Genomic DNA, 60948 nt, shown 5'->3' with positions numbered 1-60948 from the left:
GACATGGACTGGAGCGAAAGAAGTGGCCAGAAAAACCGTCGGGGGCGGTGAAAGTAATGCTGTTGTCAAGATGGGGCGCGACCCCGGTGATGGACAATGAATGGAACGAATGGGGTGGCGAGGGGAGGGTGCCGACGCGGGCAATGCTGCGACTGCCAATAGAGGGAGAGGGGAGGGGAGGGTTCCTTTGATGGACGTGAATTGGAACGAATGAGGTGACGAAAGACGCCGGAGCCATCCCCGAACAGAGGGCAGGAGACTTGAGACTTGAACCATGCGTATCGCCCGGTTTTTTTTTCACTTCTGATCCGGTTGCGATGGCGAAGCAGGGCGAATGCGATTCAGTGGAACTGGTGAAGCAGCAAGAGGAGCTCGTGAGGCGAATGAAAGAGGAGAACAGCCCGGGAGACCAGGTCGGTCATCCGGCAGGGTCAGGGGGGTGGCTGGAAAAGTGCCAGTGCCGTGGGCCTCGAGTACCGGGCAGCTGTCGTCGGCCTGCCGCAGAGATGCATCCCCGGTCGGAACTGGGTGTGTTACAGGGCTGCTGCAGTTGGACCGATCCCGTACCCAAGGCCCGCCTGCAAATGAATGGGGAAGGGAGGGGATTAGTGGTCATAAAATGAAACTAATACAGAAGATTGGCTGACTATCAGGAGGTGAAGAGTGGGAATAACGGGAGCCGTTTCTGTTTGGCTGCCGGTGACTCGTGGTGTTCCACAGGGATCTGTGTTGGGACCAAGAGACTCCTGGATAGGTACATGGAGCTTAGAAAATTAGAGGGCTATGGGTAACCTTAGGTAATTTCTAAAGTAAGTACATATTCGGCACAGCACTGTGGGCTGAAGGGCCTGTATTATGCTGTAGGTTTTTCTATGCTTCTGTGTAAATGATTTGGATGATGGAATTGATGGCTTTGTTGGCCAGGTTTGCGGATGACCCGAAGACAGGTGGAAGGGCGGGCAGCGTTGAAGCAGGGAGTCTGTTGAAGGACTTCGATGGGGAGAATGGGCAAAATAGTGGCAGGTGGAATACAGTGCAGGGGAGTTTATGGTCATGCGCTTTGGTAGAAGTAATGAAGGAGTGGACTTGTGCAGGATTCCCTATAGCTTAACTTGCAGGTTGTTGAGTCGGTGGTGAGGATGGTAGTGCAATATTAGCATTCATTTTGAGAGGACTGGAATGTAAAAGCAAGGAATTAATGTTTATGCTTGGTAGGGAATAGGTGTGACAGCACTTGCAGTATTGTGAGCAGTCTTCGGCCTCTTAAAGGCTGTCCTGTGATTGGAGAGGGTTCAGAGGAGGTTCACGAGAATGATTCCGGGAATGAAAGGCTTATCTGTGAGCAACACACACACACACAATGCTGGTGGAATGCAGCAGGCCAGGCAGAAGTTCCAGGAGAGGGTTGGTCACTAAATGAAACTAACAGGGAAGGGAGAGTGGTCACTAAATAAAACTAACAGGGAAGGGAGAGGGTTTGGTCACTAAATAAAACAGTAACAGGGAAGGGAGAGGGTTTGGTCACTAAATGAAACTAACAGGGAAGGGAGAGGGTTTGGTCACTAAATGAAACTAACAGGGAAGGAAGAGGGTTTGGTCACTAAATGAAACTAACAGGGAAGGGAGAGGGTTGATCACTAAATGAAACTAACAGGGAAGGGAGAGGGGTTGGTCACTAAACTAACAGGGAAGGGAGAGGGTTTGGTTACTAAATGAAACTAACAGGGAAGGGAGAGGGTTTGGTTAGTAAATGAAACTAACGGAAGGGAGAGGGTTTGATTACTAAATGAAACTAACAGGGAAGGGAGAGGGGTTGGTCACTAAACTAACAGGGAAGGGAGAGGGTTTGGTTACTAAATGAAACTAACAGGGAAGGGAGAGGGTTTGGTCACTAAATGAAACTAACAGGGAAGGGAGAGGGGTTGGTCACTAAACTAACAGGGAAGGGAGAGGGTTTGGTTACTAAATGAAACTAACAGGGAAGGGAGAGGGTTTGATCACTAAATGAAACTAACAGGGAAGGGAGAGGGGTTGGTCACTAAACTAACAGGGAAGGGAGAGGGGTTGGTCACTAAACTAACAGGGAAGGGAGAGGGTTTGGTCACTAAATGAAACTAACAGGGAAGGGAGAGGGGTTGGTCACTAAACTAACAGGGAAGGGAGAGGGTTTGGTCACTAAATGAAACTAACAGGGAAGGGAGAGGGTTGATCACTAAATGAAACTAACAGGGAAGGGAGAGGGGTTGGTCACTAAACTAACAGGGAAGGGAGAGGGTTTGGTTACTAAATGAAACTAACAGGGAAGGGAGAGGGTTTGGTTAGTAAATGAAACTAACGGAAGGGAGAGGGTTTGATTACTAAATGAAACTAACAGGGAAGGGAGAGGGGTTGGTCACTAAACTAACAGGGAAGGGAGAGGGTTTGGTTACTAAATGAAACTAACAGGGAAGGGAGAGGGTTTGGTCACTAAATGAAACTAACAGGGAAGGGAGAGGGGTTGGTCACTAAACTAACAGGGAAGGGAGAGGGTTTGGTTACTAAATGAAACTAACAGGGAAGGGAGAGGGTTTGATCACTAAATGAAACTAACAGGGAAGGGAGAGGGGTTGGTCACTAAACTAACAGGGAAGGGAGAGGGTTTGGTCACTAAATGAAACTAACAGGGAAGGGAGAGGGGTTGGTCACTAAACTAACAGGGAAGGGAGAGGGTTTGGTTACTAAATGAAACTAACAGGGAAGGGAGAGGGTTGATCACTAAATGAAACTAACAGGGAAGGGAGAGTGGTCACTAAATAAAACTAACGGAAGGGAGAGGGTTTGGTCACTAAATGAAACTAACAGGGAAGGGAGAGGGTTGATCACTAAATGAAACTAACAGGGAAGGGAGAGGGGTTGGTTACTAAATGAAACTAACAGGGAAGGGAGAGGGGTTGGTTACTAAATGAAACTAACAGGGAAGGGAGAGGGTTTGATCACTAAATGAAACTAACAGGGAAGGGAGAGGGTTTGGTTACTAAATGAAACTAACAGGGAAGGGAGAGGGTTTGGTTACTAAATGAAACTAACAGGGAAGGGAGAGGGTTGATCACTAAATTAAACTAACGGAAGGGAGAGGGTTGATCACTAAATGAAACTAACAGGGAAGGGAGAGGGTTGATCACTAAATGAAACTAACAGGGAAGGGAGAGGGTTGATCACTAAATGAAACTAACGGAAGGGAGAGGGTTGATCACTAAATGAAACTAACAGGGAAGGGAGAGGGTTGATCACTAAATGAAACTAACAGGGAAGGGAGAGGTTTGGTCACTAAATGAAACTAACGGAAGGGAGAGGGTTGATCACTAAATGAAACTAACAGGGAAGGGAGAGGGTTGATCACTAAATTAAACGGTAACGGAAGGGAGATGGTTGATCACTAAATGAAACTAACAGGGAAGGGAGAGGGGTTGGTCACTAAATGAAACTAACAGGGAAGGGAGAGGGTTGATCACTAAATGAAACTAACAGGGAAGGGAGAGGGTTGATCACTAAATGAAACGGTAACGGAAGGGAGAGGGTTGGTCACTAAATGAAACGGTAACGGAAGGGAGAGGGTTGATCACTAAATTAAACGGTAACGGAAGGGAGGGGTTGATCACTAAATTAAACGGTAACGGAAGGGAGAGGGTTGATCACTAAATGAAACGGTAACGGAAGGGAGGGGTTGATCACTAAATGAAACGGTAACGGAAGGGAGAGGGTTGATCACTAAATGAAACGGTAACGGAAGGGAGAGGGTTGATCACTAAATGAAACGGTAACGGAAGGGAGGGGTTGATCACTAAATGAAACGGTAACGGAAGGGAGGGGTTGGTGGTTACTAAATGAAACGGTAACGGAAGGGAGAGGGTTGATCACTAAATGAAACGGTAACGGAAGGGAGAGGGTTGATCACTAAATGAAACGGTAACGGAAGGGAGGGGTTGGTGGTTACTAAATGAAACTGAAACTCGTGCACGTGAACAGAGGCTGTTGCTCCATTCTGGGAAGCGCTGGACCCTGAAACAGAGCAGCTGCTGGATGAACTCAGTGCATGGAACAGCATCTGTGGAGGAAAAGAATTTTTTATATCTAATGTCAATGTTTTTCAGGTTGAGACCTAGCATTAGGACTAAGAGGGGGAGATGGCCGGTATAAAGAGGATCAAGGTAGTGGGGTCTGAAGCAGGACAGTAACGGATGGGTTGGATGATAGGCTGAAGATTCAGGTGGTGGAAGGGGTATGACAGGGAACAGTGGGTGATAGAAGCGGGAAGGGGGAGAAATTGGGAGACATGGAGCAGAGTTGGTAAAGGTATAAATAGTTGGTGGGGTGAAGGGTTATAATTTGGGAGTGCTGGAATATGGTAAGTAAGGAAGCACATGAAAACATTCTTTCCCTCCCCGACCTGTCTGAATACTTTCAGCATTTTCTGTATTTTTTTCCTCTGATTATCTAGCTGTGAGACCTAACCTTTACAACCCAATGTCCAGTAGCTGTAGTATGCACTCTATTTACCCCACTCGCCCTCATCTGATGTCATTTGCCCTCCCCGATCCCATTCCAATGAGCCTTTGTTTTCCATTTCTCCTGCATAGGGGTTGGATTTTCTCTGCACATTCATTCGCAATCAAGTTTGAGGCTTTGGAGAGGGTGCAGAACAGGTTTATCAGGACGCAGGCTGCAGAAACTTGGGTGGGTTTTCTTTTACTCTGGAGCAGCGAGTGCTGAGAGGAGATCTGATAGGGGTTTAAAAGATTATGAGAGGCATAGGTAGAGTAGACAGGGAGTATCTTTTATCCAGGGTAGAGCTGTCTACTACCAGAGAGCATGCATTGAAGGTGAAGGGGGTAGGTTCAAAGGGATGTGAGGGTAAGTTTTCTTTACTCAGAGTGGTGGATACCTGGAATGCATTGCCTGGTATAGTGGCAGAGGCAAACACATTCAAGGCTTTTAAGAGACGTTTAGATAGGCACATGAATATGAGAAAGATAAGGGAAATGGACATTGTGTAGGTAGGAGGGATTAGTTTTTTTTCCCAGGGATTTTTCAATTTGCTTTTTAGCTGTTTCGGCACAACATTGTGGGCCCCAGGGACTGTTCCTGTGGTGTACTGTTCTATGTTCTCAGTTATAATACTTTGATCAATTTGTCCTGTTGAAGGGTCTTGTCCCAAAACATAATGAGTTCATTTCCTTTCTTATATGCTGCCTGACCTGCTGGAGTTCCTCCAGCATTTTGTGTGTGTTGTATGTCCTTTCTACAGATGTTTAGAGATAAGGTACAGTATCTTCATCAATATGCTGATATTGTGTTATCACCTCTTGACAATCCACAACAAGATCAATAGGTCATGGTCAATAGCCTTTGATTGCCTCTGACATGTGAACATCTCCTTTTCATTGAAATCTGTCATTATTGTGCCTGAAGTTGTCTATTCCAGTCAGGCCTTGGTTTCCATGGTGACGGTGCCATGGCAAGTCCATCATCTCCAATTATATTAATAGAACAGAGCAGTACAGTTTGTGAAATGTCATTCAACCATACACATGAATACAGGTAAACGAAACAGTGTTCATCTGGCTCCAAGGTGCAAAGCACACCTTACCAACAGCCACATACAGTGTGTATTGGGCATGTATTTTTACAATAGACAAACATACGAATAAAATAACAATATATCCAAAGTCCCCAAGTGGCATGTCCTGTTGATTGATGGGCGTGAATGTTCTGGAGCCACGTCTCTGAACAGCCCACAACAGTTCCTCACCTCGTGCAGTGCAGCTGCAGTTAAGCACTGGAGGGCATCACTGACCAGAGGGGCCAGTACACAACCCAGCTGCACTCGCCCAGCTCCGGCGTATCCTACCTCAACGGCTGCAACAGGCGACCCCGGGGCATGAATGAGGCCTGGTGTGCGTCACTACTGAGGCCATGCAACCCTCTCACTGTTGGCCTCACCAGTGAATCAGACCCACAGATATTCTAGTCTGTTAAACCTCTGTTAAGGGATAGGTTTCCTATTACTTTCGTACTTTGTACATTTCAGTCAGGTTATATCTCTGACAGAAAATTCCGCAGTCAAATCTGAAGTACTCTAGCCCAGTGGGAATTGTATCTGGCTGATGCAATGTCAAGTGAATTGCCTCACTGAACTGAAGGGAAAATTCCATTTTTTCAGTCATGCTTCTAAAGCTGTTCCACTCGATCCCCAATAGAGTGCCGACCTTTTTGATGTCCCTGGGCCTGTACTCCCTGGAGTTCAGAAGAATGAGGAGGAGCCTTATTGAAACCCATCGAATATTGAAGGGCCTCGATAAAGTGAATGTTGAGAGGATGTTCCCTATAGTGAGGGAGTCTAGAACCAGAGTACACAGCCTCAGAATAGAGGGATGTTCATTGAGAACAGAAATGAGGAGGAATTTCTTTAATCTTAGTAGTGAATCTGTGGAATTCATTGCCGCAGAATGCTGTGGAAGCTAAGTCATATGGTGTATTTAAAGCAGAGGTTGATAGGTCCTTGATTAGTTAGGATGAAGGCCGAAGAATTGGGTTGAGAGGGATAATAAATCAGCCATGATGGAATTGTTAGCAAACTCAATGGGTTGAACAGCCTACTGCTGCTGCTTTGTCTTTTGGTGTTATGGATGGATAATTAAGGTTGGTCCTATTGCTGTGCTTGGAAGGACTTGTTTCTTGCAGAGTTGCCCTATCAGAATGCTATCTTTTTTATTTAGTGATACAGCACAGAACAGACATTTCAGTCCGATGAACCTTTGTGTATGTTTGACCACGTTTGCAAAGTAAACACACACTATTGACTTCCTTGGTGTGACCACAGAAATATTTGTTAAGGGATAAGTTTCCTGTTATTTTCATACTTTGTATATTTCAGTTAGGTTATATCTATGACAGGAAATACCTCAATCAAATCTGAAATGCTCTAGTCCAGGGGGAATTGTATCTGGCTGATGCAATGTCAAGTGAATTGCCTCACTGAACTGAAGTGAAAATTCCATTTTTTCAGTCATGCTTCTAAAGCTGTTCTTTTAATATTTCGAAGGCTTGCATGTGGCCTCATTTTCAGTAATAAGGCCATAATCAAGTCTGCTCCATCATTTGATCATAGCTGATTTATTTTCCTCTCTCAGCCCTACCACCCCTCCCCAGTCTCTGAGCCCGTGTTCATCCTTCCATTCCCCTTCCCACCTGGGACTGGCCTGAGTTAATACTAATCAGAGTAATTTTAGCCCCAGCCTGGGTATTCTTGTGGTTGATTGCATACATTATTTAATTAGCAAAACAACATGGACAGACCCTTTCATCCCAATGAACTGCAACATTCAGCAACCTACCTTTTTAACCCAAGCCTAACCACAGAACAATTTACAATGATCAACTAACCTACTGATCAGTGCGTTTTTGGACTCTGGTAGGAAACCAACGCGCTCATGTGAAGGACATACAAACTTCTTACAGAGGACACTGGAATTGAACTCCAAACTCCCAACAGCCTGAGCTGTAGTAACACTGCACTAACCACTAATGTCCAAACCTGTGCCAAAATTCTGTGCATTCATTCATATTTTAGCAAAGAGTTTCAATGCAATCTCTCAAAAGTTACCTTGCAGAACATTGATTCTCAATCTCCAACACAATATATACCCAAAACTCCAAATTCTTTCTGCTATTGTTTAGAAGTCACGGTGCTTTGGTATGTGGCTGACCCAGTTCTGTTCCCTGAGCGACCCTGAAAGTTGCTGATCTTTAGTTTCCTTGCACTTCTGAAACTCACCTAGTTCTCTTGAGATTGTAATTGTACTACCATGGATCAGAACCACAATCAGGTTTAATGTTACTGGAATATGTCGTTTTGTGGCAGCAGTACAATGCAATACATAATAATACGAAAGAAAACTAAATATTACAAATGTGTATATAAAAAGTTAAATTAATTAGTGCAAAAAGAAAAAAATGGTATACATTATTTGAAATCTGATGGTGAAAAGGAAGAAGCTGTTCTTAAATAACAATTAAAATTGTGTTGAGTTATTAATGAGATATATCCAATAGATACAGTGCTCTGTGAAAGTCTTAGGCACCCTAGATTTTTTGAAATGGTTTCTGATGGTGTGGCCTCCACAGAGCCCTGATCTCAACATCACTGAGGCTATGCGGGATTACCTGGAGAGGCAGAAGCAAGCAAGACGCACAAAATCTGCAGATGAACTGTGGCAGGTTCTTCAAGATGCTTGGAAGAACCTACCGGCCAATTTTCTTACAGAACTGCACAACAGTGTACCTGAGATGTAGTTTTAAAAACCATACCTTTTTTTTTAACTGTTTACTACTCTTTATAGTTTTTTAATATATATTTAGAAATTTTTCAATTCACTATTTTTGAAGGAATCTTCACCTTACTGAATTTTCTTACAAGTGCCTAAGTCTTTTGCTCAGTACTGTATGTCTGTGCAACAGTCTCCTCACATTAAACAAAGTTGCAAGCAGACGTTTTCCTTTAAGGAAATCCACTCTGGCACCCCGGTTATGAGGACCCCAGATCGGCCACCTGAAGGACCCAGCAATAGATAACCCCTTAGGAGAACGTTATACACAACTCAAGTGATTGGACTGCTCACTACTACTATATGCAATAGTGTGGAATTGCAGCAACACCAGGGCCCTGAGGGTGCTGGATTATGGGAGGTTTACTGTACTAATTTCTGTTAATTGGGTTTTATACCTTTATTGTTACAGAATCCCAGTACATTTCAAGTTCATGTTTAATTCTCATTTAACCATGCACATGCGTACAGCCAGACAATGTTCCTCCACGGCCAAAGTGCAAAACACAATACCAACTGTCACATACAGCACATATAATTACAATAGCAGTAAAACATACAGTCACTCAAAAATAATATAGCCCAAGTCCCTGAGTATTATGGCCAGTTTGGAGTTTACTTGAACCTTTAAACTGTTAGTTTCTGAGTAGAAATGTTAAGTTTGCCAATGTAAACATTTACATCCTATGAACTGTAACAGGTGTGTATTTTAGTAATTTAGAAATGATGTTATTAGATTAAAGGCAATTTTAAAATACTGTGGTTGATTTTGACCATGATTAAATTTTTACTTGGAGATTGGTTAGACTGATGGTTATTTTGGGCCTGAAATATGTTTATGGGTATCTTTGGGATTGTGCACATTGTACAATCAGATAAGAAAGGATTATATCCTGTTGCTTGAAGAAAACTGGGCATTTCTGATCGTAAAGTACAGGCTTTGTTCTGCATTTCCTTTTGGAAGTAAACAAAGGATCTGTAGACTGTTCTGGCTTGGAAGAGCTTGCCAAAAATGTGTGTGTTGATGAAACAAAATCTGATAGTCATGTATTAGTGAAGGGGAAGCAGAAAACCCAACCTGTGTGGAGTGCCTAAGATGGCTGTAGAGGCCAAGTAATTGGGTATATAGTGGATTCCAGTTACTTGAAACATATTGGTCCAATTGAGTGGCTGCCCCAATTAGCTGGAGTTTCATAGAAATGGTAAAAAGGTATAAAAAAAATTCATACTGTTGTTTAACTGAGTTAAAAAAAATGTAATTAAATGAAATACTGAACAAATTAGAACATAACACTAATTTTATAGTACTGTAGAGTACCTATAAAACTATATACAGTATTAGTTTCTAATTGTTATTAAAAGGAGGAACTCATCCAGTGTACACTGCTGTGTTCTTTTGACTGTAAATGAACAAAATGAATGCAGACACCTCATGCAGATTGTGGGTTACCTTCATACAATGCATTGGATGATTGCATGCTCCAAACCTTCATTTTCATTGCAACCTTTCATTTTCACTCCCATCCTAGCATTTCAAAGCCTGGATGTTTGAAACCACAGTGAGCGAAGCATTTCTTGCCAATTATCAGTTACAATTTAACTGGTTTTTTTGAAATCAAAACACACGCAACTGTTGCTATTTAAAAGCTGTATGCTCTAAGTACAGTTTAGTGCCTAATAATGGCCACACAAGCGCACATGTTAGAAACTGTTTGGCAACAGTCTCCTGTACCATTTCAGTGATATAGTGTCCCAAATAAATGAACGGAATTCTGGCTATTTTATTGATTAATTCTTGTTCTTTAAGAATTGTCCCAAATAAGTGGATGACTCAGTTAACTGGAATCCACTATATTTAAAGTAGAGGTTGACAGGTTCTTGATTAGTAAGAGTGTCAAAGGTTATGAGGAAAAGGCAGGAGAATGGGGTCGAGAGGGCTAATAAATCAGCCATGATGGAATGGCAGAGCAGACTTGAATCAAATTAGCTAATTCTGCGTTTATGTTTTATAGTCTTGCTAATAATGAATAAGGGCTTTGGGCAAAAAAAATGTCAATCGTTATTTTAAAACCATCATGTAGTTGTAAATGAAAATTGATTGTCCTCTCCTGTCATAATATACTTCCTATTTGAGACGCCATTCAGTATTACCTGGTGTTAAAATTTTGATGCAATATTTTTGTTTTTTAAACTTGTGCTTGATGCAGTAAATTTCATAGGCTGGTAATTGGTTCTTTCAGGAAAATGTGGTTTGAAAGTTATTGTTCGGTTTAGTTAATTGTCGCTGTTACTCCTTTCCACCATGCTTTGCTGCCTCACTATACCACTGGGTTAGTGGTAGTTGCTGACAAGTTTTCTCCTATTCCTCCATGCACAATCCGCTTGGGATTTCATTGTCCTTATGTCATGTCATATTTGGTCCTGGCCTCCTTTGGACATTTGACGGAACTTGCCGGTGTACTTTAAATGGGATTTGAATGTTGACTCTTTGACGGAATTATTGGGATCGAACTGGACACGTGGAGTACCTTTCACACCGATCCACTGAACTTCAAACCAAAATGTACAAATTTGGAACCTTTGCTGTGAAATACTCATCTGGATTCGTCTTCTCCTGGTTTCGATCTGGTAACGCGGCTGCACGCATTATGTGCTCTCTGTCCGATGAACAGGTGTGTAACACTCTTATGTAGTTTTTTTTCACAAATAGAGATATTATTACAGAATAAAATGATTATGACCAAATTTTGTACTCTGACAATGTCTTCATGGCAAGGAGAACTCTTAAAAGGATAAAAAGTAAAGACTGAAAAGTGTGCATTTCAGAACATTTTAAACGTTTCCAAATCTAAACAATCAAGAAAACATCTAGTTCAAGCCAAAAGCGGGATTTCCCAGTGGTCAAACATTTCAGTTCCCATTCCCTTTCCCATTCTGACATGTTGATCTGTGGCTTCCTCTTGTGCCTAGATGAGGCCACCCTCGGGGTGGTGGAGCAGCAACACGTTATACTTTGTCTGAGTAGCATCCAACCTGATGGCATGAATATTGACTTCCCTTTCCAGTGAACAAATTACTCTCCACCCCACCTTCTTGGTTCCCTTTCTTCTTCCTCTTCTCCTTTGGTCCACTGTCCTCTCCTATCAGATTCTTTCTTCTCCAGCCCTTGACCTTTTCACTCACCCGTCTTCACCTTCCAGTGAGCCCGATACCGGCCCACGAAGCATGCCGGGCGGGGTGCAGCGGTAGCCGGATCGCACCCAGCACATCTTTAAGAAAAAAAGCTGAAATAAACAAGCTAATTAATTAGGTACCGTCCGGTATATGCAATAAATATCAGGTTCTCTTGTTTCAAGCAATGTCAGTTTTACTTTGAATATCAGCTGTTAATGATCTATAGTTGAAGTAAGGTGGCATATTAGTTGAAGAAGATTTCACTTTGTGTTTCTCTTCTACATTTATTTAGATTGCAAAGGAAATGGCAAAGTTGATGGAACTGAAAGATCAGCTTAGAACAAGTGATGTGAAACCACAGTTTCTACTCAAAACACCCAAGGTATCTTTTTTTTACACAGTGGAGAGAGCATGCTTTGTCTTTGCCTTCCATTTAGTTCGCATTTGCGATTTACCACTAAGCTCCATGTTCTGAATATTAGTGACTGCTGAAGTTCGTAAATGACTGTATGGGCATGGCATTTATTTTTATTATTTAAAGGTATAGTGCTGAATAAGCCCTTCCAGTCTAATGAGCACACCACCCAGCAACCCTCCAATGTAACCCAGCCTAATCATAGGATAATTTACTATCACCAATTAACCGGCTGACCAGTACTTCTTTGTATGTCCTCCCTGTGAAACAGGTAGGTTTCTTCCCACAGTCCAAACTCCATACAGAGAGCACCAGAATTGAAGTTTGAACTCCGCCCCAAGCTGTAATCGCATTGCACTAACCGCTACACTACTATGGTGCCCAGTTGCACTCCTTTACAATAAATAGTTGTAATTTTGTTTTAATTGCATTGTTTCATTGTATGAGAACACTCCATTTTGATTTCTTAAACGAGCTTTCAACTTTGCAGGGAACAAGAGACTATAATCCAAAACAGATGGCAATCCGTGCGGAAGTGTTCAATATCATCACTGGCTCATTCAAACGCCATGGAGCGGAGACTATTGACACACCTGTGTTTGAACTCAAGGTAAGGTATTCAGCCAAGCTGACTAATTTTCTCTTGATCTGGGCTGTGGTTCACTCATATGGTGCTATAGATGGGTCATAAACCCACAATAATACAAATGCTTCACAAGAATCAGAATTAGGTTTATTATCACTGACATGTTGTGAATTTTTTTGTTTTATGGCAGCAGTACAGTGCAATACATAACTATGCTATAAATTACAGTTAAATATATATATAGACTAAGTAGTTCAAAAAAGTAACAAAAATATTAAGGTATTGTTCATGGACTAGTTTAGAAATCTGATGGCAAAAGGGGAAAAAACTATTCCTAAAAATGTTAAATGTGTGTCTTCAGGCTCCTGTACCACCTTCCTGATGGTAGTAATGAAAAGAGGGCATGTCCTGGGTGGTGAGGATCCTTAATGATATGACACCTTGAGACATCATCTTTTGAAGGTGTCCTTGATGTTGTGCAGGGTTAGTGCCAATGATGGAACTGGTTGAGTCAACAACCCTCTGATCCTGTGCAGTGACTCTTCCATAACAGGCAGTGACGCAACCAGTTACAATGCTTTCCATGGTACATCTGTCGAAAGATGTGCACCTTCAGTGTTTCTGAAGGTTTTCGTGCAATGCTCCATCATATATGGAATTGTGCCAGGGATTGCTGGCAGTCCTTCTGAATCTGTAATCTTCAGTTTTCCTCTGCATCTTAGACCTTCCTTGCTTTCAGCTTGAGTTTTGGAAGCAGATAATCTATTAACATACAAAATAGAACATTACAGCACAGTACAGGCTCTTTGACCCACAATATTATACCAACTTTATACCTTCTCTAAGTTCAGTACAACCCTTCCCTACATTGGCCTCTATTTTTCTGTCAATCATCTGCCTGTTTCTTACATGCTACCCACCAGTCTGTGTTTAAACAAACGTACCTCTGACATCCTCCCCATACTTTCTCCCAGTCACCTTAAAATTATGCTCTCTGGTGCTAGCCATTTCCACTCTGGAGAAGTCTCTGGTCCACTCAATTTATACCTCTTGTACATGTCCATCAAATCACTTTTCACGTGGTTCCCTGTGGAAGAAATTGTCATGTCTTTAACAAGACCAGGCTGTGTCCAGAAGTCTGATCAAAGAGTGGCTGCTTTATCTGACCCCTGGATGAATCCTATTTTCTCCATGCCCGGTCTGAGAACTGCTGTGAGTGTAGCAGTCTCGGGCATGCTGTTCCCATGTAGTGAACCTGGGTGGATCATTCTGGCCTGAACGTTAACATAAGGAATGGGGCTTGATGATCTATTCCTCCTTTAAATCTCTTCAGATATTTATATAGCCAGTCTTCTACCTCAGCACCATTTTCCAGTGTAATCTCCATGAGCCTTAGTACCTTGAAGTGTAAAAATCTGTGTGTTTTTAATGAACACAATAACCGAGTCTCCACAGCCTCTGGGTTGGAGAATTGCAAGGGTTCACCATCCTCTGGGAAAATATCTCCTCATTTCACTCCAAAGTATTTTTTAAAATTTGGAGATACAGCTATTTAGATTTTTGAACAGGCCCTCTGACCCTACGAGCTGTGCAACTCACCAATTTAACCCAAGCCTAATCACAGGACAATTTACGTGACCAGTTAAGCTATGAACGGGTATGTCTTTGTGGGAGGAAATCAGAGCACTTGGAAGAAACCCACACATTCACAGGAAGGACATAAAGCCTCCTTACAAAGGACAGTGGAATGGAACTCTGAACTCTGACCTGAGCTGTAACAGCATTGTGCTAACCCCTGCACTACTGTGGCACCTTTCTCCTCATCTCACTCATAAGTGGCCTGTTCCTTCCTTCTAAATCACCAGTTTGTACTGTTTATTTAATAGTTGCTTCAGTTCCACATCCTTGCTGGACCTTGGATTCTAGACCAGGAGTTCCCCACCTTTTTTTTTGTATGCCATGGACCAATACCATTTAGCAAGGGATTGATGGACCCCAGGTTGGGAACTCCCTGTTCTAGACCCAACTACTTATCATGTTGGGTAAAGACAGATACATTGTTTAATTCCTTTGCCATTTTCTTTCCTATTATAACAACTTCAAGCTCAAGTTTATTGTCATTCAACCATACACATGTATACAGCTTAACGAAACATTGTTCCTCTGGTACTAAGGTGCAAATCACAGCTTATATAGTCACAATCCAGCACATGCAGTCACAAAGTAGTATAGCCTGAGCAGCCTGGCCTGAAGATGGACAGGTTGGCATAAAGTGCATGTTTACAGTATGTAAGATAGTACAATGCTGATGGCAACACACACCCTGACCAAGGGAAGGCTTCAATAAAGAAATTCTAACTCAATATTTTGCATGTGCTTAAATAATTACTCTGCTTATGCCTTTATAGTTCACAAAAATGTATTTTAACATTTTACCAATTTGTTCTTTAGGAAACCCTGATGGGAAAATATGGTGAAGACTCAAAACTTATCTATGATCTGAAGGACCAGGGTGGTGAGCTGTTGTCATTGCGTTATGATCTAACAGTATCCTTGATCCGTGAACTAAATGTAACAGTAGGTCAAGTTGGTCAATACTCACTCAGTAAGAGTGAGGGGTAGACGATAATGCAGGTGACTTGTACCAGGCTTTTTACCATTTGGATTGAGCAGTGTTTGAAGATAGCATAGCTCAATCATGTTCTTAATCAAAGTTCAAAGTTAATTTAATATTGAAGTGCATAAATGTTACCGCATATACTAGTTTGAGATTCATTTTATTGCAGACATGTATAGGAAATAAAATAAGTGCAATAGAATTAGCAAAAACCAATGTGTAAAAGAAGACAAATTCCATTGTATCAATCTGAAGACCTCTGATGGTGCACCCATACACTATTTAAAATTCTGTATTCTACTTGGAGATGTCATGAGAAGGTGAGGATTGAGATCATATCCAGGCAAGGGTAGTTGACAGATAGCATGCTGTCAACCCAGGTAAGAGGTCTTTGAAGAGCTTAGCTTCCCTTTTCACTGCATGGGGCCAGAGGCACTTGACATAACAAGACAAGGTAAGAACAAAGGTTTCTAGTGATACACTTACTTTGATAATTCTGAAGTATTTTTGGCTTTTAATGTGGAAATTGTTTTTGTACTCGCTATTAATAGAAGATGGTAGGAGGGATTAATTTTGGGGGCTTTTATTTTAACTTTAGCTGGTTTGGCTCAACATTGTGGGTTGAAGGGTGTGCTCCTGTTCTGTGTTGAATGTTACGAGTGTACAGGAAATAAGTAGTTGTTACTCCAGATCCAATGCAGCACGAAAAGAAACACAAAAGATAAAGGGCACAATAGTAGTAATTTTAAAAACGCACGATAAAAAATAAATACATAAGAAAGCGAATATACCTAGATTAATTGTATGTGCATAAAGTGTTAAGTTGTACATAAGGTGACTGATGGGGACTATAATAATACAGTACCTATATTACCATAGTGTGATTGATGAGTGATTGCGTAAATAAGGAATTTGAACATCCAGAAGATTATCCACAAGATATCTTTATCCAACTAGTCAATTTCTGTATAGAAATGGCATTTCCCTGTTCAGACTTCAGAACAGTGTGGTGGACGGGGGTCAGCCACACTGTTCCCCTTGTGTGCAGTGTGATTTAGGAACAAGTGTGTGTTTTCAGAGTCCAGTTAATCAGTGACAAATCTATTTGTTACTCGACAGGAAATGGCATAAATTAAAATATAGCAATTTTGTGTCCAAGCGTTGCTGAGAAAGCGGAGGCAGCAGCTGCAATACCACCTTTGTTCATGGGTTGACACTGAAGGGATACTTGCAGGGCATCCAATCCTTATTATTTGTTTAGAAATACAGAATAGTAACAGGACCTTCTGTCCCAATGAGCCTGTGCTGCACAATTACATCCATGTGACCAATTAACCTACTAAAGTGCCTTTGGATTGTAGAAGGAAACTGGAGCACCCAGACTAATTCAGTGTGGTCACGGGGAGAACGTATAAACTCCTTACATACAGCGGCGGAATTGAACTGGGGTTGCTGGCACTGTAATACTGTTATGCTAACCACTATGTTACCATGCTGTCTGAGTGATCTAGTTTTCATTGAAGGGCGGCATGTGCAAGTGAAGAATTGAATTTGTAAAATTTTAGGAGGCGTTTTTTGATTTAAAATATAGAAGTGAATATTTTGAATCGGGACTTTGGAGCTGGTATTGTGGTTGGTATTTGTCCTTAACATTTCTTTCCAGGTTCCTTTCGCCCGTTACTTGGCTATGAATAAAATAACCAATATTAAGAGGTATCATATTGCTAAAGTATACCGAAGAGACAATCCAGCCATGACCAAAGGTCGTTACAGGGAATTCTATCAATGCGTAAGTATTGATTCAAGATTGTTCAATGTCATTTCGGTACTCAAGTGTAAAGAGAATGCAATAATTATTACTCTGGATCCAATGCAGCACAAATAAAAATAGATAAAGAACACAATAATAATTAAAAAACTGCAATAAATATAAATACATAAGATGTGTGCATAAGATTGATTTTATGTCCATAAAATGCTTCTAGGCACAGGAGTATCTGCATATATAGGTGACAGGAAATGATAAAGTAGTGATGGTGTAGGACTATGGAGGGATGGGTTAGTGAGTGGAGGTTTTGATCAGCCTTACTGCTTGGGAAAAGTAACTTTTTGAGCCTGGTCGTCCTGACATTGATGCTACATAGCCTCCTCCCTGATAGGAGTGGGACAAACAGTCTAGGAGCAGAGCTGGTGGGATCCTTCATGATGTTACTGGCCCTTTTCCGGCATATTTCTGTACATGTCCTTGATGGTGGGTAAGCTGATGCCTGTGAAGTGTTTTGCAGTTTTGACTAAACATTGTAGAGCCTTCCTGTCTGCTAGAGTGGAGTTTCCATACCATGCAGTGATGCAGCTTGTTAGGATGTTCTCTACTGCGTGTCTATAGAATGGGGTGAGTATGGATGTAGATAGTTCAGCTCTCTTCAGCCTCCTTAGAATATGGAGGCATTGTTAACTATTATCAACTGAATTAGATTAGGTAATCCAGTCATGCAGCTTTTAATCAAAGCTTGCACTTTATTATCTCTGCACAAACAACAACGTAACTATGTTGACCTCAGGCCAACAACCTAAAACATGAATTCTACTGTTCCCTCTGCACCAATACTCACTCAGACCACTACTCCAATTTCTAACACCAATTTAGGGGATTTCCTGTCGGCCAGACAATCAATCCTTTCTTCTCTGAGCTCTGGCATGGGGGTTCTTCTTTGTGATGAGGTCTCTCCAGAGTTCTCGCCACTTTCTAGTTGAAGCTCCTAACTCTTATAGTGTTCCTCATCAGTTCAAGTGATGGACTTCATTCTTGTTGCTCTACTGACCTATGTCACCTTCTTATTGGCTCTGGTCCAAGCCAGCATCCGTTTATTGTCCTTTTCCACAAGTGACAACTGATAATATATGGCTCTTTGTTCTATATCAGTCACCAAGCCAGTAACCAGCTCCTTCACTCGGGGCAGACATAGACCCCACCATTCACAAACCTACATGTTATATCTTATTAAAGAATACCTCACAAATACTACTTATTTGGAAATTATTTCTAGTCCAGCAAATTACCTGGAGCATCATTGTCTTTACTTTGAAACACTGACTCAGTCGAGCAAAAGCAGTCCTCTGATTGGAGGATACAGAGCAGCTTCACACTATGACAACCTCCATTACCTCAACCTCATGGCAAGAACAAGACAATTGGTTTGTCTACTTCCACTGTCCTTGACCCATTTGAGTTGGATGCTTTCTTCCATAGTTTAATTCCTTCATGACCAACAGTGATGATGAGCTTTCTGGATTCTGTAGAATGTGTTGTGGGACCATGAGAGTTTGTGCAAGATGTGCACTTCCAAGAGTTCGAAACTGCTTGCAGTTCCCACTGCTGTGCAGTCGATGTAAAGAGGGGTGTGAGTGCTGCGAATTCTCCTCAAGTTGCAAATCATCTCCTTTATCTTGTTGATATTGGGAGAAGAGCTTATTGTATAAGCTTATAGGTTGATGTTTCTGCAGGAGGGTTCTACTTGAGTGATATTTAATTGCAACTTTATCTGAATATAAATGATCATAGAAAGTACTTGACAGTTGACCTACAAAATTCCTTTGTTTAGGGTGCATTGTCAAATTTTGTTGTGCTACACAACGTGCTGACTTGTAAAGTGGCGTTGATGCCCAATAGTATTCTAGGTAATCCACAAGGTCAGTCTGGGTATTCATAGAATTCCTTCATGGAGAGAACATACAATAGCCCTCCATACTATCCACAACTCCACTAGTTTTCATGCCATCTGCAGACTTACTAACCCAACCCGTCTAATTCCTCAAAGTCTTTCATAAAATAATAAATAAAGAGGTTACTACCTCTATTGTGCCTGATAATTTGCAACAACATTGAATGAAAAAAAAATTAGAATGCATCTTTTGACTAAAATATAGAAGTGAATATTTTGATAATTAATGAGCAACAACTTTGGGTGATTACTACTTTTGCAATTTAAATTAGGGCAGAGTGCATCACGGGAAAAAGACAAAGCAGTGTTATTTTAGTAATGGTCAAGTGAATGACAAAACAGGCTTTTGTATTTGTCAAATAATTTAGAAGTTAAACTTGCTTCCATCTACAGATTCATTTTCCCTTTATATTAAGTAAATCTCTGCAGCTAATTTGTAAGTTAGACTAAAGTGTATGATTTTCTCATGTTGGATCCAACTATGTAATTCTTAGACTATCGATATTTTCTTTGCAGCAGAACAATTAATTAACTACTTGTATTTTATATAATTACGTACAGTTACAAGAGAAAGTTCGTGAACTCTGCAATTACCTGGTTTTCTGCATTAATTAGTCATAAAATGTGGTCTGATCTTCAACTAAGTCATAATAATGTACAAACACTAGCTGCCAAAATTAATAACACACAAACAATTGTACTTTTCATGTTTTTATTGAACACATTGTTCAGTCATTCACAGTCCAGCTGAAAATATATGGGAACCCTTTAATAACTGGTAGAACCTCCTTGAGCACCAATAACCTCCACCAAATGTTTCCTGTAGCTGCTGATCAGACTTGCATAATGGCGAGGAGAAATTTTAGACCATTCCTCCATACAAAACTGTTTCAATTTATTAATGTTTCTGGGATACCTTGCATGAATGGCCCTCTTCACGTCATGCCACAGCATCTCAATTGGGTTAAGGTCTGGACTCTTGACTTGACCGTTCAAAACATGCTTATTTTACTTTATAAACCATTCTGTTGTTGATTTACTCTTGTGTTTTTGATCATTGTCTTGTTGCATCATCCAACTTTTTTTTAAGCTTCAGGTGATGGACCGCTACCTGAACATTATTCAGTGAAATGTCTTGATACAATTTTGAATTCAATGTTCCCTCAATGATTGCAAGCTGTCCAGGACCGGAGACAGCAAAACAGCCCCAAACCATGATGCTCCTTCCACCATGCTTCACAGTTGGGATGAGGTTTTGGTGTTGGTGTGCATGCCTTTTTACTTTCAGACATAGTAGTGTGCATTTCTGGCAGAAAGTTCAACTTTTGTCTCGCCTGTCAATGGAATATTGTCCCAGAAGCATTGTGGATCATACTGATGGTCTTTTGCAAACTGGAGACGTGCAGCAATGTTCTTTATGGCGAGCAGTGGTTTCCTCCATGGTGTCCTTCCATGAACACCATTCTTGTTCAGTGTTTTTCTTATAGTGGACACATGAACAGAGACCTTAGCAAGTTCTAGAAATTTCTGCAGGTGTTTTGCTCCTCTCCTTGAGTTCTTTCTCACCTCCTTCAGCATTGCACATTGTGCTCTTGGTGTGTCCTTTGCAGTAGCAGCAGTACTGAATTTCCTCCATTTGTAGACAGTTTCTCATACTGTGGACTGATGAACTCTTAAAAGATTTGTAGAGATGCATGAAACTGGAAAAGGCTACAAAAGCATTTCTAAAGATCTGAGGTCCTCTGAGTTTTGATTGAGGAATGGTGCACAAACAGATCTTTCTTAGGAAGAGCAGGCTTTGTCAGTAACCAGACTTTGTGTGTCTTTTTTATAGGGCAGGGCACCTCTACAACCCACACCTCCAATCTCATCTCATTGACTGGAACACCTGACTCCAAATAGGTTTTGTGGAAGGCATTACCCCAGAGGTTCACATCCTGTTTTGAACCTAGACTGTGATTGTTCAAATGGTGTACTCAGTATTGACAAGTAGAAGTTGAATTGTGTTATTAGTTTAAGCAGATTTTATTTGTCTATTATTGTGACTTAGAAGATTAGACCACATTTTATAAGTAAGTAAAGCAGAAAACCAGATAATTACAAAGGGTTCACAAACTTTACCTTGTAACTGTACAAGAACTGCCTACTATGTTTCCTATTGGCTATAATATGTATATGCAAATTTAATGTGCCTCTTGTGGTTACACGAAGTATAATTCTGGAACGCTCTGGGAGCTTCTCTAATCTGTTTGAATAATGGTTTTCTTATTGGCTAACTCAAATTTGAATGGAATTTCCCTTATCTCTGAGTATAAAAAGTAGTTGATCATAAAGGCAGCACCATCTTTAGGCTTTCTCTCTCTCATCAACTGGTAGTGTTCTGTCCCTGTTTCTTTTGCTGTGTCAATGCATAGTAAAACATTTGTGAAGCAACAAGCTTTGTTATAAGATGTAGAAGTTGTGCGGTTACAGTGGAAGTCACAGGGCCAATAAACCTTCTGTTGGTCCAGTTCGGAGGACTGGTGAGCTAATGACAGCGGCCTATGCCCCAGTAGGGGTGATGGGCTTAATTTACCTAAATCCTAAAGCTGAGCTTGGCTGCCTGTTGAATTCTCCCCATTTCACTCTTTGCTGAAGAACAAAGTACGTTTGCATCCAATTTTAATTTTGATTTCTTTCTCAGGATTTTGACGTTGCAGGTCAATATGACGCAATGATTCCGGATGCTGAATGCCTGAAAATAATCCATGAGATCTTGAGTGGCCTGCAGCTGGGAGAGTTTCAAATTAAGGTACAGGGGATAAATACTCTATGGTTGAGTGAAGTGCTTAATCTCGGAACCTTGCGTAGTGCTACGTAATCTTCAACTTTTTCTTAATGAGAACGGTAGGGGAGGATACGATGTCTACTATGCTCAAGTCACTTCATAAAAGCAGATTGGAGTGAGATTGGCCAAATCCTTTCCCTTTTTTAAAAAAAAATGCCAGGAGTAGAATCAGAATCGTGTTTATTGCCACTGACAGAAGTTACAGTCAGTAAATGGATCTGTGCGAGCCACTGGTTGAATCATATTTATTGAGATACAGTGCAGAACAGGCCTTTCCAGTACTTCGAGCCACAGCGCACTGCCCCAGCAATCTCCAATTCAACCCTACCCTAATCACGAGACAAATTACAGTGACCAATTAACTTACCAACTAGTATGTCTTTGGACCATAGGAGGAAACCAGAGCACCTGGAGGAAACCCACACGATTTCCTCCCATTGACCCACACCCAGACCATAGACCTTTATATTCTGCCCATCCATGTACTTATCCAAACTCTTAAATGTTGAACTTGAACTCATATCCACTTGTACTGGCAGCTTGTTGTACACTCTCACCACCCTCTGAGTGAAGAAGTTCACCCTTAGGTTTCTCTTAAATATTTCACCTTTCAACCATAACCTATCAAATGGTAAAGTTCAAAGTAGATTTATTATTAAAGTACATATATGTCACTATATACAGCCCTGAGACTCGTTTTCTTGTAGGCAATCACAGTAAATACAAGAAATACAGCCAACAAGATGGACAAACAGCCAGTGTGCAAAAGACAACCAACTGCAAATACAAGAAGAGAGAAAAAAAATAATAAATAAGCAATAAGTATAGAGAGCATGAAATTATGTCCTTGAAAGTGAGTTCTAGCCTCACACAAGCCCAGTGGAAAAAGCCTGCTTCCATTTACCCTTTTTATAACCTTCATAATTTTGTATACTGCTATCAAATCTCCCCTCAATCACCTATGTTCCAAGGAATAAATTCCTATCCTATTCAGCCTTCCCCTATAACAACCTGGCAACATCCTTGTAATTTTTCTGTGTCTTATTTACTGTGTCTTCCGGGAAAAGTCTGTTGTGCTGCAGAAGGCTTTGTGACAGCTTCTGTTTGTTTGTGTTCAGGTGAATGACAGGCGTATCCTGGATGGAATGTTCGAAGTGTGTGGAGTTCCAGCTGATAAATTTCGGACTATATGTTCCTCTGTGGACAAGATGGACAAGGTAATGAACTCATCAGGTTTAATATTGCTTTTCCTCCACAAACTGTTTCATATGCTTGCCTAAAGTCAGATTTTGTTTTGAAGCTTTTCTGCTAATATCAGCATACTTTCAAAGCAGGCTGAATGGTACCATAGTACTAGTATAACGCTCTTCAGTGCCAGTGATTGTGGTTCAATACCCGCTGCTGTTTGTAAGGAGGTTGTATGTTGTCCGTGTGGGCTTCCACCAGGTGCTCTGGTTTCTTCCCACATTCCGAGGGCGTACAGCTTGGGGTTAGTAAGTTGTGGGCATGCTATGCTGACCTGGAAGCATGGTGACACATATTCAGATTGTATTGGTTGGTGATGCAGAGCAAAACATTGCAATCTGTTCAAGATTGTTTAATGTCATTTCAAAGTACATTTATTATAAAAATATATATACATTATATACAACCTTGAGATTTGTCTCTTTTTGTGCAAGGCTGCTACAAAACAAAGAAACGCAATAACCCTAACTCACATCTCAGTTAGTAGGTCAATCAGTCATTGTAATTCTGGTCAATGATCAGAACAATTTTAAAGGATAAGGTGAGAATAATGGAGCATGTGAAAGGCCCTGTCCCGATGAAAGCTACATTTATTATTAAGCAACACAGTGGTTTAATTATTGAAATATATACGTTTCTTCAGTGTTTTATATGCATAGAAAGGTAAAATATATACTAATACACACACACACATCCCCCCCCCCCCCACCCCATAGACATTCATTTGACTAACTGATGCTAATACCGGATGTACTTGTTCCAACTCACGTACAAATCCGACTTAAAGACTGACTCAGGAACGGAACTCATCCGTAACCCGGGGACTGCCTGTACTCTAAAGATCACATCTGAATGCTTTCCACTCGTCCTTTGCCAGAAAACAGCTCGTCCCAGTCCACACTTTACAGATCCTTTCTGAATACCATCAAAATTGCCTTTCTTGAATTTAGAATGTCAACCTATGGCATATTTACTTGAAACTAATGGGTTTGTTGGTTAGTGCAAATGATGAATTTCAGTTGAGTGTTCAGTTGTCTTCCTGCCGATACTTTTCAGTCTCCAGGATGTGTCTCATATGTGCACCATTGAACCATACCTTGGCAAGAATTTATTGGCTTTAAGATATGAGAGGAAAGATACAGTGCCAGCGAAAAACTTTTAACAGCACTGACTACAACTGCAGTATGACCAAATACAGCATCTACATCACACAAACAAATCTTCCGTCCTTCGACTCACTTTAGTGCTGCCAACAAGGACACGACCCACCCAGCCAACACACTTTTTGTCCCTCTTCCCTCCGGGAGAAGGTTCAGGAGCTTGAAGACTCATACTGCCAGATTTGGGAACAGCTTCTTTCCAACTGTGATAAGACTGCTGAACGGATCCAGACTCGGATCTAGGCTGTACCTTCCAAATATCTGGACCTGTATCTCGGTTTTATTTATGATTTATAATTTAAATTTTTATTCTATTTACTATTGATTTGTACCCCAGGGAGTGCAAAGTGCAGAATCAAATATCACTGTGATGATTGTACGCTCTAGTACCAATTGTTTGGTGACAATAAAGTAGTAGTAATTATTAACCTATTACTTTTAACTGCTATTTGACATTGTGAAGTACTATACTGGAGACCTGTCCTGGAGTTAGACAGCTGTCTGTGTAAGGAGAAAAGGCCTTGCTTTGCTGCTGCTGTTTTGTTGCTCATGTTCTGTGTTGTTCTGGACATGCTATGTTAATGCCTAAATGTGTGGTGACACCTGCAGGTTGCCCCAGTATGTCCTTGGGTTGTGTTGGTTATAAATTCATAAATATGAATCTGAATCCAACATGACAATTTGTAGAATTAGAAAGCAGGCGTTAGACATGCCCTGGGCAAAGAGTGATTGGCTGTAATTTGTTTTGCACGAGTACAGGAATAGGAGACTGAGAAGGCAAACAACCCATCGAATTTATTCAACAGTAAATTTATTATCAAGCTACATACAGTATATGTCACCATATATAAACACTGAGATTCATTTACTTTGAGGCATTCACAGTATGTACAAAGAAACGAAAAAAAAAGAATAAGCAATAAAAATCAAAATAAAGAATCCTGGAAAGTGAGTCCATAGGTTGTTGGAACAGGGCAGTGTTTGGGGTGAGTGAAGGTATCCCATTTGGTTCAGGAGCCTGATGGTTGTAGTGCGTTAACTGTTAGTGGACTTGGTGGTGTGGGTTTTGAGGCTCCCGAACCTCCTTCCTGATGGCAGCAGTAAAAAGAGAGCATAGCCTGGATGGTGAGGGTCCTTGATAAATACTGCTTTCCTGCAACCTTCTGTGAAATTCTGTGATTTCACTGCTTATCATTGTGCATCTGCACAAGTGTGCTTTCTGCTTGGCTACAAAGCTAGAATTACTTTGCACAGCCAGTGCTCTGAATTCTAATAAGGAATCAAGTTTTAATATTATTTTTGGCTAATACTTTCAAAGGGAAGATAACTGGATAATTCGCTGTAATTTCCTGACATAATTTAAATATATTAATGATGTTTAGATGTGGCTTCCTGTGCTCTAAGATGGTTTACAAGCTGATATATAAACCACTTAATCAGACTTCCACCCTACCAGATTAGTGTGACCCAAGTCAATAATTACGTATTTTGTGATAAATGAATTGGGGTACCTTCTCAGCCTCTCCCAACCTTTTGATGCAGCTGCCCACACAACCCTTTGTCTCTTGAGCATCATCTTCTAGTGACTGTCCTCATTATAAGGCCTTCAGTTTGTCGGGATCAATCATGGATGTTGCATCCTAGCTTTCTACATTGTTGGTGCAGTGCTGACAGTCAGTACTCAAGCCAGAGCAGTACGATATGCAGAGCAAGCTGTTGTCCATGCAGCAGGCTCCCCTCTCCACAGCTGATGAATCCAAAGAAATGGCAGAGACTGATACAGTTTGGCACCAGTCAGTGTTGAACTCAACATGGGAGTGCCTTAGCAACTCCCATTTCCGAATATTTCCTTGGGGTTACTCCTAGTGCTTTCCCCATGAGTGGGTATAGCCGCAAGGCAATGGGGATTTGAGATCAAAGTTTTCCTTCTCTGAGATGAGCTGTCAACCACTGCTGACAAACACGAGTAACCCTTCTCATCTGAAAATGAATCAATGTTTTTACTGGCCTTCCAAAGCAATCTATTGACAAACTTCAACTCATTCTGAATACTGCTGCTAGACTTTTAACCGAAACCAGGATGAAGGTGCGTATCACTCCCATCCTTACTACTCTGCATTGACTTACTATGTCTTTTAGCATTGATTTTAAAGTTATCTTGTAAAGTTCTCTTGGGATATACAGTAGGCTCTGTCCTGGCTAAAGGTTGATTGACCTTGTGGTTTACCTTCTACCACAGTATTTCGTAAGTCTTCTAGAAGATCCTTCCTCTCTCAGGGATGAGGTCTTTGGAGTTTCTGTTAGTATTTCTGTAGCTCTGAGTTTTTACTAGATGTCCATCTTGGACTATGTAAATTAAATTGGTGTATTACTGTCACCTGTACTGAGGTACAGTAGAAAAACTTTGTCTTGAATGCAATGACGTAGTACAAGGTAAAACTGCGGAACTGCAGTTACAGAGGAAGTGCAGTGCAGATAGACATTAAGGTGTAAGTCATAACGAGGTAGATTATGAGGTTAAGAGTCCATCTTTTGATACTTGGGAACTGTTCAGTATTATTACGACAATGGGATAGAAGATCTCCCTGAGCCCTGGTGATGGGTGCTTTCAGGTTTTCCTATCTTCTGCAATGCCAGTAGGGAAAAGAGAGTATTTACAGTGTTCCCTTAAAATGTATTTGTACTCGTTACTTCAACTACTCTACACTGGTGTGTTCCACGCTCTTGCCATTTCTGAATAATGTTTCTTCTTCTATGCTTCATTTCTAAGTGGTGTACCCAACATCTGCATTGCTCCCCACATTGGAAACATCCTATAAAATGTTGAAGGGCTTTGATGCAGAGGCTACATAAAGGCCTTTGTAAGATCAGCCCTCGGCTGCCTTTTAACAAAAGCTTACCTAATCTGTGCTTGCTTTCCTGATATGTTTCTGGGCTCATGCTTAAAAATCTTAATTTGCACCTCCAATTAAAGACCCCCACCACCACCCAGGACATGCCACCTTCTCATTGCTACCATCAAGATGGAGGTACAAGAGCACTCAGCATTTCAGGAACAGCTTCTTCCCCTCTGCCATCAGATTCCTGAATGGATGATGACTGCAAAACAAAGAAAAATTGCGATGGATACCTCCTGGCATTTGTGTGTGTTACTCTGGATTTCCAGCATCTGCAGAATTTCTTACATTTTTATGCTTGTTTATGGAATACTTTTTATATAGATTATATAATTCAAAGTGCTTTACAATGGGATAGAGTACAAACATAAAAATTAAACTTAAAATGATGTTAGTTAAAAGCAAAGTTAAATCAATAAGTTTTGAACTGGCATTTAAAATTATGAACTAAGTCTGTAACCCATCCAGCTAAAGGTATTTAGTTCTACAGTTTAGGAGTGTAATTTGATAAAAAGCTGACCAGCCAATTCTCTTTTGAGGTATATTGTCTTAATTTAAGAGACTGGTGGAAAAATATCTGAGAGCTTGAGCAGATTATAAAACAAAAGTGATTCTGTGATGTACTCCAGTCCCAGACCTATATGGAAGTTGATAATTTGCTTCAGTAAGTGAGGAAAAAGGAACAATTCACTAATCCTGTTGGAATTCATTCCCCCTAAAAAGTTTCTCATTGCATTTAGGGAGGTTAATATTTTATATCTAACCAATTTGCAGGAGTCAGAATTTTAGTACTGCATTTTCTACGTGAAAACTAGTCCAAATAACTTTATTCAGGACATTTTAACAAAAGTAGTGTAGTTTTCAATTAAATATGAGTATCTTGCAATTACAGGCAATATTACATTTTCAGTACGTTTAGGTGATTCTTTTAAGTTTCATTTTATTAGGAGATGCATCATGGTAACTGGCCTTTCCAACCCAGTGAGCCCATGCTGCCTATGCTGTCTTTGGAGTATAGGAGAAAACCAGTGCATCTGCGGGAAACCCACGATGTCACGGGGAGAACATACGAACTCCTTACAGGCAGTGGGTATCCGGCACTGTAATAGCATCATGGGAACTGCTACACTACCTAATGTTCATATCTTTACTAATCTCATCTAATGAATCATAGGAATTCTCTACCCAAAAGTACTTTGGAGACTCAGTCAAGTGTGAGATCTTTTGTAAAGGTTGTGTAATTTTAGTATAGAGATACAGCACGGTAACAGGCCCTTCGGCCCAACAAGGCCATGCTGCCCAGTTACACCCATCATCATTATGTACCTTGTCATGATGTAAGCGATCATGGTGGAGAAAATCCACACGTTCACTGGGAGAACGTTGCAATCTTCTTAAGTACAGCAGCAGAATTGAAACCAGGTACTGGGTCTGTAATAGTGTTACACTAGACACTACACCCTATACTTTTTGCATTAATGTATCCTTTCAATAGGCACTAGCATAAAGTATGGTGCACAGAGTAAATAATGCTAGTTGTGCTATACATGCACTTCTATAAATGTCCTTCCTGCACCATTTTATTTAATAATCTTGCAAGTGTTCTTCTGATTATTTTTAAGTTTATGTGGACTCATCACTTTTGGTACTTTTCCTATAGATGCAGTGGGAGGATGTGAAAAATGAAATGGTTGCTGAAAAGGGACTTGATCCAGATACTGCTAACAAAATTGGCGAATATGTTCAGCAGAATGGTAGACTTTCTTCACTTTTTAATGAAAGAAAGATAAGATTTTAACTCTTATTGTTAAAGATTAGCTTTATTTATCACATGTACATTGAAACAGCGAAGTTTAAATTAAGTTTATTACTAAATTAAGTATGTCATTATATACAATGCTGAGATTCGTTTTCTTGTGGCAGCACTCAATAAATTCAATAACAGTAATAGAATCAATGAAAGACCACACCAATCAGTGTGCAAAAGTCAGAAAACTGGGCAAACACAAAAAGAAAGAAAAAATAAATAATAAATAAGTGAGAAATCACTTCTCATGCACCTTTGCTCCCAAGAGAAAAGCCTTAGCTTGCTTTACCCTAACCATAAAGCCAAGCAAAGAGGTATAAAATAGCACAACACTCATAATTGCATGCCCCTCATTATCTTGGTCTATGGGTTAAACACAAGCTGGGCTTGATCAACCCTGGCTGGGCAAGGGTGTCTAGTGATTAAAGACCTGAAACACCTTATAACCCCCAGGTTGCATTACTGATGATGTGTCCCAGTGCACTCCTAGTTCATTAAGCCAAGTGGTGTCAGACCACGTTAATGAAGGGCTTGAGCCAGATTAAAGAGGCTCAACTAGCCTATCCACCACAGCCCTACGTACCTCACCACACTAAACTCCACAATCTTATCTCTCCTCGCCCCACTTATACATCCCTAGCCCTACCCTCAAACCTAATCCTAATGGGGCACACACCCCGACTAACCCTAGGCCCATCCCAATTAACCCTGGCCACACGCCCACAAACCCGATGACTTGTGTGAGGAGGAGGAAGACACAATAAAGGCTCGTGTTGGACCTGGTAAATGAAGATGTGGGCCAGATCAAAGTGGCAGGGTGAAGTGATACTGCATCTCTAGTATGAGACCTACAGACACTAAAGGGATATTTTGCCTACTGCTCACGTAATTGCATCTTAACCTTAACCCCAGCCTGCTCGCTCATCCAGGCAGTATCTTGATCAATCTCCTTTGTGCCTTCTCTAAAACTTCCACATCCTTTCTATAACCAGAACTGAACATAATGCGCAAAACACAGGGCTTCATGGGAGCATAGTGGTTAGTGTGATTCTCTTGCAGCTCAGGGCATTTCAGAGTTTGGAATTTAATTCCGGTGCCATCTGTAAGGAATTTGTACCTTCACCCCGTGAACTGCATGGGCTTCCTGTGAGTGCTCCCATTTGCTCCCACAGTCCAAAGATGTACAGGTTAGTAGGTTAATAGGTCATTGTAAATTGTGAGTATGCCTTTTTAACCACCCTACCAACTTGTGCGGTAAATTTTGAAGAATCAAAGACTTTGTTTGCAGGAATGTGGCTGTTCCTAAACCCAGTGGTGTAGCACTTCAGACTTCTGTACCTCCTGTCTGACTTTAGCAGTGAAGATAGCATGACCTTGATAATCTCCACCATCGTCAGTTGTGATCAGTCCATGTTTACTGTTAATTTATGATAGAATCCATCAAAGATTTTTTTCTTAAAAGTACTCTTGTTACTTAACCTTACAGTGCATAAGAAAATAAACTGATTATCTTCTGCAGGCAAGTCTGAATTAGTTGACAAACTGCTACAGGATGACAAGTTGTCTCAGAACAAAGTGGCATTGGAAGGCCTGAATGACATGAAACAACTTTTTGTTTATTTGAAAATTTTTGGAGTTGAGAATGAGGTAAGTAGGTCAAATGAGAATTGCAATATTTTATCTGCTGTGTTGCTATGACAGCATTTCTGATTACAGCCTAGCCATAAACCAAAAGGTTTTCTGTGATCAGCCTGACAACGTAACTCACAGTGAGTTTTTACTGGCCTATTTGGCATTCAGAAGAAGTGTTGTATACTTCAGAGCAACACATACAAAACTCAGCAAGTCAGACAGCATCTATAGAGGGGAATAAATAGTCTGCCAAGTCCCTTTATCAGGGCTTGTGTTTATATCCAGACAGACAGACATACTTTATTGATCCCGAGGGAAATTGGGTTTCGTTACAGCCGCAGCAACCAAGAATAGTGAAGAAATCTAGCAATATAAAACCATAACTAATTAAATAATAAGTTAATCATGCCCAGTGGAAATAAGTCCAGGACCAGCCTATTGGCTCAGGGTGTTTGACACTCCGAGGGAGGAGTTGTAAAGTTTGATGGCCACAGGTAGGAATGACTTCCTATGACGCTCAGTGTTACATCTTGGTGGAATGAGTGTCTGGCTGAATGTACTCCTGTGCCTAACCAGTACATTATGGAGTGGATGGGCGACATTGTCCAAGATGGCAACTTGGACAGCATCCTCTTTTCAGACACCACCCCCTGTCAGAGAGTCCAGTTCCACCCCCACAACATCACTGGCCTTATGAATGAGTTTGTTGATTCTGTTGGTGTCTGCTACCCTCAGCCTGCTGCCCCAGCACACAACAGCAAACATGATAGCACTGGCCACCACAGCCTCGTAGAACATCCTCAGCGTCGTCCAGCAGATGTTAAAGGACCTCAGCCTCCTCAGGAAATATAGACGGCTCTGACCCTTCTTGTAGACAGCCTCCATGTTCTTTGACCAGTCCAGTTTATCCTTCAGATAAGATTTAAGGAAGAAAATGTGTGTTAAACATGCTGCTCTCAAGGGTATTGATTCCTCTTGTTCCTCTTGGTCTAGTACTTCCATTGTATGAGATCTGCTTGATTAAATTTACTCTTCAACCACTGTTTATAATGCTGTCAACATTATAAATAAATGCTGGTATTGATGCACATTTTATTCCATGTGTCCTTTAACCTCTAACTTCTAGCTTTCTCTCTAAAATTTATTTGAATTTAATTCTTTATTCTATATAATTGTTAATCTGATGAACCATTCTGGTTAGCCCCCAACCCTCTATTTGTTACCCCTGTCGCTGCAATGTAGACACTAACTTTTGCTGTTTACATTGTGAATGCATGCTGGTATTTATATATCTATGCACATTTTTTCCATATCTGTACTTTAACCTAACTTTATTTATTTTTATATAATTCTTTATTCTTTATAATTGTTGAAAGTAGTTTATTGTTGCATGTCATGCCCTGATCAACACATCACAGCAAATTCCCAAAACGTAAAATATACATAGCAAATAAAGTTAAGTTGAATCTTGATAGAGAGCCTGTCACGGTGCACCTTCTGGATGGATGGTCTTGCTGGCACAGATATTGTTAGTCTTATTTCTGTTCTCAAATTATTGTTTCACAATAAAGAAGTGTGTCCACTTTTAAATATGTTGAAAATCCTTTGTCATCCTTTGTCTTATTCATCTGTCATGAATATAACATGAGCAAGCAATGGTTGGTAATTGAACAAAAATCTTCCTGCATGTAGCATGCATCTCCTCTCATCACCTTTATGACTTTTGCTGTTTCCGCTTGCTTTGCTGGTCACTGCGATATGCCTCAGGCAATCTGCTAGTAGATGTATAAAATCCACAATACAGAAATTCACTGCAGCCCCCTGAAGACACATACTCAACGTTTCAAGAACAGCTTCTTCCCCTCCACCATCAGATTTCTGAATGGACAGTGAAACCATGACCACTACCTACCGCACTTTTCTATTTTTGCTCTCTTTTAGCACTACTTAATCTAATGTTTTGCATATATTGCTTGTTGTAATTTAGTTTTATTCTTATGTATTGCAATGTACAAAATTATGACATATGACAGATTTTGATTTTAAACCTATGGGGAAAAAATTACAAATGAAAACAACAAGCAATTTTTATATTACTCTTTCAGATTCAGTTTGACTTGAGTTTAGCTCGAGGTTTGGACTACTACACCGGTGTCATTTTTGAGGCTGTGCTAATCCAGAAACAGGCTAACGAGCCAATGCAGCAGAGTGAATCCTCTGAGGCAGTCGGTGTTGGAAGTGTTGCTGGCGGCGGGCGGTATGATGGCCTGGTTGGAATGTTTGATCCCAAGGGTCGGAAAGTCCCATGCGTGGGATTTAGTGTTGGGATCGAAAGGATTTTCTCAATTATGGAGCAAAAAATGGAGGTACAACTGTTAATTTGTTATGTTAGCTTAGAATAAAAGTACAAAAAAAGATTAGAAAGTATGACCCTGAGAGTTAATTAAAAACTTAGTTGAATCCAGAAGATTGTATATTTCTATTCAGAAATGCTGTTTTTATGCCTCATTTTAAACTTCATTAGGAGGTTGAAGACCAGATCTCAGTGGGTGTGGCAAGTGGTTGCAATCTTGGGATCATTTAGGACAGGCTTCCCTCTGAAGTGATCCATCAAGTCATTTGATTATTATCAAACACTTCGGCAACAAGGCCTGACCACAACAATGTCCACATTGAGGTTGATGTTAAACTGCCTTAATCTTGATGTGTTAAATTTCACACTTATCAACAATGGGGTGTAATTCTGTGCAGACTTTCTGGAGACCACCTCTGTTATCTGCAGCAATGTTTCTTTAATTGAGTTTAACACATGAGATTCTGCAGATGCTGGAAACGCAGAGCAATAGACACAAAATGCCAGGAGAACTCAGCATGTCACCCACCTTCCCCCTGCCAGCTTGTACTCCTTCCCCTCTCACCACCACCTTATTCTATCTTCTGACCTTCTGAGTTCTGCCAGCACTTTATGTGTGTTGCTATGACAAAAATTCAAACATTTCTTCAATTGTTAGGGGTTCTCTCAACCCCTCATTTAATGGTAAAGGTCCATGGCATAAAAAGGGTTGGGAACTCCTGCAGACCTATCTGTGGTATGAGGCTAGAATTTTTTAAAAAATTTTTTTATTAGGTTTTTCAAAACATTTTACAAATTAAAAACCCCAAATCCCAATGAGGAGCATTAATACAGTGCAAAATTAAGCATACAATAACAATATGCTACAAAGGAAGAGAATTTAACAAAAAAGCACCTAAATTAAAGACAAGTAAACTTAGTGTCCTCCCCAAGCCCCACAACACAAGAAAAAAAACAACTCCAGACCGACCACAACACAATATAAAGAGTATAGGTCAGGACAGTCAAACTCCCAGACTGTGAATACACTTAGCAACAGAGGATAATAATGCCTACTACCAGAAAAAAAAGGAGCTGAAAGCAAGGGACCGAAAAGAAGAAAAAAAAGAAAAAAAAACCCTAGTCAAGAGGAAGGTTATGAAAGTACTCGATAAAAGGTCCCCAGGCCTTATGGAACTTTAGATCCAAATTAAGAACTGAATAATGAATTTTTTCGAGGTCCAAGCAGGCCATAATGTCGTTAAGCCATTGCGCATGAGTGGGCGGGGCAACATCTCTCCATCTAAGGAGGATCAAGCGTCTAGCCAGGAGAGAGGCAAAGGATAGTATTCGGCATTTGGTTGGACCCAGACATAAATCTGTGTGTCTCGCCCCAAAAACCGAACAGAGCAATTAAGGGGTTTGGTTCTAGGTGCTGATTCAGAATACCCGATAATGTAGTGAAGACATCTTTCCAGAATTTCTCCAAGCTAGGACAGAGCCAGTACATATGGATGAGAGAGGCCACGCCCCTCTTGCATTTATCACAGAGCGGACTAATGCCAGGGTAGAATCGAGATAGTTTAGTTTTAGACATATGGGCTCTATGAACAATCTTAAACTGTAAAAGGCAATGGCGAGCACAAAGGGAGGTTGAGTTAACCGATTTGAGAACTGAGTCCCAGCTCTCCTCGGATAAGGAGATATTTAAATCCTGCTCCCAGGCCATTTTAAGTTTATCCACAGGGGCCCGTCCGTCGTAAGGCTGCTAGTTTATCTCGGATAATTGATATTAAACCTTTACCTAGTGGATTAATGGAAAGAAATAGGTCCATAGCATTTTTCGCAGGCATTTCAGGAAAGTTAGGAATTAAAGGAGCAATAAAGTGTCGGATTTGGAGATATCTGAAAAAGTGAGCGTTAGGCAGGTTGAACTTAACAGAGAGCTGCTGAAAAGAAGCGAAGCGATTATCAATGAAGAGATCTTCAAAATGTCTAATGCCCTTCCTATACCAAACATGGAATGCTGAATCGTACGTAGTAGGTAAAAAAAAGGTGATTATGTGCGACAGGGCTAGAAACGGAAAACCCCTGGAAACCATAGCATTTCCTGAACTGAGCCCATATACGCAAAGTGTGTCTAACAAGAGGATTAGCTATTGATCTGGGCAGACTACTAGGGAGTGCAGAGCCAAGAAGTGCAGATATAGATAATTCTTTAGTGGAGCTCAACTCCATTGCCACCCAGTTAGGGCACTCGGGTTGGCCGTGGAAGAAAGACCAGAAGGTAGCACAACGTATATTAGCTGCCCAATAATATAAGCGAAAGTTAGGTAAAGCCATGCCACCCTCTTTTTTAGATTTTTGGAGGTGGATTTTATTAATTCTAGAGCGCTTATTCTGCCACAGATATGACAAAATAATAGAGTCTAAGGAATCAAAAAAAGATTTAGGAATAAAAATTGGGATAGATTGAAATAAGTATAAAAATTTGGGGAGAACGTACATTTTAACAACATTAATACGACCTACCAAAGACATAGATAGAGGTGACCATTGTACCAGACTCTGTTTTATAGCATATGAAAGATTGACAAAGTTTTCACGAAAGAGATCTTTAAACTTCCTTGTGATTGTAATTCCAAGATAAGTAAATTGATTATGGACTACTTTAAAAGGGAGATCACGAAATATTAGTTCTTGTGCTTCTTTATTAATTGGGAAAAGTTCACTCTTATGTAAATTAAGTTTATAGCCAGAGATCTGGCTAAACTGGTCAAGAAGTGAAAACGTTAGAGGTAAGGATGTAGACGGATTTGAGAGAAAGAGTAATAAGTCATCAGCATAGAGAGAAACTTTATGCTCAACACCCCCTCTTCAAATCCCGGTCAATTCAGGACAGTTTCGAAATGCTATCGCCAGAGGTTCTATAGCCATATCAAAGAGAAAGGGACTTAAGGGGCATCCCTGACGGGTGCCACGTTTGAGATTAAATACTTGGGATTTCTGAAAATTAGTTAAAACAGAAGCAGTAGGACACAGGTACAGCAATTGGATCCAAGAGATGAAGCTTTGGCCGAGGTCAAATTTTTCTAAGACTACAAAAAGGTAGTTCCAAGAATTCTTTTGTATTTAAATGTTACAGATCATTGGTAGAGAGCACAGATATTTCTCAGTTGATGCAGTTTGTATTTGGAGGTTGATTAAACAACTGTGAAGTGAAATGTCTGTGGAGTGAGTGAAATAACCAATCGCAGTTGCAGAGCACACTGAAGCAGATGCAGGATAATGACCTGTGAAAGCTCTGATCTGCCTATGTCCACGAAGACAAGACTGATATTTGAACAATGCAGTTGAAAATGGCAGCCTCTTTGCTACACTAGCTAATAAAAACAAGATAAACTTTTGGAAATGTGCATGCATAAACGAGAATTCAAAGTTAAAAGTAAATTTATTATTCAAGTACGAATATAGAGTCATAGAATTACAGGACACTACAGCAGAGAAACGGCCTGAAACATTGCTTGTAATCTTTTCCTAGATGCTACCTGGCCTGTTGAGTTACATAAGAAATGGGAGCAGGAATAGGCCATCCGGCCCATCGAGCTTGCTCCGCCATTCAATAAGATCATGGCTGATCTGTTTGTAAACTCAGCTCCATCTCCCTGCCTTTTCCCCATAACCCTTAATTTCCTTACTATGTAAAAACCTATCTAACTGTTTATTAAATATATTTAGTGAAGAAGCCTCAACTGCTTCCCTGGGCAGAGAATTCCACAGATTCACCGTTCTCTGGGGGAAAAACAGTTTCTCTTCATCTCTGTCCTAAATCTTCTGCCCTGATCCTGGAGGCAATGTCCCCTAGTTCTAGTCTCACTTTCCAAAGGAAACAACTTTTCTACTTCTATCTTATCTATTCCTTTCAAATTTTTATATGTTTCTATAAGATCCCCTCTCATTCTTCTGACCTCCAGAGAGTATAGTCCCAGGTGACACAATCACTCCTTATAGGTTAACCCCTTCATCCCTGGAATCAAGCTGGTAAACAACCTCTGCACTGCCTCTAAAGCCAGTATATTCTTCCTGAAGTATGAAGACCCGAACTGCACACAGTACTCCAGGTGCGGCCTCACCAGTACCCTGTATAGTTGCAGCATGACCTCCCTGCTCTTGAATTCAATCCCTCTAGTAATGAAGGCCAACACCTGCAAGCCAACATTTTGTGATTCATGAACAAGCACTCCCAAGTCCCTCTGCACAACAGTATGCTGCAATCTTTCACCATTTAAATAATAATCTGCTTCCAAAGTGGATGATCTTGCATTTACCAACATTGTATTCCATCTGCCAGACCTTGACTAACTCACTTAACCTATCTATATCCCTCTGCAGACTCTCCACATCCTCTGTACAATTTGCTTTTCCACTCAGTTTAGTGTCATCAGCAAATTTGCTGCTCTACACTCAGTCCCCTCTTCCAAATCATCAATGTAAATGGTAAACAGCTGCGGGCCCAACACTCTGGCACCCCATTCACCACTGACTGCTAACCAGGGAAACACCCATTTATACCAGCTCTCCGCCTTCTATCGGTTAACCAATCCACTATCCACGCCAATACACTTCCTCCAACTCCATGCATCCGTATCTTATTTATAAGTCTCTTGTGTGGCACCTTATCGAACGCCTTCTGGAAATCCAAGTATATGACATCCATTTGTTCCCCTCTATCCACTACACTCATTATGTCTTCAAAGAACTCCAGTAAACTTGTCAAACAGGACCTGTCTAATGGAACCACTCCTTTCTAAATGTTTCGTTATTTCTTCCTTAATGACGGCTTCAAGCATTTTCCCGACTACAGATGTTAAGCTAACTGGCCTATAGTTGCTCACCTTTTGCCTACATCTTCTTTTAAAAAGTGGCGTGACATTTGCTGTCTTCCAATCCGTCGGGACCTGCCTAGAATCTAGAGAGTTTTGATAAATGATTACTAACGCCTCTACTATAACCTCCATCAATTCCTTAGCACCCTGTGATTAGGCCTGGGTTAAATCGGGGTTGCTGGGTGGTGCGGCTGGAAGGGCCTGTTCTGCGCTGTATCTCAATAAATACATAAAATATTTTGACTAATTTGACATTTTAACCCTAGCGTTGAACTAATTGGATAACATATTCACTGTTTCCTGTAAGCTACATGGCTGCACAGTAACTGAAATGCTCCCATGCACATAGCCTTTGTTGCTGTGCAGTTGGAATTTTCATATATAATGTTAAATAATTTTGAAATGATGCTAACATAATTGTGAAATTCCCTGTAATTGTGTTAATGAATATAATTCATATATTTTCTAAATAATAAAAGTACCACAACCTTTACTTTGAAACATTTTTGAGCTTTAACATACAGTGTCAGTGTTTCAAATTACAAATTGTAATAATAAGCACAGAATGGAAACCAGTAGCTGATTGTTAATAAGCTACCCAGTGAATGCTGCCACCATCTACAAAATAAAAACATTTAAAGTACCACACAGTTTTCAGGCCATCTGTGAATTTTCTGTTCAGAGCAATGGGTGGTCTGCACATTTGTAAATAACAAAAAAATAGAGGGAGCGTTGTACATATTCGAGGAGCTGTGCATTAAGAATGGGTTACATTAAATTAAATCCTACTTTTGTGCCCGTATGTACTTCATTGACCATGTTGATTGAAAGTTACTGTGGTAGACCCAAGATTCTTCCATCACCTCAGCAATCCAAATTATTAAGGAAAGTTCTGTGTGTCTTGACAGGCCTCTGAAAAGAAAATTCGTACAACAGAAACTGAGATATTGGTCGCTACTGCTCAGAAGCATCTTCTGGAAGAAAGGATGAAGCTGCTGGCAGAACTGTGGAAAGCCGGGGTGAAGGTTGGTGCTTCATTGTGTATGATGTACATGGTTTATGGGGTGTCCAGGGAAGGGTAGCACCTTTGGTTGAAGGGGCTTATCGTGTCTGTTCTGGGGCAGCCACTTACATTCAGGCCCCACCGGACACTCACCTCTCACCTCTGGCTCCAGATAACCATTCTGCATGTGACAGCGGCCGCCCCCCCACCCCCCACCCCCGGTACATTGCTTCAACAGGGGTGAGGGTGGCCAGTGGCCTCATTCCCTGGCAAGTTAGGAGGAATATGCCTTACGGAGCATGCAAAGTCAGCTCCAGCAGACTGGGTGTGGTGGATGTGGTCTACTGTGAGATCCAACAGCCAGAAGGGTGGCTCTGCAATGCTGTCTGGAGAGCAAAGGGCATGACAAGGCACTGATGGAGTCGTGGTCATCCACTGCAATCAAGGGTAACACTGGACACGGACTTCCGAAGTTCAGAGAGTGGAACTGACCCAGAACAGCTTTTCCACTTTAAAAACTACCACACAGGTTTCCTGTCATCGTCAGATGTGACAAACAACCATTAGCACACAAGATAGAAACATGGAAAACCTACAGCACAATGCAGGCCCTTCGGCCCACAAAGTTGTGCCAAACATGTCCCTACCTTAGAAATTACTAGGCTTACCTATAGTTCTCTATTTTACTAAGCTCGATGTACCTATCTAAAAGTATTTGGTATAATTCCATCAACCTGCACCTGGACCATAGACTCAATATCCCTCCCATCCTTCTATCCAAACTTCTCTTAAAAGACCCTATCGTATCCGCCTCCTCTGCCGTTGCTGGCAGCCCCTTCCACACACTCACCACTCTCTTGAGTAAAAAAAACTTGCCCCTGACATCTCCTCTGTACTTACTCCCCAGCACCTTAAGCCATTTGTGGCAATCATTTCAGCCCTGGGGAAAAAGCCTCTGACTATCCACAAGATCGATGCCCCTCATCATCTTTTACATCTCTATCAGGCCACCTCTCATCCTCCGTCGCTCCAAGGAGAAAAGGCCAAGTTCACTCAACCTATTCTCATAAGGCATGCTCCCCAATCCAGGCAACATCCTTGTAAGTCTCCTCTGCACCATTTCTATGGTTTCCACATCCTTCCTGTAGTGAGGTGACCAGAACTGCGCACAGTTCTCCAAATGGGGTCTGACCAGGGTCCTATAGAGATAGTATATCAGAGAGAGTTAGAAATTGGAGAAGTACCTTATAACGCAGATGGTTGAGGCAAGATCTGTAAGTGACAGAGTAGAACAGGTAGGCCAGAGGCATAGTTGCAGATATTTTATCCTTTAGCATAGACATACTGAAGTCATCTCTTAGAATCATAGAGCATTACTGCACAGAAACAGGCCTGTTGGCCCTTCTAGCCATATCATACTGTTATTTGGTATAATTCCATCAACCTGCACCTGGACCATAACCTCAATACCCCTCTCATCCTTCTATCCAAACTTCTCTTAAACATTACAATTAAACCTGCCTCCACACTTTGACTGGCAGCTCATTTCACATTCTCACCACCTGCTGAATGAAGAAGTTCTCCTTAAATATTTCACCTTTAACCCTTAACATATAACCACTAGTTCTAGTGTCACCCACCCTCAGTGGGAAAAAGCCTGTTTGCATTTACCCTATCAATATCCCTCATAATTTTGTACACCTCTATCAAATCTCCTCTAATTTTCATATGCTTCAGGGAACAAGGTCCCAACCTATTTGATCTTTCCCTGTAAAGTGGGTCTTCGACTCCCGGCAACATCCTTGTAAATTTTCTCTGTACTCTTTCAAGCTTATTGATATCTTTCCTGTAGGTAGGTGTCCAGAACAACAACCAATACTCAAAATTTGGCCTCAACAGCATCTTCTACAACTTCATAAACCAATTTATTCAGTACTGCAGTTGCGATGTTATGTTGAAGGCCAATGTGCCAAACAGTCTCTTTATGACCATCTGCTCATGACACCACTTTCAAGTAAATATTGATCTGTATTCCTAGATCCTTCTGTTTTACTGCTGTTAAAAATCTGGACCACCTTAAAATCTCTTACTACCTTTTGCTCTGTAATTATGCATTGCTGTTTGAGATCTCAGCCTGAAATGTCAATCCACTTTTTGCTCTACAAATGCTACTTGAGTTGAGCAGTTTAATTTCCAGTATCAGTAGTGTGTAGAATCACCACTCAGGATGAGACGTGCTGTTGGTTGTGTGATTACTTAGCCCTGTCAATTGGAAGTTCTCTTTTCTCTCCTTAGCATGCGTGCAGCTTTCTATTCCAGTTGCACCAAGCTTGCATATTTGTAGGTGTGCCTCACTTTCAGTTCTGCGCCTCATGGAACCAGCATAGAGTGGACATCGAGAGGATGTTTCCAATAGTGGGGGAGACGAGGATCAGAGGGCAACACCTCAGAATAGAAGGACATCCCTTTAGAACAGAGATGAGGTGGAATTTCTTCAGCTAGAAGGATGGTGAATTCCACAGATGGTTGTGGAGGCCAAGTGAATGGGTGTATTTAAAGTGGAGGTTGATGGGTTCTTCATTAATCAGGATGGTCAAGAGTTGTGGGGAGAAGGCAGGAGGATGGGGTTAAAAGGGAAAATCAGCCATGATGGAGTGTTGAAGCAGACTCGATGGGCCAAATAGCCTAATTCTGCTCCTGTCTTATGATCTTATGGTGGGATAGTAGGATGAGGTGATCTGTTGATCATGAGACAATTAGATACAGGAGCAGAATTGGGCTATTTGGCCCACTATTCTGCAAAAACTACACCATCATCCTTCTGCTGCCTTCTCCCTGTGACCTTTAATTGACTAATTAAAGAGAATTAGTCTCCCTGACTAATTAGTCTCCCTGACTAATCAAGAATCTACCAACCTCTGTTTTAAATATACTCAATGACTTGGCCTTCACCGCTGTCTGTGGCAATGAATTCCACAGATTCACTATCCCCTGGCAAAAGAAATTCCTCCTCATCTCTGTTCTAAATGAACATCACTGTATTCCAGGGTTTCCCAAACCTGAGGTCCATGGACCGACCCGTCAGTTAAAGGAGCCCATGGCGTAAAATAAGGTTGGGAACCCTGTAGTCTATTCTGAGGCTATGACTCTGGTCCTGGAGTCCCCCACTATAGGAAACATTCTCTCTACATCCACTCTGTCTAGGCTTTTTGATGTTCGATTAGTTTCAGTGATATTTCTCTACCCTCCCCACCCCCCCAACCATGCTTCTAAACTGCAGTAAGTACCATGAAGTGCTCCTCATACATTTTCACTTTCAATCCCAGAATCATTCTCGTGAACCTCCCTTTGGACCCTTTCCAACGCCAGCACATCTTTTCTTAGATAAGTAGCCCTAAGCTTCTCACAGTACTCCTACCCTCACCCTAGTCATCTTCCTGTTCTCCTATCTGTAAAATGCCCTGAGGTGGATATGCAATGGCAAGCATTTAAAGATCGCATGGATGAACTACAACAAGTGTTCATTCTAGTTTGGCAAAAGAATAAACCAGGGAAGGTAGTGCACCCGTGGCTGACAAGGGAAATTAGGGATAGTATCAATTCCAAGGAAAAAACATACAAATTAGCCAGAAAAAGCGGCACACCTGAAGAGTGGGAGAAATTCAGAGTCCAGCAGAGGAGGACAAAGGGCTTAATTAGGAAAGGGAAAAAAGATTGAGAGAAAGCTGGCAGGGAACATAAAGACTGACTGTAAAAGCTTTTATAGATATGTGAAAAGAAAAAGATTGGTTAAGACAAATGTAGGTCCCTTACAGTCAGGAACAGGTGAATTGATCATGGGGAACAAGGACATGGCAGACCAATTGAATAACTACTTTGGTTCTGTCTTCACTAAGGAGGACATAAATAATCTTCTGGAAATAGTAGGTGACCAAGGGTCTAGTGAGATGGAGGAACTGAGGGAAATACATGTTAGTAGGGAAGTGGTGTTAGGTAAATTGAAGGGATTAAAGGCAGATAAATCCCCAGGGCCAGATGGTCTGCATTCCAGAGTGCTTAAGGAAGTAGCCCAAGAAATAGTGGATGCATTAGATAATTTTTCAAAACTCCTTAGATTCTGGATTAGTTCCTGAGGATTGGAGGGTGGCTAATGTAACCCCACTTTTTAAGAAAGGAGGGAGAGAGAAACCGGGGGAATTATAGACCGGTTAGCCTGACATCGGTAGTGGGGAAAATGCTAGAGTCGGTTATCAAAGATGAGATAACAGCACATTTGGAAAGAGGTGAAATCATCGGACAAAGTCAGCATGGATTTGTGAAAGGAAAATCATGTCTGACGAATCTTATAGAATTTTTTGAGGATGTAACTAGTAGAGTGGATAGGGGAGAACCAGTGAATGTGGTATATTTGGATTTTCAAAAGGCTTTTGACAAGGTCCCACACAGGAGATTAGTGTGCAAACTTAAAGCACACGGTATTGGGGGTATGGTATTGATGTGGATAGTGAATTGGTTGGCAAACAGGAAGCAAAGAGTGGGTATAAACGGGACCTTTTCAGATTGGCAGGCGGTGACTAGTGGGGTACCGCAAGGCTCAGTGCTGGGACCTCAGTTGTTTACAATATATATTAATGATTTAGACGAGGGAATTAAATGCAGCGTCTCCAAGTTTGCGGATGACACGAAGCTGGGCGGCGGTGTTAGCTGTGAGGAGGATGCAGGGTGACTTGGATAGGTTAGGTGAGTGGGCAAATTCATGGCAGATGCAATTTAATGTGGATAAATGTGAGGTTATCCACTTTGGTTGCAAGAACAGGAAAACAGATTATTACCTGAATGGTGGCCGATTAGGAAAAGGGGAGGTGCAACGAGACCTGGATGTCATTGTACACAGTCATTGAAAGTGGGCATGCAGGTACATCAGGCGGTCAAAAAGACAAATGGTATGTTGGCATTCATAGCAAGAGGATTTGAGTACAGGAGCAGGGAGGTTCTACTGCAGTTGTACAAGGCCTTGGTGAGACCACAGCTGGAGTATTGTGTGCAGTTTTGGTCACCTAATCTGAGGAAAGACATTCTTGCTATAGAGAGTACAGAGAAGGTTCACCAGATTGATTCCTGGGATGGCAGGACTTTCATATGAAGAAAGACTGGATCGACTAGGCTTATACTCGCTGGAATTTAGAAGATTGAAGGGGGATCTTATTGAAACGTATAAAATTCTAAAGGGATTAGACAGGCTAGATGCAGGAAGATTGTTTCCGATGTTGGGGGAGTCCAGAATGAGGGGTCATAGTTTAAGGATAAAGGGGAAGCCTTTTAGGACCGAGATGAGGAAAAACTTCTTCACACAGTGTGGTGAATCTATGGAATTCTCTGCCACAGGGAACAGTTGAGGCCAGTTCATTGGCTATATTTAGGAGGGAGTTAGATATGGCCTTTGTGGCTAAAGGGATCGGGGGTATGGAGAGAAAGCAGGTACAGGGTTCTGAGTTGGATGATCAGCCATGATCATACTGAATGGCGGTGCAGGCTTGAAGGGCTGAATGGCCTACTCCTGCACCTATTTTCTGTGTTTCTGTGTTTTCCTTAATCTTAATTGCTGAGTGTTTCTTGGGTAAAATTAACAATAATGAGATCCTCTGTTTAATTGAATTCAGAAGTTTAATCATTCTGTTGTATCACTTGTTCAGTGACGCATGTTGGTCACACCTTGTTAATGTTCACTTGTAGTGTTTATTTGTGAAGGTGAAACTGTCCCATGGTACTTAAAATGTTTATTGTGATATTATCCAGGCTGAAATTATGTACAAGAAGAACCCAAAACTCCTGAACCAGTTTCAGTACTGTGAGGAAACAGGAATTCCCCTGGTGGCCATCCTCGGAGAAGAAGAAATAAAGGAAGGAGTTGTTAAGCTCAGAGTCGTTTCTACAAGAGAAGAGGTTATTCTATTTTCGTATTCAATCTTTAACGAAATTTAAGTGTTCCTTTATGTGCAGCAACTATTCCAAATAATAGGCAAGCATGAAGCATGTGAAATATTGAAAGGGAACCAGAGAGGGAGCTTTGTCACGGAGAGGGTGGTGTGAGCTGCCAGCGGAAGTAATGGATGCAGTTTAAATTGCAATATTGGTAAGATTTTGGGTAAGTACATGGATGGGAGGGGGTATGGAGGACTACAAGTTGATGGTACTGGGAAGAATAACAGTTTGGCATAGACCAGATGGGCTGAAGGGCTTTTCTGTGCTGTGGTGCTCTGTGATTCAATGACTGGGGAACTTGAGTTACAAGGAGAGATTGGATAGGCTGGGATTTGCCTCCCTCCGGTACATAGAAAACTTTGAGGGATAACCTTTTAGAGGTTTGTAAAACAATGAAACTGTACACAAGGTGAATGGTCAGTTTTCCTCCCTCAGGTAGGTGAGTCTAAAAGTGGAGGGCACAGATTTTAAGGTGAAAGAGCAAATGTAATTGGGACCAAATGGAAAATATTTCCACAGAGGAAATTTGCTGCAATTTAAATAGGAGGATCTAATTAAATATTGAAAGGCCAAGATAGAGTTGATTTGGAGAGGATATTTCCTGTACTGGTGGGAGAGGTCTAGGACCAGAGGGTAGTGAATCTGGAATTCATTGCCGCAGTCGTCATTGAGGCAAAGTCATTGGGTATATTTAGATTTCTTGATTAATCAGGGTGTCAAGGGGTTACAGGGAGAAGACAGGAGAATGGGGTTGAGAGTGATAATAAATTAGCCATGATGGAGCAGATGTGATGGGCTGAATGGCCTAATTCTGCTCATGTTTATGGTCTTTCAGAAGGTGTATGGAATCAGCTGCCAGTGGAACTGTAGATGTAGTACATTAAAAATGTTTTAGACAGGTTCATGAATAGGAAAGGTTTGGAGGGATATGAGCCAAACACAGGCAAGTAGGACTGGCTGAAGTGGGTAACTTGGCAGGCATGGATGGCCTATTTCAGGTCTGTATTACTTTAGCTGATGGATAAAGAGATACCCCAATGTGAAAAGGCATGGCCTATAACCATTCAGAGTAGCATCAAAATGGATTCATACTGCTACAACCCAAGGAATGGAATGCATTCGCTGCTGCAATGGTTGTTGAAATAAGAACTTTGCATTCTGCTAGGAGAGAGTTTTATTTTACCTAACACCTAGACATTTTAAAACCAAGCAACAGAGCAACGATGTAACACCTCTTTCTGATATAAGACAATAAATGGCTAATATGTGCGGGCATAATTTTTAAGGTGATTGGAGGAAAGTATGGGGGTAATATCAGAATGTCAAATGAAAGCAGCAGAAATGCTACACCTGCCCATTCACCATTTCCTTATCCCTCTCACCTCCTTTCAGGGCCCCAAACCATCCTTCCAGGTGAGACAATATTTCACCTGTGAATCTCCTGGAGTCATCTACTGTCTGGTGCTCCCTGTGCAGCTTCTTCATTGATGAGACTTCCTGATGGCCAACCATTTTACTTCTGGTTCCCATTCCTGTTGCGACATGTTGGTCTATGGCTTCCTCTTGTATTCAGATGAGGCAACTCTCAGGTTGGAGTAGCAACACCTTGTATTCCATAAGGATAGCCTCCAACCTGATGGTATTAACATTGATTTTTCCTTCCTCCTGCCTTCATTTTCTATTCCCCTCATCTGGCCTCTTAACTCTTCTTCTCACCTACCTGTTACCTCCCCGATACCTCTCCTTTTTCCCTTTCTCCCATGGTCCACTCTCCTCTCTGATTCCTCCTTCTCCAGCCCTTTACCTTTCCTACCCATCTGGCTTCACCTATCACCTTCTAGCTATCCTCTTTTCCCTTCCTTTCCAGCCCTGATGAAAGGTCTCAGCCCGAAACATTGACAGTTTACTCTTTTCCATAGATGCTGCTTGACCTGTTAAGTTCCTCCAGCATTGTGTGTGTGTGTGTTGCTTGGATTTCCAGTTCTGCTTATTTTCTCTTGTTTGTGATAACACTAACTCACTACTTTTTAAATTATTGCACTAATTGAAATACTTAATATATATACTTAATAAAATTCATGTTTTCCCCCCAAAATGTATTGCACAAAGACAACAAATTTCACAACATATGCGGATGATATTCTGATTTAGATCTTAGAATAGGTTAAAGGTTGGATAAAAGGCCTGTACTGTACTGTAATGGTCTGTTTTATGTGAGGACAGTTGAAGGAGCAATATCAAAGACAAAGGGATAAATGTAGGAACTCATTTGCATCTGAAACTCGTTTGTGTTTATGAATCAAAATTGCCGTGCTGAGACTGAAAGGTTCCACCGGCAGTCACAGAGAACAGCTGGAATTACCCTGTGGGAAATGTGAACAAATTTAGGACTTCCAATCCTGCATTTCCTAAGGTGAGGTGGTTGAGGTGGGTATAGCAACATTTGAAAGATACTTGGATAGTTATAGGGATAGGAAAAGGTTTAGTGTCCAATGTTTAATGATCAGTATTTGCCAAATATATGTTGAAAATGTGATCAGCTGGACAAAGATTCTGTTTGTAAAAAGAAAATGGCTAAGTATCAGGTCTGCCATGATTACTTCAATGGTCCATATTGGTTTTAGCTCATGTTACTCTGTTATTTTTGGCAGATTAATGTTGCAAGAGCTGATCTCCTGGAAGAAATCAGGAGGAGAATATGCCAGTTGTAATCCCTTCACAAAGATGCACCATCAGAAAGCCACTGAAACATACTGGTCACTACCACTGTATATACTGTGCTTGTTAGATAGAATGAATACCTATCTCTGCTTGTTAACAAGTTACAGGATTAAGAAGCTTACTGATACCTTCATAACGTGGGACTAAAAATAATTTTCTTGGGTGATATTAAACCTGGATTTGAATGTATATCCTTTTCCAATTATGTTGTTTCCAAATATCTTTTTATTATGAAACCTGGAATTTTGCTTGTCTGGTCAAATCAATAAAAAGCATGCTGGCAACTTGGTGTCTGTTATTGACTAAAAGTGCTTAGTTCAAGTTTAATTGTCATTCACCCATACATGAATACCCATGAACACAGCCAAACAACAGTATTCCTCGGGCCAAGAAGCAAAATGCAGTTCCAACTGTCATACACAGTACAAAACACATAAGATAACAGTAAACATAGTCAAAACAAAATAACAGTCCTAATTAAAGTTCTCAGCCTGAAACATCGACTCGTTTTTCCCCTTAGATGCTGCCCAACCCTCTGAGTTCCTCCAGTATTTTGTGTGTGTTGATAATGTTACAAATGTGGAGCAACTCTGATGGGCCGAAGGGTGCAAAGTCGCCCCCTCCTTTTTGAGAATCGCAAGATCGCTATTATTTCGGGTCTGAGACCCAGGAAATGAGAGAGATACACAGCATGTCAGGAAATGAGAGAGAGAGAGAGATGCAGAATACACAACAAGGTGGAATGTCTCCTAATAAAGCGGAACGGAGCCACTGATTACTGCTATTGTCTCTTGGAGAAAGAATTGTGTATTGAGTACTACTATTCCTTGAAACCCCTTGGGACAACCAGAGTGGCCTGGTTGAGGGATTGCATCATCCCAACCTGATTGACATCTGAGACCCCCCCGTGAGTGAGGATAAAAGAGGGGTCTGGGGAACACCCCTCAGACACACCAGGAGAAACGTACGAGACCGGTGGGGGGCTTGTGTGTGTGTGTTCATCCTTGCCTGGGTGGCGAGTCCTCCACGGAACGGTCTAGTTAAAGGACGGATACGGATCAAAAATCGTAACAAGGAAAGTTGGCAAGTTTTTCTCTTTCTCTCTCCAACAATTGCAACACAGCGACAAACGAATGATGGCAGCCTGTGTGAACTGAAACGAACTTTATATTTCCATTGGACAATTCATTATCCCCTAGACAACGATAGAGCTTATTTCTTATTGATTATTATTATATCCGCACTTTTAGGTTTAGTATTGATGATGTTTATTATCTATATATTTGCATTGATATTATTTTTGTGTATTTTTGCTAATAAATACTGTTAAAAATAGTATCACCAGACTCCCAACGGAAGTCTCTATCTTTGCTGGTAAGTAACCCAGTTATGGGGTTCGTAACAATAAAGATACTCGTTTTCTTCGCTCAGTATTCCAATTTCACTACCCAGCTTTTGAATATTATGGCCACAAGTCAGTAATATGCAGAGTTTCGATTTGAAACATTAGCAATTCTCCCACAGATGCTGATTGATTCACTGAGTTCCACCAGCAGATTGCTTGTTGCTCCAGATTCCAGCATCTGCTGACTCTTGTGCCCCACATATTTTTCTACCCTTCCCTTCACTTGTAGCTTTATGCATTTCTCTGGACCAGAGGAACCTGAAATGAGATCTGATAGAAGTTCATAAGATGAGAGGCATAGTTTGTTCGTTAATTATGTGCCGTGTTGTATGACATGGATGATCATGGTCTTTCATTCTATAAGATGAAATCTAACATAAATGGCTGTGATGCTTCACTCCCAGATGAGCTCGAGTCTTTTATGCACACTTTGAAAGGGAGAATAAAACTACAGCTATGAAGATTCCTGCAGCACCCAGTGACACTGATCTCCATTTCAGAGTTCTACGTCAAGCTATCTTTCAAGAGGGTGAACTTTGAAAGGCGTAAGGCCCTGATGCTGTACCTGTTGGGCACTGAAAACCTGTGCCAACTAATTGGCAGGATTGTTCAAAGACTTCTTCAATCTCTTACTGCTCCAATCAGAGGTTCCCACCTGCTTCAAAAGGGCGGCAATCATACCATTTCCCAAAAAGAGCAGGGTAGACCTGATTCTGATTTTGTTATTGGCCTGCTTTTTATAACTGCAAACTTGTGTTTTAAAATTTAATGACTAGTGTTCCTGTTCTCCAGGGTCCCTTAGTGGGGTTGAGGGGCATAATAAATCGGCCATGATGGAATGGTGGAATCGTCTTGATGAACTGAATGGCCTAATTCTGCTCCTACGTCTTACGGTGAGTGGAGATTCATCTCTACCAAAGGAAGTTAAGGTGCTCCTTTCTGCGGCTAGCCTGCAGGTCACCCTTGGGCAAAGTGTAGCCCCTCCCCTGGATCAGGGTCATGTGAAACCATGGGAGCAGGTGGTGGATGGTCATATTGGATGGTGCACATCAAAAATCCTGGTTATGTGACTACTGATGCCAGACAGACAGTCTCTGAAAAATACTGATAATGACTGGGGTCACCTGTCTTGTCAAGACACTGCCCAGAAGAAGGCAATGGCAAACATATTTGAAAGTCCTTTATTTGAATGCACGTAGTATTAGGAATAAAATTGATGAGTTGACGGTACAAATAATTACGTATGGTTATGATATTGTGGCAATTACGGAAACATGGCTGCAGGGTGACCAGGACTGGGAATTAAACATACAAGGGTATTCGACAATTAGGAGAGACAGGCAAGAAGGAAAAGGAGGTGGGGTGGCTATGTTAATAAAGGAAGAAATCACTGCAATAAAGCAAAATGATATTGTCTCAAAGGATCAGGATAACGAAACAATTTGGGTAGAAATAAGAAATAGTAAAGGGAAAAAAGCAGTGGTGGGAGTAGTCTATAGGCCTCCAAACAGCTGTAACTCAGTTGGTCGGAGCATAAATCAGGAAATAGTTGGGGCTTGTAATAAGGGAACAGCTAAAATTATGGGGGATTTTAACTTTCATATTGACTGGACTAATCAAGTCGGACACGGCAGCCTTGAAGAAGAGTTTATTGAGTGTATTCGGGATGGGTTCCCTGAACAATACGTTACTGAGCCAAGCAAGCAGTCTTAGATCTGGTCCTGTGTAATGAGACAGGACTAATAAAAAATGTCCTAGTAAAGGATCCCCTTGGAATGAGTGACCATAACATGGTCGAATTCCATATTCAATTAGAGGATGAGAGGGTTGGATCTCAAACAAGTGTACTGAGCTTAAATAAAGGAGACTATGATGGTATGAGAGCGGAATTGCTTAAGATGGATTGGGAAAATAGATTAAAGGGTAGATCAGTACTTGATCAGTGGTGTATATTTAAGGAGTTATTTTACAATTATCAAGAAAAATATATTCCACTGAAGAAAAAAGGGTGTAAAAGAAAAAATAGTTATCTGTGGCTAAGTAAAGAAATAAAGCAAAGTATACGACTAAAAAGAAAGTTATATAAGGTAGCTAAATCTAGTGGGAAGATTGAAGATCGAGAAGCTTTTAAAGATCAGCAGCAAATAACAAAAAGATTGATTAAGAAGGGGAAGATAGATTATGAAAGTAAATTGGCGAAAAACATAAAAGCAGATAGTAAGAGTTTTTATAGTTACATAAAAGAAAAAGGGTGGCTAAAGTAAATGTTGGTCCCCTAGAAGATGAGACCGGAAAATTAATGGTAGGGGACATGGAGATGGCGGAAACGCTGAACAAATATTTTGTATCAGTTTTTACAGTAGAGGACACTCAAAATATCCCAACACTGGATAAACAGGGGGCTCTAGGGGGAGAGAAGCTAACTACGATTCAAATCACCAAGGAAATGGCACTTGATAAATTAATGGGACTGAAGGTGGATAAATCCCCTGGACCGGATGGCTTGCATCCTAGGGTCTTAAGGGAAGTGGCGGTCGGGATTGTGGATGCATTAGTGATAATTTTTCAAATACTCGCTGGACTCGGCAATGGTCCCGGCAGATTGGAAAAATGCTAATGTAACTCCTTTATTTAAAAAGGGCAATAGACAGAAGGCTGGGAATTATAGGCCAGTTAGCCTAACATCTGTGGTTGGCAAAATGTTGGAATCGATAATTAAGGAAACAGTAACAGGGCATTTGGATAAACATAGCTTAATAGGACAAAGTCAGCATGGCTTTACAAAAGGGAAGTCATGTTTGACAAATTTGTTGGAGTTCTTTGAGGACATAACATATAGAGTAGATAAAGGGGAACCAGTGGATGTGGTGTATTTGGACTTCCAAAAGGCATTTGACAAGGTGCCACACCAAAGATTATTACTTAAAGTAAAAAATCATGGGATTGGGGATAATATTCTGGCATGGGTGGAGGATTGGCTTTCTAACAGAAAACAGAGAGTTGGGATAAATGGTTTATTCTCAGACTGGCAGTTGGTGACTAGTGGTGTTCCGCAGGGGTCGGTGTTGGGACCCCAACTCTTTACAATCTATATTAATGATTTGGAGAAAGGGACTAAGTGCAACGTATCGAAGTTTGCTGATGACACAAAGATGGGAGGGAGTGTAATGAGTGCGGAGGACATTGAAACCCTGCAGGGGGACATAGATAGGCTGAGTGATTGGGCAGACATCTGGCAGATGAAATATAATACTGACAAGTGTGAGGTCTTGCACTTTGGCAGGAAAAATAATAGAGCAAGTTATTATGTAAATGGAGAGAAACTGGAAAGTGCTTCTGTGCAAAGGAATCTGGGGGTCCTGGTGCAGGAAACACAAAAAGTTAGTATGCAAGTGCAGCAGGTGGTCAAGAAGGCCAATGGAATGCTGGCTTTTATTGCTAGGGGGATGGAGTATAAGAACAGGGAGGTCTTACTGCAGTTGTACCGGGTATTGGTGAGACCACACCTGGAGTACTGCGTGCAGTTCTGGTGTCCATATTTAAGAAAGGACATACTGGCTCTCGAGGCAGTGCAGAGAAGGTTCACTAGGTTAATTCCGGGGATGTGTGCGTTGATGTATGATGAGAGATTGAGTAGATTGGGACTCTACTCATTGGAGTTCCGAAGAATGAGGGGCGATCTTATTGAAACATATAAGATTGTGAAGGGGCTTGATTGGGTGGATGCGGGGAGAATGTTCCCAATGATGGGTGAAACTAGGACTAGGGGGCATAATCTTAAAATAAGGGGATGCCGTTCCAGGACTGAGATGCGGAGAAATTTCTTCACTCAGAGGGTAGTGGGGCTGTGGAATTTACTGCCTCTGAGAGCTGTGGAAGCTACTACACTCAATAAATTCAAAACAGAGATAGACATTTTCCTGGATAAAAATGGCATTAGGGGATACAGTGAGCGAGCAGGTAAGTGGACATGAGGTTAGGTTTAGATCAGCCATGTGATCTCCTGGACCAGTTTTCGATAGCCTGGATGCATTGGAGAGGAATTTTCCAGATTTTTTCTCCTCAATTGGCAACTCGGTTTTTTTCCCCCGGGTGATCACATGGGTTTGGGCGGGATGAATAATAAAATAAAATGGGCGGCATGGTGCCCTGTTGGTTGGCACTGTTGCCTTGTGGGATTCGGTGAAAACTAGAGTTAATATTGGATCAGCCATGATCTTGTTGAATGATGGAGCAGGCTTGAGGGGCCGATTGGCCTACTCCTGTTCCTATCTCTTATGTTCTTATGTAAACCGTTTCTGTAGAAAAGATTTGCCAAGAACAATCATGGTCATGGAGACCATGATCACCTACATCATAGGACATGGCTCAATAAATTAATTAATATATCATTTTTAATTCATCGGTTCCTTGTAGTCTAAGTAATCAGTGACCATTTTATTCCCAGTAAAGGTCAGCACAACATTCACACTGCCCACTACTACTACTTTATCATTTCCTCTCAGTCACCTTATCTACAGACACTTCTGTGTCTAGTATCACTTTATGGACATACAGGGAGAAAGCAGGAGAATGAGGCTGAGATGGAAACGAATCAACCATGATGAAATATTGGAGCAGACTCAATGGGCTGAATGGCCTAGTTCAGCTCTTGTGTCTTATGGTCTTTTTGAACAACTTGTTTAAATTCAAAGGTCAAAGTAAATTTATTATCAAAGTACATACATGTAGAGTACTGTTCCAAAGTCTGGGACAGAAATATATACTACATATAAAAATATATATACCTAATATCAAGACATTTGCACAGTATTTGTGGAGCAGAGAGCAAGTTTGTAAATCAGGCAGGGAGCAAAGGATGTTGGGAATGGTGAGGGCGGAATGCTGCGGGAGGGGTGTGGGACAGGTGACAGAGGAGTGTGGCTGCAGACACACCCAGCCCTGAGACACCAGACAAGGGCATTTAATTCCAGAGAATTAGTTTATTGATCATTGCAGAACATCTCTCTGGCGTTTCTCCTAACCTTCCCTCTCTCTTCCCCTTTCCCCAACCATAATTCCCCCGTCTCTGTTCCCTTCCCACTTTCGGTCCACAACAGAGACCCATATCAGAATTAGATTTATGAACACTCACATATGTCATGAAATTTGTGGGGTTTTTTTTGCACCAGCAGTACAGTGTAATAGGTATATAAAATTACTGCAGTAATGTGAAACAGACTTAGTCACCCTAGCTGCATAGTACAGTGTAGGGTAGTGCACAGTATTGAACATTCTCTATGCAATTTATAGATTTTAACGTATTGCAAAGCAACAAATTTCAAGACACATGTCAGTGATATTAAACTTGATTCTGATTTCTGAATTGAATGTTTAAATTAATGCAATTAATTAAATATGCAGCCAGATGGGACTACTCAGCTGTGATTGGCAGCTTATCAAGGAGAAGAAAAACTTCTTCACAAACCTCTACTGCCTTGCAGCTATACCCACTCATGGGGAAGGCTTCGGTAGTAAAGCCTGAGGAAAAGTCCTAGGGCAGTCTGACATTGAGTTCAACGCTGACTGGCAACTCCTGCAATGCTGCTGGTGCCAAACTGTCAGTCTCTGCCATTCCTTTGGATTCATCAGCTGCATAGAGAGGAGGAGCCTGCTGCATGGGCAACAGCTTGTGAGAATGGAGTGGAACGTTCAGGCTGTGAGGTAGACGGTTTGTAAGTTATATCTATTTATTGAGATACAGCACAGCCCAGCGCTGAACAGTGATCCCCTGATTTAACCCTAGCCTAATCACCCAGGACAATTTACAATGACCAATTAACCTACTAACTGAAACCTCTCTCATCTGTGGGAGGAACAGCACACAATCATGGGTAGAATGTACAAACTCCTTACAGACAGAGCAGGAAATTGAACCTGGTTTGCCTGTACTGTAAAGCATTGTGCTAAGCACTACACTACTGTGTTACATTCAAATTTAACTTGCTTAACCAGAAACAGATTTAAAATTGACGACAGAGATTCTTCTCTTGTAACTAAAGGGTTTCAAAGCAAATATTTCAAGGTATTTTAACTGTGGCCCTTTAACTTCCTTTCCCCACACTGGGTTAAAAAAAAACTGATTAGCTTTGCTGCATCGCAACAGTTTTAAAGAAAAGTTCAATGTAAATTTATTTTCAAAGCACATATATGTCACCATATACAAACCCAAGGTTCATTTTCTTGTAGGTGCTCACAGTAAATACAGGAAACACAATAGAATTAATGAAAGACTGTTCCCAGCTTGTCCTCCTTCCCTACCCTGCCTTATTATTCTCGTGTCTTTTCTCTCTTGTTTCTAGATGCTGCCTGATCCCCAGCATTTTGTGTGTGTTGCTCTGAATTTCCAGCAGCTGCAGAATCTCTTGTGTTTAAGAATGTTTCTTTTCTCCTCTGCTTCATCTTAAGTTTCACAGAATAGACCAAGGTAAAACATCTTTAGATAGAGTGCAGAGGAGATTTACCAGGATGCTGCCTAGACTATGTCTTACGAGGATATAACCTGTGGTATTCTTTGTCACAGATGGCCATACAGGCCAAATTATTGTGAATATTTAAGAAGGAGGTTGATAGATTTCATGATTAATCAGGATGTCAAAGGTTATAGGGAGAAGGCAGGAGGGTGGGGTTGAAGGGGATGATAATCAGCATGGTGGAGCAGACTTGATGGGCTGATTGGCCTAATTCTGCTCCTGTGTCTCACAAGATGGACAAACAACCATTGTGCAAATGACAATAAACTGGATAAATACAAAAACAAAAAGAAACAATAAATATCGAGAACATGAGATTTAAAACTCCTTGAAAGGGAATCTATAGGTTGTGGGAACAGTTTAGTGATGGGACAAGTGAAGTCATCTTTTCTGGTTCAAGAGCCTGATGGATAAGGGGTAATAACTGTTCCTGAACCTGGTGGTACGAGGCCTGAGGCTCCTGTATCTACCAGGCAGCAGTGAGAAGACAGCATGACCTGGGTGGTGGGCATCTCTGATGATGGATGCCGCTTTCTTGAAACAGCGCTCAGTGCAGATGTGCTCAATGGTTGGGAGGATGAAGGACTGGGCTGTCTCCACTACTTTTGTAGGATTTTCCCTTCAAGGGCATCGGTGTTTCCATACCAGGCTGTGATGCCCCAGTCAATATAGACAATAGGTGCAGGAGTAGGCCATTCGGCCCTTTGAGCCAGCACCGCCATTCACTGTGATCATGGCTGATCATCTACAATCAGTACCCCGTTCCTGCCCTCTCCCCATATCCCTTGACTCCGCTATCTTTAATATACTCTTGATCACACATCTATAGAACTTTTCAAAGTTTTAGATGAGGTGCCAAATCTTCGCAAACTTCTAAGAAAGTAGGGAAGGAGAGAGTAGTGTAAGAGTTTGTTGGGACCTTGCTGTGCATACTCTTAATGGGTTCTACCCCATTACAAATGTTCTCCCACTGATGTTGAAGGACAGAGATTTTGGCCTTGAAGTATGAGTTGCTTCCAAGTCTCCCGGGAGGTAGAGCTCTGTGTTTAAAGGGACTAAATTTCCTGGTTTGTGTCCTATCTGCCTCACAGTATCTGATCCAGTTTGGAGCGTTTGATTTTTTTTTGCAAACATAGTCACAGAATTTGTTTGACAGCCCATCAAGAGAGTGTGAAGATTCACTCACACCCGGAGGGGTCACTCCGAGGAGTACCCTGTTGCTTCGATGCCCCACCCACCCTCGGCACGAAGGCAGATTCCCTCTTCCCTCCTCACGCCCACCTCTTCCCTCATCCCTCCCTCACCCCCATCTCCCAACCTTCATCTCTCCCTCCCTCCCCCCACTCACACCTCCTCCCCTCCCCCTCCAACACACTGTCTCCCCTGAGGTGGGACCAGTACTGACCAATAGACCGTGGGTATACGGGGAGACACGCGGCTTTAAAGGGATGAGGGGTGTGGCTGCAGACCCCTCCCATCGCTGGGCGAATTCCTCGGCACTGGAGCGGAGAAACTCGCTGCGGGGAGAACGTCGTGGTTCCTTTCGGACGGTCCGGTAGGCGGGTGGACTATCACTCGTGGGTACACCCGAGTTTCTAACGTTATGAGATGTCTGCCCATGGCACAGACTACGCGCCGCGCTCCTGTCTGTGTTCATCCTGTCTCTCAATGGGACCCAGTTCAGTGTGCTGGGCTGGGGCGGCGCCAGGGGAAGGGTTTTGAACCACCTGTTGAAGTTATTCGGGATTCCCTCAGAAACGGTATACAGGGCCGCCAAATGAGAGCATATAGACATAGAAAAGATTGGAGTAGATAAATAGTGGTCGAAAACAAGCAGAGAAGGGAGATACTGAGCGAGATAAAAAAAAGTGGGGGGGAGAGTCAGACGGAACTCGGTGGAAGGAAGGTGGGAGGGACTGGTATAGTGAGGTAAAGATTTCAAGATTGTTTAATGTCATTTCCAGTACACAAGTTTTTTTAAGGAGAACGAAATAATTGTTACTCTGGATCCGATGCAGCATCAAATAAAAACACTAAAATAAAAAAAATACAACAAATATAAATACATAAAGTAGTGAGTATAAAATAGTGAGTACATGAGGTCATAAGAGGACTCTGACAGGAAATGATAAAGTAGTGGTGATTGGAGGTGTGGAGGGAGGGTGGGTTAGTGGTGGAGGTGTTGATCAGCTCACTGCTTGGGGAAAGTTGTATTTTCAGTCTAGTGGCCCTGGGGTGGATGTTAGGTAGCCCCCTCCCTAATGGGAGTGGGACAAACAGGCCATGAGCAGGGTGGGTGGTATTCTTTATGATGATAGTGGCCCTTTTCTGGTACCTTTCTGTTTAGCAGTACTGCACACATTGAGTGTATGTCGATAAAGTGACACTAGGAACAGGAGTGTCTGTACATAAAGTGACTGACAGGAAATTATAAAGTAGTGGTGGTTGGAGAGGTGGGTTAGTAGGTGGAGTTGTTGATCAGGCTTGCTGCCTGGGGAAAGTATTTGTTTTTTAGTCTTGTGGTGAACAGGGAATTGGAATTGGTTTATTATTGTGTACTGTTCCTTCAGATCAATTCATTACACAGTGCACTGAGATAGAACTAGGGGAAACAACAGAATGCAGAATGAAGTGTTGCAGTTACAGAGAAAGTGCAGTGCACGCAGACAGTAGATGTAAGGTCATAATGAGGATTGCGAGGACACAAAATGCTGGAGGAACAGGTCAGGCAGCATCTATGGAGGGGGGATAAACAGCTGGCGTTTTATTCCTCTCCAAAGATACTGCCTGATTTGCTGAGCTCCTCCAGCATTTTGTGTGTGTTGTCCCAGATTTCTAGCATCTGCAGAATCTTTCTTGTCTCTTAAGATTGTGAGGTCAAAAATCATACGAGGGAACCATTCCATCCTCCAGGTTCATTCTGCTACTGGATGTGCAGAGTCTGAGTCAGGTGGGGAAGCCCCCTCAAAAATCGAGAGGGTGGATCATTGTGCGTGCCAATGATGCTGAAGATGTTTTTAAAAAGTATATAAGTTTGAATTTAGAGATACAGCTTGGTTACAGGCCTTTTGGGCCCAATGAGCCCATGCTATCTAATTAGACCCATGTGACCAATTAACCACTAACCTGTACATTTTTAGAATCCGGAGCACCTGGAGAAAACCCTCACTGTTACGGGGAGAATATATGAACTCCTCCCAAACAGCGGTGGGAATTGAACCCAGGTTGCTAGTGCTGTAAAGCGTTGTGCCCACCATTATGCTACCATGCTGTTTCAGTATAAACCAATGGTTCCCAAGGGGCAATATCACCCCCTTTGGTGGAGGTGGGAGCTTTAACTGGGGACATGCCATCTTCTCATTAGTACCCTCAGGGAGGAGGTACAAGAGCCTGAAGACACACACTCAATGTTTCAAGAACAGCTTCTTCTCCTCCACCATCAGATTTCTGAATGGATAATGAACCCATGAACACTGCGTAATTTAATATATATGTCCTCCACCATCAACGCTGCCTTCAACTGCATCTCTTCCATTTCGTGCACGTCTGTGCTCACCCCATCCTCCGGCAGGGATAGGGTTCCTTTTCACCTACCACTCCACCAGCCTTTGGTACAGCACATAATTCTCTATAACTTCTGCCGTATCCAAGGGGATCCCACCACCAACTTATCCCCCCCCCCCCGACTTTCTGCTTTCCGCAGGGATCGCTCTCTACGCGAGCCACTTGTCCATTTGTACCTCCCCACTAATCTCCCACCTAGCACTTGTCCTTGCAAGCAGAACAAGTAATACACCTGCCCCTGCACCTCCTCCCTCACTACCCTCAGGGCCCCAAACAGTCCTTCCAGGTGAGGTGGCGCTTCCTCTGTGAGTCTGTTGGGGTCAGCTACTGTATGCAGTGCTCCAGTGTAGCCTCCTGTATATCGTTAACATTGATTGGGAGCCTGCCTCACCAAGCGCTATGCTTTGTCTGCCGGAAAAAGCGGGATCTCCCAGTGGCCACCGATTTTAATTCCACTTCCCATTCTCATTCCGACATGTCAATCCATGGCTGCCTCTAATGTTGTGACATGGCCGCACAGGTTGGAGAAGCACCACCTTGTATTCCATTTGGGTAGCCTCCAACCTGATGCTGTGAACATCGATTTCATGAACTTCTGGTAATGAATGCACTCCCCCTCCACTATTCCCCATTCCCTTCTCCCTCTCTCACTTTACCTTCTTACCTGCCATCACCTCCCTGTGGCATTCCTCCCCCTTTTCTTTCTGCCATGGCTTCCTGTCTTCTATCAGCTTCCCCCTTCTCCAGCCTTTTATCTCTTTCACCAATCAACCTCCCAGCTCTTTACTTCACCCCTCCCCCTCCCGGTTTTACCTTGTGTTCCTCCCTCCCTCCCCCATCACCCTCTAACTCTGACTCCCCACTTATTTTCCCCTCCAGTCCTGATGAAGGGTCTTGGCCTGAAACGTCGACTGTACTCTTCCTGGCTTACTGAGTTCCTCCATTTTGTGTGCGTTGCTTGGATTTCCAGCATCTGCAGATTTTCTCTTCTTTGTAACTTACAGCTTTTTACTTATTGCAACATACGACTGCTGCTGCAAAACAACAGGGGTCACGATGTACAAGGTAAAACAGTAACAGAATTCAGAATAAAGTGTTACAGTTGCAGAGAGAGCACAGAGCAGGTAGACAGTAACATACAAGTCATAATCAAGATAGATAAGGTCAAGAGGCCATTGTCTGAATAAAATTGAAGTATGAGGTTTGTCCTTTGCTTCTGGCTGGAAACAATACTGGCATTTGCATCAAGTGACGGAAGAGCTGCGCCCTGAACCTCCCCAACATGGTAATGGAGCTTTTGGCTTCAGAAACAATTGATTTTCTTTGACGTGTCGAGGTGTAAATGGAACCAGAGATAGGTGTTTCAGACTCTCTCAACAAAGCGGAGAGCATCATGGTGCTTCAAAGGAGCCCTAACAATTAGAAATAAAGATTAAAGACTAGCTTTATTAGTCACATGTATAGCTTCCATCATCAGGAACCCCACCTCCCAGCATATGCTCTCTTCTCACTGCTGCCATCAGAAAGAAGGTACAGGAGCCTCAAGACTGCATGAGGTTCAGGAAGTTATTACTCCTATGTCAGGATGCTGTTCAACAATAGCTCAGCATTTAACACCATCATTCCCAAATTCCTGATTGATAAGTTACAGAACCTGGGCCTCTGTACCTCCCTCTGCAATTGGATCCTCGACTTCCTAACTGGAAGACTACAATCTGTGTGGATTGATGATAATATTTCCTCCTTGCTGACAATCAACACTGGCACAGCTCAGGGGTGTGTGCTTAGCCCACTGCTCTACTGTCTCTATATCCACAACTGTGTGACTAGGCATAGCTCAAGTACCATCTGATGATACAACCATTGTTGGTAGAATCTCAGATGATGATGAGAGGGCGTACAGGAATGAGGTATACCAACCAGTGGAGTAGTGTCGCAGCAACAACCTTGCACTCAACACCAGTAAGACGAAAGAGCTGATTGTGGATTTCGGGAAGGTTAAGATGAAGGAACACATACCAATTCTCAGAGAGGGATCAGAAGTGGAGAGAGTGAGCAGTTTCAAGTTCCTGAGTGTCAAGATCTCTGAGGTCCTAAC

General features: G+C 41.7%; 2 protein-coding genes across 3 annotated transcripts in view; both read left to right on the top strand.

The window, feature by feature from the left end:
* Positions 1-220: 220 nt before the first annotated feature.
* hars (histidyl-tRNA synthetase) lies at positions 221-47653 on the top strand. 2 transcript variants are annotated; one of them, XM_073067420.1, is made up of 14 exons: positions 272-413; positions 10699-11035; positions 11830-11919; positions 12443-12562; positions 14990-15085; positions 16819-16944; positions 21561-21668; positions 22823-22921; positions 28667-28760; positions 30333-30460; positions 32551-32811; positions 38572-38688; positions 44463-44609; positions 47300-47653. In XM_073067420.1, the coding sequence occupies exons 2-14, from the start codon at positions 10925-10927 to the stop codon at positions 47357-47359; spliced, it is 1557 nt and encodes a 518-aa protein (XP_072923521.1). In that variant the 5' UTR covers positions 272-413; positions 10699-10924; the 3' UTR covers positions 47360-47653. The 2 variants fall into 2 exon arrangements, with proteins under 2 accessions (XP_072923522.1, XP_072923521.1); XM_073067421.1 differs by lacking the exon at positions 10699-11035 and having other exon boundaries at positions 221-413.
* A 9141-nt stretch (positions 47654-56794) lies between these two features.
* Positions 56795-60948, top strand: part of LOC140739584 (dead end protein homolog 1-like) — an 11910-nt gene continuing 7756 nt past the window's right edge. The window contains exon 1 of the mRNA XM_073067981.1: positions 56795-56841. The gene's annotated coding sequence lies outside the window, so the exon portion shown is untranslated. The remainder of the gene's footprint in view (positions 56842-60948) is intronic.

This window comes from Hemitrygon akajei, chromosome 15 (genome assembly GCF_048418815.1).
Source record: "Hemitrygon akajei chromosome 15, sHemAka1.3, whole genome shotgun sequence".
NCBI classification, from domain to species: domain Eukaryota; kingdom Metazoa; phylum Chordata; class Chondrichthyes; order Myliobatiformes; family Dasyatidae; genus Hemitrygon; species Hemitrygon akajei.
Note: the sequence above shows the minus strand (reverse complement) of the source record. Positions and strands in the feature narration are given on the sequence as shown.

Coding starts and splice junctions, on each gene's coding strand:
- hars (XM_073067420.1), top strand. CDS start 10,925: ATGTACAAATTTGGAACCTTTGCTGTGAAATACTCATCTGGATTCGTC. Junction 16,945..21,560: donor ACAGGGAATTCTATCAATGC/GTAAGTATTGAT, acceptor TTTCTTTCTCAG/GATTTTGACGTTGCAGGTCA. Junction 38,689..44,462: donor TGTGGAAAGCCGGGGTGAAG/GTTGGTGCTTCA, acceptor GATATTATCCAG/GCTGAAATTATGTACAAGAA.